Source organism: Nuphar pumila, chromosome 12, assembly GCF_984573655.1.
Source record: "Nuphar pumila chromosome 12, dmNupPumi1.hap1.1, whole genome shotgun sequence".
Taxonomy (NCBI): domain Eukaryota; kingdom Viridiplantae; phylum Streptophyta; class Magnoliopsida; order Nymphaeales; family Nymphaeaceae; genus Nuphar; species Nuphar pumila.
The window spans coordinates 27,541,138-27,613,226 of NC_143260.1; the positions used below are offsets into that span (position 1 = coordinate 27,541,138).

General features: G+C 37.5%; 1 protein-coding gene across 1 annotated transcript; it reads left to right on the forward strand.

The window, feature by feature from the left end:
- Positions 1 to 836: 836 nt before the first annotated feature.
- Positions 837 to 51,485, forward strand: ICU2 (DNA-directed DNA polymerase). Its single transcript, XM_089981795.1, has 32 exons — positions 837 to 1,437; positions 1,551 to 2,131; positions 4,215 to 4,385; positions 4,518 to 4,601; positions 27,530 to 27,604; positions 28,148 to 28,212; positions 31,335 to 31,425; positions 33,848 to 34,033; positions 34,182 to 34,345; positions 34,472 to 34,586; positions 35,211 to 35,381; positions 35,534 to 35,647; positions 35,782 to 35,901; positions 36,004 to 36,312; positions 36,436 to 36,528; positions 37,625 to 37,746; positions 37,833 to 37,905; positions 38,071 to 38,127; positions 46,098 to 46,190; positions 46,316 to 46,441; positions 46,521 to 46,618; positions 46,736 to 46,781; positions 46,991 to 47,104; positions 47,226 to 47,309; positions 47,646 to 47,759; positions 48,121 to 48,210; positions 48,281 to 48,357; positions 48,472 to 48,688; positions 48,773 to 48,826; positions 49,667 to 49,786; positions 49,962 to 50,036; positions 51,342 to 51,485. Exons 1-32 carry the CDS (start codon positions 843 to 845, stop codon positions 51,483 to 51,485), a joined length of 4,638 nt encoding a protein of 1,545 aa, XP_089837921.1. The 5' UTR covers positions 837 to 842.
- The last annotated feature ends 20,604 nt before the right edge of the window (positions 51,486 to 72,089 follow it).

A 72,089-nucleotide genomic window follows, 5' to 3' on the forward strand; every position in this document is an offset into this window, starting at 1 on the left:
CATTACCAAACCTGGGTCATGTGGAATCGGGTCATACCCGACTTATCGACACTCCTGCTCCATAGGGCTGTCAACTGGTTAGGTGTGACCTGCTCTTGACTTGTATCGGATTCGGTAGGAGTCATGTTTGTTGATAAAAAAAAAAGAGTCTGGCTAGCAAATGTTGCAGGGTATAGTTTATGAAATTTCATAATGGACCTGGGTCTTCAAAGATATATTTTGTCTAAAACCACATTTTTTTTAAGGCAAGCTGAGGTTAGGCTGACCTCTACCAGTTATACAACGATGTCATTAAGATTTGAACTTGCAAGGTCTCAACACAAGGCGACGTGTAGTGGCTGCTCCTACCAGACAAGCGGAGCCCGTTGGTGGCAAAAACCATGTTTTGGTAACACATGGAAATGGCGTTTCCACCGCAATGCAAAGCTCCCATGTCAAGATATGAACTGGTAGAATGTAATCTGACATCCAATCCGCATTTGAATATGATTAAGTGGGGCTCCGTATTGAGTTTTGCATCCAAGTCCTGAATCCGACAAAATCCGAATTCGATTATGTGTAAATATCAGATTCTAAGCTAGTCGGATCCGGTTCGAGTTTTATCTGATCCCATCTCACACTGACTCCGAATCCGAGCGTTCAACGTCCCAGCAACGTATCTTCGAGACGAGACGATGACGCGCGGGAGCGAATGAATCAGTTTCAGCCGATTCGCAGATTTCCCGCCAGTTCTCCCCCGGACTATAAAGAGCAAACAACGAGGGTAGGAAGAAGGGTTCTGACTTCTGCCCTCCATTTATAGGGCAGAGAGAGAGAGAGAGAGAGAGAGAGAGAGAGAGAGGATGGATCCGGAGAGCAGGAGGCGGAGAAGCAGGGGAGCCACCGGCGGCGATACCGCCCGAAGCAGCGCCCTGGAGCGCCTCAGGGCCATCCGCCAGTCGGGGCGCTCCGCCGCCGGCGTCGACTTCCAGGTCAAGATGGAGGAGCCCATCTACGACACCGTCCCGGAGGAGGCGTACGCCGCCCTCGTTGCAAAACGGCGGGAGGCCGCCAAGGACTTCATCGTCGACGACAACGGCCTCGGCTATGGAGATCTCGGCGAGGAGGAGGATTGGGAGAATAACCCCTCGTACAGGGGCTCCTCCTCCGAGGATGATTACGGCGATGATGGCCGTCGGAAGAAGGGCGGCGTGAGTGAGATGAAGAAGATCAAGAAAAACAAGAGGGATGAGCAGCAGGATCCTCCGAAGAGGCCGTCCTCTCTCTCTGCCGCCGCGGCTCTCATGGGGAAGCAGAGGCTCTCCTCTATGTTTACTTCCTCCGCTTTCCAGAGGAACGCGGGGAAGGGCGTCCCCGACGATGCTAGTATAATCGACCAAGTGATTGCGGAGATCACTCCTGATGAGTCCGATAGAGAGAGGCGCCGAAGGAGGCCTGGTTTGTGCTCTTTGATTTTCTTTACAAGCAATTGGAATGATTTTTTCTCTTATAATCTTTATCTCTCCATCCCCTTCTTTATCCAATGATACATGTTTCTTTCTGCATTTTAGGTGCTAATATGAATGTTGCACCGCAACCAGTAACTAGATTCACGAATTCGATACCTACAACTACAAACACGGGAAATTCTTTCGTTAAACCTGAACCGGTTGTTATCTCTGTAAAAAACAACGCTGTTGATAGGGACACTAAAATTATGAGCATGGATTCATTGGATCAGTCTAATGATGTAAAACACGAAGTACAGCCTCCTGAGGATGTTACAGATAGAATCCAAGAACAGAAGGCTTCAGGTGTTACTGAAGGTGAGGTAGTTTGTGGCAATCAAGAGGTAGTTGTGTCCAATTTGGATGTGAAGGTTAAGGTGGAAGATAAAAAGAGCGAGAAGAGTCTTCGCCTTAATGCAAAGATTACAGTTAAAAACGATCCTGAATCTGCCGCAACCACTGGGTGGCAGTCGGTGGCGCTGGGAGAGAATGGGAATGCAAGCAATCCTACCGAATCAAGGTCTGAGTGTGTTATAAGTTCAGAGTTGTTGCTGGATTCAGATGGTTCGCTCCCCTTTTATATGTTCGATGCTCATGAGGAGCTCCATGGTGAAAACCGTGGCAAATTATACCTTTTTGGAAAGGTGGCTCGTTCTTTTCCATCTTCCTGTTTTTATCTTTTGTGGATTGCTGCTGCATCTCAAGGCATGCGTTAAAGTGTCATGTACAACTTAAATGAAAATCTTTGTGATGTGTGTTTAACATTGAGAGGTATTTGTATGCCTTTAAATTTTCTTTCTAGGTGTCTCAACTTTAATGTGATGTGTTAGGAATCATCTACCCATTCATATGATTAGTATAGTCTGGTTCTCTACCCCTCTAAACAAAATTAACTTGGCATACGTCCCTGTTATTAGGAACATAGGAGGAAGACTGGAAGGGATGCAATCTTTTATTTAGTTCTTCAGGTAGAACCATTTATACCTCTAGGTGATCTCAGTGCCATGTCTTAAAAGCTGCAAAATAACAGCACACGAAATGATTTTGTTTAGTTATCGGAGCTCACATTTCTTATTAACATTCATCGTGGGTTTGAAGCAAACTTTGGTAACCCAGCTATGTTACTAGGTCACTGTTATGAGGATGCATTATGACATGTACTTTCATAGCACATACACATGCACGACATACACATGCATAAGTACACACATGTGCTTAAACATGCACAGACACACACACATGAGGTGCATCTGTTGTGGTATTGACCACCATAACCTATGGTGTCATGCTCTTGATTTTCACAGATCCGATCTTAAAAACTATCATTTGGATCATGTTTATCATGATCTGTTTATCGCTTTCATATGTTAAACTTGACTCCAAGTTCATGTTTTAAGCCATTTTTAAGCGCTCCTATCTTCATGAATTGCAAGCCTTTGCTTTCTCACAATCTTGAATATCAAAATTTGTGGTATGTTAGATGTGATTAAAACCTACTAACATAGTAATAAACGATGTTATTGAACACATCTGTGTGGTCAGATTTAACATTTGATTGCTAGATCTATGCAAACAAAAGTCCTAACATATGGCATTGTGATTAGGAATCCCAAAAGATGATCTCACACACATACACGTTAGTTTATTTATTCATCTGCTAAAATTGCAAAAGGACAAATGGATTTACCAGTCACACATCACTCTAATGTTATTATGAGCATATAATATACATGATATCCAGTGAAAAAATAGTACAGATCATATGGTTGAACATATTTAACTTTAGCTTTATTTATTCGATATTAGTCAAAGACAATGGCAATTTCAAATTAGATTTTAACCACATATGGTTGGTTGTGTTTAGTCCCACCTTTGATCATATTCTAGCTGTCTTTTGCTGTGTCTGCATCATGTTGGATATTGTGTCATCTTGACACTAGCGTGTAGGTCAAAATGAAGTGTCCAGGTAAATGCTCTTAACTCATGTGGTTTAAATTTTTACTCAATCACATGCATTTAACACGGTTTATAGTGTGAAGAGAAGTCAACTCCATGTAATTTTTTTTTATCTATTAGGAATACATTACATATTATAATCTCTTTCTATTTAATTGAAAATTTCTTAGCAATTGTATTAGTAGTTAGGCCAAAACCAAAATGAAAGACAAAAGCACAATACTTTAGAGATGTGGACTGATAGGGTACCAATGTAATTGTAGCATACAATATAGATCTAAGATTATAACAATGGATGAATTTGGATTCAAAATACTATTGATTTTAGGAGTGTGCCTTAGTGGGTTTAATGGGACTAGTAACAGAGCCAGGAACTTTCATTGAGGGGATGGCAATTGTCACTTAGTCTCACAGGTTGGGACTTGAAACCATTACGTTGGATGGGCGCAAGTTCAATGTCGATCTGTTTCTGGATAGTCCTGATGCATCACAATTGTTTTGAGGATCCTAAATCTTGAAAACATTGATTTGGTTATCTGTCTGAGTTGTCTCAATGACTTACTATCTGTTGCCATTCATATGCAGATAGAAAATACATGAGAAATTTCACTTTTTTCCCACGACTGCATACTGTGGCCTGTGTTTTAGCTTTATATGTTACTTTCAACTTTATTTATGTTTTCTTCTCACAGTTGGATGGCTACTGTATATCTCTTTTGTGATTTGTGAAGAGAAACATTCTAACATCTTTTGTTTCTATTGTGTGTTAAGGTCAAAGTAGGAAATGGCTATGCTAGCTGCTGTGTTATTGTAAAGAATATGCAAAAATGCATTTATGCCATCCCAGATAGATCTATTTTTCCAGATGACGTGATTGTTGAGCTTGAAAGGAACATCAAGGACTCTCATAACTCACCAAGAGTGTTACGGACAAAGTTACAAGTGAATCACCTTGGCCTGAGCATAATGTGCATCCATGCTATCATGGATTGTTTTGTTATCACAATTGATTTAGAGAACTAGTGTTGAGAAGGTCATTTTCCATAAAATAACTTCTTTTATTGGGTGGTTCAGGAGATGGCTTTACCATTAAAGACTGAATTATCAAAAGTATTTATGGACGCCAACATCTCTACTTTTAGCATGACTCCTGTAAAGGTTTGTACTTGCCACATGTTTTTTCTGATATTCTTTTGTTAATATTAATTGATTTTATCTTAAATGCTTGCATTTGGTTCTTTAGAAGCATGCAAATGCTTATAATTACTAGCAAAGCTTTAGCTGGATTTTGTAACAGTTCTTTTCAAGTCTCTTCAACATAAGTGCTCTTTCTGGAAAATAAGAAAGAAAAACTCTTCCACAAGAGTGGCTCATGTATTTGCACTTGGAACAATTGAAAATTGTTTACAAGCTCATGACAATATTACGTGTTAGGAACTTAGGGCATGTTTGTTTTAATCATAGGTTACTGTAGCTGTAAAAGTTTTATCCCTCTGAAGGTGATTTATGTGATTCACATTTCCAAGCATTAATTTTCTCATGTTTGCTTTTAGGTTGTGAGTTTGACTTGTGAAAATCTATCATGTAAGAATGTGTCATGTCATGTCATGTCATGGCATTACTTTAACACATTCACAGCTAAGCATTGATGCTTGTGAAAGTTTTATACACTGTCAGACTTGTGTAAAACTTTCACAAGATTTTGAGTCTTCAACATTCACAGATGGGAATCACATCCACTGGTTGCATTTTTGCATGTTTGCATGTTTGCATGTTTGCAATGCCCCTGTGAATGTTCTAAAATGTGATTCAGAATCACAAGAAACCTGGGAAAGTTACAAAATTGCAGGTGTTGCAAACATGCCCCTAATGTACATGGAAAATTGTTGGCTAAATTATTGAACATAATACTGAACAATCACTGAATATGAAAAGACCTCATTCAAATATCATTGAGAATTCATGTTTCCTTTTAGACATGCCTGGTTGTCCACCTGGTTGATGCCTAAGCAAAGAGAGAAAATAGAAGCATCAAATAAATGCAACAAATGACCTCTATGTACACACAGATGTGCATATGCATGTGACATAAATTTATATTAATATAAATGTAGGTCTAACCAAATTCACTCTAATTGAATTTAGAATGGTTAGTTTCAGAATTAGATGTGCATTTTGTTGGGAGATCTTTTGTGTGATCTACATTCAGTTAGCTCCTTAGCCTTGTCGAACCTAAGTTTTTACGAGGAGACTTAACTACATTCAAATCTTTTATCAAATTTGAATAACTTCAGATTTTTATATGATTCAACTTAGAAAGCCTGTTTAAGGAGCTAACTAAATAATTTCAGTTTTTATATGATTCAACTTAGAAAGTTACAAAATTGCAAGTTTTTATATGTATTGATTCATATATATATATTCATATATGAGTGTATATATTATAATTTTAAATTGGTTTCTTTCCTTTGTAATAGGTAATACCTTTTAGGGATATTGTGGTAATTTTTTACATGTAATAGGCTCTGCCCATTAAGGGCAGAATGGTAATTCTGTACATGTAATAGGTTTTTCCCTTTAGGGGCAGAACTGACCTCAACTGACCTCTTTTTGTATTTTATTTTTATTCTATCCTTTACACTTTTGTAAAGGGAAGTTTTGTCTTTTAGTCAATATAGTTGTTGGGAATCTCCAACAGTTATATTCAGTTTCTTAGGGATGGCAAGGGACCGGGTCGGGTGCGGGGGACAAGGTCTCCATCCCCGTTCCGTCTCAAAATAGTGACCTCCATCCCCGTGGTGGTGGTGGTGGTGGGGCTTTAGACATCCACCCTTGCCTCGTCTCAAATTTACTGTCTCCATCCCCGCCCCTGCCCCATCTCTCTCTTCGTCCTCTGTTCATGTTTTGGTTTAGTATTAAGAATATATATATATATATATATAAGAGTTATATGTAATTTTATTAAATAACTAAGCGTATTTTAATTATTTTACTAACGGGAATCAGGGACAGGGTGGGGTGGGGCAAAGCGGGGCAGGGGAAAGCATAAGTCTATCCCTGCCTACATCCCAGAGTTACCAGAAGCTTCTTAGGTAGGTGAGAAGCTCGCTTCGGAAGCACGATGCTCCTCGCTTCTGAAACTTCATGGGAATCTCGATTCCCCCCACACTTCTATGCTTCTCACACACATGGTCTATGCTTCCGATATGCTTTTCTCGCATTTTTTTTCAATTTTTTCATGTGTTTTTTCTCACGCTTTCACTGACTTTCCATGTACTTTCTTTAAATTAGTAACTATCATTTTAGATTTTAGCAAAAAATTAACTCTTTTACTGAAAAATCATGAAATATAAGAATGATCAATTTTATTTTAGTTTTTATTTGTTTCTTGTTCGATTCCTATCTATGTCACATGGGTGCGGGTGCGGGGATGCGGCACTTTCAAAAAACCTGGGTGCAGGGGTGTGGCAAAAATATAAAAAATTATATATATATATATATATATATATATATATATATATATATAAAGTCCAAAAGTTGGACATAAATGACCCTGAGTGCGTTGATTGCACCCAGGGTCAGGTTGACCGCATCGGGTGTGGGTGCGACACCTAGTTGGAGAATCCTTGTGACATATATGGCAATTTTTTTTCTTGGCACATTTTTTTAAGTTCGAGAATTGGACCAAAATGACCCTGGGTGCGTTGACCACACCCAGGGTCGGGTTGACCGCACTCGCACCCGCACCCACGTCGAGTCGTGTCGACATGGGTGCGTCACCCTGCTAGCCGAATCCCTGTGACATAGATTCCTATTCAATTACCATATTGCTTCATTTTTTTAATATTTCGTTTTTAAATTGACACTTCGCTTCCTGCTTCTTATAAATTTTAAAATGCCTCGCTTCTCGCTTTCGCTTCCCGTATCGTTTCTTGCTTCCACTTCCTAGTTTGGCAACCTTGCTCATCCCCTCATGTGTTTTTATTTTCACCTTCATCCCTGGTTTTCTCGTTTCATGTTCTCCATCCCTGCCCCAAATTGGGTGGGTTTGGATGGATCCCCGCTTTCCCTCAGTTCACTGCCATTCCCCACTTTCCCCCGGTCCGCTGCCATCCCTATTTGTCTTTTAGTGAAAATAGTTGTTGGAAATCTCCAACAACTATATTTCTAGTTGTTGGAGCCTTTCCCAACAGCTTGTTAAAATGTAAACTGTAATATATATATTAATATTATTAATATTATTATATTTTCTTTTATTATTTTCTTTTTTAGCATCTAGTTCAATAGAAACTAGATATTTGATCCAGTTAAGTTCCTGTTGGAACTTGACTGTGCAAATAGCTGTTGGACTGTAGTCCAACGACTATAATAAATGTTGTTGGACTATAGTCCAACAACTATAATAATAAATGATGTTGGACTGTAGTCCAACAACTATATTAAGAGACGTTGGAATCCAACGTCTCTTTTGGAGAGCTCAAAATGAGCTCTCCTCTCTCTTCCACTTTTTTGTATATATAGGGGTGAACCCCTTCAATGTAAACAACCATGCTTCTTAAGCATTTTGTTCATGAATAAAGTATTATTTATTTTTCAAGTGTTCTTCCTTTTATACCCTTTCAAGGGTCATGCTTGTAGTGTCTCCAATGGACACTTGTTTGTGAGTTATTTGTGCATTTGTTGAAGACCACCATTTCATTACATGGTATCAGAGCTACGAAATCCTTAGATCTTGAAGTGCTTCCGCCTCGATTTCCGTGCCACATTTACACAAGGTGTTTCATCACCTTGTTCTTGGCTCAAGAAGATTTGTTTGAAGAAAGGCGAACTTGTGCTACAAAAAATTTTGGTTTTGTATCCTCTCTTATTCCTTTGTCTACTCTTTTTCTTTTCTTTTTATTTTTCTCTCTCTCTCCTCCTATTTATTCCTCTCTTACCCTTGTAAAAGATGGATGACAATGATAAGATCACCATCATTCCTATGAAGCTAAATGATACTAACTATGTATTGTGGGCTTCGATTATGAAGCACCACATTTGGGGAAAAGGTTTATGGGGTATAGTGGATGGTTCTGATTTGGAATCTAAACTATCTCTTACCAAGAAAGAGGGTGATAAGGAGGTTCCTCTAACGGAAGAAGAGAAGAGTAAGACGTTAGCCACTTATGAAAAGAAATGGAAAGAATGGAGGATAGGGCATGCAAAAATTATGTCATGGCTCATCAATAGCATAGACATTAAAAAATGCTCTAGTCTAGCTAAGTTTGAGCATGCGGATAAGGCTTGGGAATACCTTAAAAACATGTATTCCCTTAAAGATATTGCACATGTATGCAATTTATAAGATAAAGTTCTTACAGTGACTCAAAAAGATAAAACTATTCGAGAATATTATAATGAGTTGTCCGAACTTTGGGAAGAGTTGGCTCTTCTTGAGCCCAAATGGCATTGTGCCGAAGACATCGAGCTTCCCCAAAAGCAACTCGATATGAAACATTTCTATCAATTTGTGAATGGTCTAAGGCCGGAGTTTGAATCCACCAAATCGGCCCTTTTACATCGTGGAAAAATTCCTTCTATTGTTGATACTATAGAAGAGCTCACTATGGAGGAAAATAGACTTAGAAAAAGTACTCCAAAAGTTGATGATGACTCTGTTTTAGCTGTATCTAGACCGGGGAATCATACTCGTACTTACAAGCCGCCTCATTTTGGAAGGCAAAACAACGACTTTGATAAAAGAAAAGTTATTTGTCATCATTGTCATGAACCGGGGCACTATAGGCCTCAATGTCCAAAGTTAAAAAGAAGAGAAGAAAAAATAGTTTCATCTTTTGAATCTGAGTCAAAAGATCAAGATGCACCTGAGTCTATGGCTCAACTGATGGAAATCCTTTAACCTCTTCTCAAAGGGGTATCCTCCTCAACCGAAGCCTCAACTGGAGCGGTAGTTGCATCTTTCTCCGGTCTAGGTAACTTTCCTTGGCTTTTAGATTCTGGTGCTTCTTTTCATATGACCCCAAATGTTAATAGTCTATCCGAATGTCTTAAAAATAACTCAAGTGTGTCAAAGGTTTTTACAGCCGATGGCACATCTCTTGAAGTAAAAGGAATAGGATGTTTTGAAAATCTTCAAAAATTCAAAAGATTTTTTATCCCAGAAGTTAGATATATCCCTAAACTTAATTTGAATCTCTTATCTGTCTCGCAAATATCTGATTATGGATGTAATATCTCCTTCTCTTCTCATGGTTGTTGGGTACAGGATCGCCAGTAAGAGAAGCTGATTGGGGAAGGCTATAGAGAAGAAGGACTTTATTACATGGACTTTTTGGAATTACCCAAAAATGCATTTTGTTACAATATTCAGAAATTAGAATTGGATTTATGACACAAAAGGCTTGTCCATCCTCATATGTCTAAAATTCAATATTTTCCAAGTTTGGAAAAATTTTGTAATTCTGAAAATTTTTCTTGTAAAGACTGCATTCTTGGCAAAATGAAAAGGTTACCATTTCTTAGTAGAACTTTTGTTTCCTCACGACCACTTGAGTTAATACATTCGGATGTTTGGGGCCCCGCACCAGTTATTTCCAAAGGTGGTTATACATATTATGTCATTTTTGTTGATGACTTTTCTAGACATACTTGGATTTATTTTCTTAAACATAAATCTGATGTCTTTGCTAACTTCCAAATATTTCATAAAATGGTTAAAAATAAGTTTCAAAATGATATTTCTGTTTTTCGCATGGATTCAGGGGGAGAATTTATGTCCAACGAATTCAAAGACTATCTCAATTTACATGGTATTACACATCAAAGATCATGTCCACACACTCCACAACAGAATGGCCTAGCCGAACGCAAACATCGACACATTATGGAAACTACTAGGACATTGCTAATTGCAAATCAAGTTCCAAAAAGTTTTTGGGCTGAAGCGGTCCTAACTGCCACCTACCTCATTAATAGGATGCCATCTTCCTCATTAAAGAATACAACTCCAATAGAAAATCTTGTTAATTTAACTCCAGATTATTCTAGATTAAGAGTCTTTGGATGCAAATGTTTTGTTTTCACCAACAGAAATGACAAACTCTCTCCTCGTGCAATCCCATGTGCGTTTTTAGGATATGTTGATAATAAAAAAGGCTACATGTGTTTCGATTTTCAAAATGACAAATTATATGTGTCAAGAAATGTATCTTTTTTGGAAAAAGAAAGCTTCTTTACAACAACAACAACTACGCCTTCATCCCAAAACAATTGGGGTCGGCGATACGAACCAACAAATAAAATCATTCTGGGTCTTCTACATGAATCCTTCTCCTCCATTCATTTCTATCCAATGCCATGTCCTCGGTGAGGTTCAAAGCATTCATATCCTTTCCTATCACCTCCATCCATGTCTTCCTAGGCCTACCCCGACCTCTTTTAACTAATATATTTTCCCATTTCTCCATTCTTCTAACTGGAGCATCATTAGGCCTTCGCCGAATATGTCCAAACCACCGTAAACGATTCTCTCTCATCTTATTTTCAATGGGTGCAACGCCTACCTTCTTACGTATCTCCTCGTTCCGAATCTTATCTTTTATTGTATTTCCACACATCCATCTCAGCATACGCATCTCAGCTACACTCATTTTTTGAATATGATGTCTCTTGGCAGCCCAACATTTCGTACCATATAGTAAAGCGGGCCTAATAGTCGTCCTATAAAACTTTCCCTTCAACCGCAATGGCATTCTACGATCGCACAACACTCTAGTTGCACTCTTCCATTTCATCCACCCAACCTTTATCCTATGATTTACATCTCCATCAATTTCTCCATACTTTTGAATGATAGATCCCAAATATTTGAAAGAATCATCCACCGGTATTTCTTGCTCACCAAGCTTCACTACACTCCCATCTCTATTTCGTTGCTTACTAAATCGACATTCCATGTATTCTGTCTTACTCTTACTCAACTTAAAACCTCTTGCTTCCAATGTTTGTCTCCATAATTCTAACTTAGCATTAACTCCAGCTCTAGACTCATCAATCAAAACAATATCATCAGCAAACAACATACACCACGACACATTTTCTTGAATTGATCTCGTAAGCTCATCCATCACTATAGCAAATAGGAAAGGGCTTAAAGCAGATCCTTGATGTAACCCAACCGTTATAGGAAAATTGGTTGTCTGTTAAAATGTACCTATTATATATATATACATATATATATATATATATATATATATATATATATATATATATATATATATATATATATATATATATATTCTGTTTATTACATCAATACCCGATAGGGGTATTTTTGTAATTTCACAGTTGTTTTAGAAAACAACTATTTTTTCCTTTTTTGATCAAATGTAATTTTTATTATTTATTTTATTATTTTTCTTTTTATTATTTTTGAGGATCAAAAGGGGCTCCAACATAGAAGTCGTTAGAGCCCCCAACGGTCACAAATGTGACCGTTGGGGGCTCCCAACGACTCTATGGGAGCCCCCTTTTGGCTCTCCTTTTGAGGCCCTTTGGCCCTCCTTTTTCCTCCTCCTTCTCTTGTATAAATAGGGGTGATCCCCTTGTGTATTTTCATTTTGGAGAGCTCCTCTCTCTTTTCAATAAGAGGCTTTGTATATTGTTGCCTTCTTAAAGGCTTGTGCTTGTATTGTCCCTTCGTGGACTTGTGATATTTTCTCTTTTATTCATTGTTGTATGTGCTTGTATGCACTCTTTATATTTCCGCAATATCTCATTACATGGTATCAGAGCCACTCGATTCTTGAAGGAAAGGTGTGGTTCGTGTATCTCTTATTTTGGTGGACATCTTCTCACTTCTTGGCAACATCATGGAGACAAAGATTGATCTTTCTTTCAAACTCAATGGAAAGAACTATATGATGTGGGCATCGACAATGGAGAATAATCTCAAAGGGAAGAAGCTTTGGGGTTATGTCATGGGGACCGTTCCGGAACCGAAGCTTATGCTCACAAAAATGGAAGAAGATCAAGAAAAAGCTCTTGAGGGAGATGCTCGTCTCAAGGCCATTGAAAATCATCAAAAGGAAGTAGAAGATTGGGAAAGCAATCACGCAAAAATCCTTGCGTGGTTTATGAACAATGTGGAGCTTAAGGTATGTGCTAATATAGCTAAATTTCGTCGAGCCAATGAGGCTTGGTCCTTTATGAGGGGTATGTATACCCAAAAGGATCTTGCAAGAGCATACTTCTTGCAAGAAAAAGTTAGAACCACCAAGCAAGGTGATTCTAGCATTCAAGACTACTATAGTGCCCTTAACCCACTATGGGATGAATTGGCTCTTTTAAAGCCAAAGTGGGTTTCTATGGAAGATGTTGATTTAAGACAAAAACAAATGGAACAAGAGCGATTGTTTCAATTTCTTTTTGGGCTACGCCCCGAATTTGAGCAAGTGAGATCCTCACTTCTCCATAGATCTATTTTTCCTCCTATTGAGGATGCTATTGCCGAAATCACTCAAGAGGAGACAAGGCTTGGCATGAGTAAGCATGTTGATGAAGTCCTTGCCGTATCCAAACTGGGTAACAATGTTAGAACCTATAAGCCTCCTCATTTTGGGAAACAAGGGAACTACAATGGAGGAAGAAAAATGATTGTTTGTCATTATTGCAATGAGCCGGGTCACATTAGACCCGTTTGTCCAAAGCTTATGGGAGCCTTCAAGCCTAAAGTAGCCTCTCTTGAAGAAACCACCTCCAAAGAAGATGAAGGCAAAAACAATGACAATAAAGAAACTCTTGGACAAATATCTATGGCTCTCCAACAAATGCTTAAAGTTTCTTCCTCCACATCGGGTGCGGCCATTGCTTCGACATCATCACCCGGTACGTATTCTTGGATCCTTGATTCCGGAGCTTCTTTTCATATGACCCCTCATGAGAATGCACTTAGTGATGTTTGCATCAATTCAAAGGACTCTTGTGTCTCAACGGCCGATGGAACTTTTTTGAAAATTTCAAGTATTGGCTCTTTTAAAGATTCTCAAAATTTTTGTGTTCCAAAAGTAAGAGTTGTTCCCAAATTAAATTTAAACCTTTTTTCGGTTTCTCTAATTGCCGACCATGGATGTGAAATATCTTTCTCATCTAATGGTTGCTTTGTGCAGGATCTCCGGTCCGGGAAGCGGATTGGGCAAGGCCATAGAAAGGGAGACCTCTATTATATGGACCATCTTGATCTCCCTACAAACTTTTTTTGTTCTTATGTCCAAGAAAAAAATATGGAAACTTGGCATAAAAGACTTGGTCATCCAAGTTATTCCAAAATGTATCTCTTTCCTTTTGGAAACAAATTTTGTAAGGAAAAAGAAATTAATTGCAAAGATTGCATTTTTGGAAAAATGAAGTCTATTCCTTTTCCAACTAGATCTTTTTTCTCATTAAGGCCTTTTGAATTGGTGCATTCAGATGTTTGGGGTCCTTCTCCGGTTATGTCTAAAGGGGGTTATTCATATTATGTTACGTTTGTTGATGACTTTACTCGGTATGTTTGGATTTATTTCCTTAGTCATAAGTCGGAAGTATTTACTTTCTTTAAAGATTTTCATAAAAAGGTTCAAAATCAATTTCAAAGTAACATATCTATTTTAAGATCCGATTCCGGTGGTGAATACTTATCTCACGAATTCCAAAACTATTTAAGTCAAAATGGCATTTGTCATCAAAAGTCATGTCCTAGGACTCCTCAACAAAATGGCCTAGCGGAAAGGAAACATAGGCACATTATAGAAACCGCTAGAACATTGCTTGTGTCTAGAAATATTCCAAAAAATTTTTGGGCGGAAGCCGTTCTTACCTCAACCTATCTAATCAATAGAATGCCCTCTTCTAAGTTAAAAAATGCTTCTCCCTATGAGAAACTCTTTAAGTTTTCACCCGATTTTAATCGACTTCGTATTTTTGGTTGCAAATGTTTTGTCCTACTACATAAAAGGGATAAGTTATCTCCCAAAGCAATTGAATGTGTATTTTTTGGATATGGTGAAAATCAAAAAGGGTATAGATGTTATGATTTTAAGAATGATAAACTATATGTTTCAAAAGATGTAACATTTCTCGAAGACGAAAACGGTTTTGATAAAATAGAAGAGACAAATGAAATTGATTATGTATTCTTATATGATCTTATTGATGACATACAAGAAGATTCTCTTGAAAACATAGATGACACTCACGAGGTATCCCCTCTTGACATAACACTCTCAAATGATAATAATGCCAATACAAATGTTCATGATAGCAATGCCAATATAAATGTTTACTCAAGAAGAAATCAAGAAAAACCTATTAGTGCCCTCGAAAAATACTCTCAAATTTCCGAATCCATTGAGGAACCACAAGTTAGGCATTCTTCTAGAATATCAATACCCCCAAATAGGTTTGTCTCCTATGACTCTTTAACTCCCAACTATCGGGCATGTTTGATAACTCTACACTCTTATTTTGAACCAACCCACTATAATCAAGCTAAATCTATACCTCATTGGGTTGAAGCAATGCAAGTTGAACTAAATGCTTTAAAAAAGGCCAATACTTGGTAAGTAGTTGATCTACCCTCACACAAAAAACCTATTGGTTGTCGCTGGGTCTTCAAAGTTAAAACTAAAAGCGATGGCTCGTTGGAACGATATAAAGCAAGATTGGTTGCTAAGGGATACTCCCAAGAATATGGTATTGATTACGAAGAAACATTCGCCCCCGTAGCTCGTATGACAAGTGTCAGAACCTTAATAGCTGTCGCATCAACAAAAAAATGGCCTATTTATCAACTTGACGTAAAAAATGCTTTTTTAAATGGAAGTTTAAGTGAAGAAGTTTATATGGATCCACCACCCGGAATAAATATTAAGCAAGGTCAAACACTTCGGCTTTTAAAGGCATTATATGGTCTTAAACAAGCTCCTAAGGCTTGGTATGATCGTTTTAGTGATATCATGATAAAATTAGGATTTCATTCTTGTTATACTGACACTGCTCTTTTTGTTAAAAATGCAGGTTCTAGTATCGTAATTTTGTTGCTTTATGCTGATGATATGATTATCACTGGAAATGATCAAAGTAGTATTATTAATGTTAAAAATATGTTAAAAGATAATTTTGATATGTCTGATTTAGGTTTTCTCAGATATTTTCTTGGAATTGAGGTTGCATATTCTCCTAGAGGATATATTTTGTCACAGATGAAGTTTGCTGCAGATATATGTTCTAAGTCTGGGATTTCTGATGATAATAAGGTAGAGACTCCCGAGGTTATTAATGCCAAGTTACGGTTAGAAGATGGGGTTCTTCTGGAAGATCCTACACCGTACCGACAACTCATTGGGTCTCTTACATATTTAACCATCACCAGACCAGATATCACTCATGCGGTTCACTCAGTCAGTCAATTTCAGCATGCTCCTACAACCGTGCATATGAGTGCGGTTCTCCGAATCATTCGCTACATTCGGAATACCATCAATAAAGGGCTATTTCTATCCTCCTCTTCCCCTTTGAATCTTCTTGCTTATACTGATGCAGATTGGGGAGGTAATCCCAATGATCGAGTCTCAACTACTGGTTTTTGTGTCTTTTTAGGGGACTCATTGATTGCCTGGCGATGCAAGAAGCAGCAGAAAGTTTCACTCTCATCCACTAAAGCTGAGTACCGGGCAATGGCAACCACAACAATGGAACTTGTATGGCTTCGCAGTTTGCTTAAAGATATGGGAGTTGATATTACTGAAGCCTCCAAGCTGTGTTGCGACAATAAGAGTGCCATCTATATCGCAAGCAATCATACTTTTCATGAACGTACGAAGCATATCGAAATGGATTGCCACTATGTTCGTGACGAATTTTTACGAGGAACTATTGCTCTGCCATATGTCACTTCAGAATATCAGTTGGCAGACTTCTTCACCAAAGCTCTTCCAGCTCCTCGGTTCATGTTTCTTCTCGGCAAACTTTCCGTCCTTCCCCCGTAAAGTTTGAGGGGGGGTGTTAAAATGTACCTATTATATATATATACATATATACATATATATATATATATTCTGTTTATTACATCAATACCCGACAGGGTATTTTTGTAATTTCACAGTTGTTTTAGAAAACAACTATTTTTTCCTTTTTTGATCAAATGTAATTTTTATTATTTATTTTTTTATTTTTCTTTTTATTATTTTTGAGGACCAAAAGGGGCTCCAACATAGAAGTCGTTGGAGCCCCCAACGGTCACAAATGTGACCGTTGGGGGCTCCCAACGACTCTATGGGAGCCCCCTTTTGGCTCTCCTTTTGAGGCCCTTTGGCCCTCCTTTTTCCTCCTCCTTCTCTTGTATAAATAGGGGTGATCCCCTTGTGTATTTTCATTTTGGAGAGCTCCTCTCTCTTTTCAATAAGAGGCTTTGTATATTGTTGCCTTCTTAAAGGCTTGTGCTTGTATTGTCCCTTCGTGGACTTGTGATATTTTCTCTTTTATTCATTGTTGTATGTGCTTGTATGCACTCTTTATATTTCCGCAATATCTCATTACATTGTCACCCCTCCACAAGTGCGGACATTGGTTACTACTCCTTCATACATATCTTTAATTATACTAATGTACTTGAGAGAAACACATTTCTTCATCATTGTCCACCAGAGAACGTCCCTAGGTACTCTATCATAAGCCTTCTCCAAATCAATAAAAACCATATGCAAATCTTTGTTCCTCTCTTTATTTCTCTCAATAAGTTGTCTAAGAAGATGTATAGCTTCCATAGTAGATCTTACAGGCATAAAACCAATTTGATTCTCCGATATCATGACAACCTTCCTCAACCTAGACTCAATCACCCTCTCCTAAAGTGTCATAGTATGACTCATGAGTTTTATACCACGATAGTTTGTGCAATCTTGTATATCACCCTTATTCTTATATAGAGGCACCAAAGTATTCTTCCTCCACTCATTAGGCATCTTATTTGTCCGCCATATCTTGTTAAAAAGATTTGTCAACCATTCTAAACCTTTCTCTCCCAAGATTTCCAAGCCTCGATAGGTATACCATCTGGGCCAACTGCCCTTCTTGATTTCATTTTCTTCAAAGCCTCTGCAATTTCTTTCTTTTGAATCTTGCGCATGAAGTCATGATTCATCTCATGAAAAGGAATGGAAAAGTCTCCAAGATCCTGAGCATGACTTTCATTAAATAGCTTATCAAAATAATCTTTCCATCTCTCCTTAATCTCCTCATCTTTGACTAAAACCCTTTGTGTTTCATCTTTGATATATCTAACCATACCTAGATCCCTCGATTTCCTATCTCTCATTTTTGCAATCCTATAAATATCCTTCTCACCCTCGTTGGTATCCAACTTGTCATAAACCTCCTTATATATCTTATCCCTCACGTTCCGAACTACTTTTTTTAGCTTCCTTCTTTGCTGTCATATACTTCTCCAAATTCTCATTATCACGACTTTTACTTAGATTTCTATAACACTCTCTTTTAACCTTAATAGCTAATTTGATATCCTCGTTCCACCACGATGTATCCTTACCTAGCGGTGCACCGCCTTTAGACTCACCCAATACCTCCTTAGCCACCTTTCTCATGCCACCCGCTATCTTATTCCACATAGATTCTGAATCCTCCTCGAGACACCAATCAACTTCCTTAACTACTTGCTCTACAAACATTCCTTGTTTAGCTCCTTTCAGTGCTCACCACTTAATTCTAGGATCTATCTTATGTCTATCCCTTTTGCGGCATTGTCTAATTCTAAGATCTAAAATTAAGACTCTATGTTGTGTAGCTACACTTTCTCCCGGTATAACCTTACAATCGATGCAACAACCCCTATCTCTTTTTCTAAGTAGGAAATAATCTATCTGACTCGTATTAACCCCACTTTTAAATGTTACTATGTGAGACTCCTTCTTCCTAAACCAAGTGTTTGCTAAGATCATATTATAGGACAAACCAAAATCTAAAATCCTTTCTCCACTATCGTTTCTTTCTCCTATACCATAGCCTCCATGGATACTCTCAAATCCATCCATACTAATGCCTACATGCCCATTAAGGTCACCGCCGATGAAAAGCCTTTCTCCATAAGATATCCCTTGTACTACTCCATCTAAATCTTTCCAAAATTGATGCTTAGTGGAATCATCTAAACCTACTTGAGGTGCATAAACACTAATAATATTAATAATATCCGTACTTAATACTAATTTAATAAGTAAAATCCTATCGCCCTTCCTACGGACCTCAACTACATTATCTATAAACTCACGACTCATAACAATCCCTACTCCATTCCTATTCCTATTTATTCCTGTATACCAAATCTTATATCCCAATGTTCTATCACTTTTGCTTTCTCACGTACCCATTTGGTCTCTTGTAGACATAAAATATCAATCTTTCTCCTACACATAACATTTAATGACTCTACCAACTTACCAGTTAAAGACCCTATGTTCCAAATGGCTAACCTAATTTTATGGTCTTGGACTAACTTCTTTACCCCCACCCGTCCAACAAAGTGAGAGAACCCTTGCCTATTTGACACCACACCCGGGCGTCGGTGTGACGCGTCGCTTCCGGGCGACGACCTAGCAACCCTTGCCCATTTATCACTGCCTCCGGGCCTATAGAGTACAACACATCGCTCAGTAGGGAACGCCCCAACGAAATTCCCATATTGGTTCATATTCATAGGGTATGACTAAGTTTTTATGCTTGCTGTCACAGGCCTACCGCAACCCTCCTCCTTTATCCGGGCTTGGGACCGGCAGTGTATAATTAAACAATTATACACAGGCGGAGTTAAAATCCAAGGATGTCACTGAATACTTGTTTTTAATTGATCCAACTTCAAAATCCAATGAATGTGATGTTGGATGTGACCTTGACAATGATCAAAGTCCTATTGTTGTTGAAAATGATGATAATGAAGAGCAAATCCATAGGGATGTTAGTCTACAATATTCAAGACGTAGAGAGCAAAATCTTCCATGTGCATTACAAAAATACTCTGAAGTCTCACCTAGAAGAACGTCTAGAATCTCTAAACCTCCAGAAAAATTTGTGTCTTATGAATCTTTTTCACCCACGTATGGGCCACCATTACATTAATACAATCATATGTTGAACCATCATCCTATTCTTAAGCAAAAAATCATATAGAATCGATAGAAACCATGAAAATAGAATTGGATGCACTAGAAAAGGCCAATACTTGGACGATACAAGATATCCCTCCGGGTAAGAAACCTATAGGTTGTAGGTGGGTATACAAAGTCAAAACCAAAAGTGATGGGACCCTGGAAAGATATAAGGCCCATTTAGTAGCAAAAGGATATGCCCAAGAGTATGACATCGATTATGAAGAAACATTTGCTCCTGTGGCCCGTATGACCATTGTGAGAACTTTAATAGCCTTGGCCTTCATTAGAACATGACCTATCTTTCAATTAGATGTCAAAAATGCTTTCCTGAATGAGAATCTCGTTGAAGAAGTATACATGGAAGCCCCACATGGTATTAGTATCCCTAAGGGTAAAGCTCTTCGTCTAGAAAAAGCTCTTTATGGTCTTAAACAGGCTCCAAAAGCTTGGTATGACCGATTTAGTCATGTTATGCTTGATATTAGTTTTCAACCTTGTTTAACTGACACTGCTTTGTTTGTTAAGAAATCTGATGCATGCATCATTATTCTTCTTCTCTATGTGGACGATATGATCATCACCGGAGGCGACAAACAGGGAGTTGCAAATATCAAATCTCTTCTTAAAACTCACTTTGAAATGACTGACTTAGGTTTATTAAGATATTTTTTAGGCATTGAAGTTGCTTATTCCTCTCGGGGGCATTTGATATCTCAATCTAAATTTGCTCTTGATATCGTTTCCAGGTCTGGAATTACAGATGATAAGAAAGTAGACACTCCAGAAGTTGTCAATGTTAAAATGAAAATTGATGATGGAGAACTTCTTGATGATCCTACTCCTTATAGACAACTTGTTGGAGCTCTTTCTTATCTTTCCATTACTAGGCCAGATATAACTCATGCGGTTCATACAGTCAGTCAGTTTCAGCATGCTCCCACCTCCATGCACATGTGAGCGATTTTGCGTATTATTAGATACTTAAAATCCTCTCTTTCACGAGGACTCTTCTTGTCTGCTTCAACTTCATTAAATTTAATTGCATATATTGATGCTGACTGGGGAGGTGATGTAATGCCCCGAAATTTTAACCCAAAATTTGAAGATTTTTTTTATAACGGCGGAAACAAGAAATAAAATAAGGTTAAGCATTTCGAGACATTACGGTGGAGAGAAACCCAAGACATTTATTTCATTTCAATATTAATAAAAAAAATCATTAGAGTTTTAAATGATATGGACAGTTAAAATTTACAATTAACTCAAGCGATCCCTGGAACAATAAATCCAAAAATCTCGATCCGATGCCTCATCCCGTAGCCACTCATAAACCTTATTCTTTACCTGAAAAATAGTAAATTGATTGGAATTAGACTACCACGTCTAAGTAGGAATTACTGTAAATTTGGCAAATATACTAAGTAACAAGTATGCAAGGGATTTGTTTAATTACAGACAATAAAACATAGCATGAGAATATGAACATTACTAAACTACTGCACATTGTTAATTTAAGTTTCTAGCTAGAATATATGAATACTACCAAGATCAAATCAACCATTACAGGAGTACATAATTCATTTTATGCTATAGTAACCTCATTTGCAGCATTTAAATATATCATGGCCACCGATTCCATTGAATGCTTAAAAGTAAGTGAAGCAGACTATGCAACAACTGTAACAGACATATACATAAGCAAGTAAAGTGAATTGTGCAACAACAGCAACATGCATCTCAGTCATGTGACAACCACAATATAAATTCAATTACCTCATATCTACACCTTTCAGTATTTTATTTCATCACAAGCTCAGAACATGCTGGAAGAATATAAGCATGTCTCCCTAGTAATTTCAATCATTGTGATACTTAAAATATTCTAATTGATGTTTATCTTTTTTTATCCCGCGGGTACACACGGGCCAAGGCAACCATCACAGAAGAGAACGTTCGGGGGTATATTATTCAAAGTTGTTTTATTAACCCGAACATTTTAACTGTGACTGAAATCCCAAGGGAGCGGCCAGTGACCGAGAGAAACTCCCAAAGGCCAAAACCAAAACAGGATGCATCCCTAACTTCTGTAGAAAAACATGGAACTACCACCTAGGACACATTTGGTAGTCCGGGTCCTCCAACTCTGAGGACTGGGACCAACGAGTCGCTTTACGCTCAAAACTAAACACATGTCCCCAAAGTTTTGTACCACCTACCCTCTCCAAGGTAAGCTCGAATCTGAGTGGGTTAATCTTTTCATTTAATTATTTTCCCGAAGTATGGGGCATTTCCCCAACTTCTTTCTACTATCATAGTAGTAGAATTCTCAACCTTAGTCATTTTACCAAGGTGCAAAGAACAATTCTCATCCTTTGTCATATTGATTGCATAACCCACTCAAAGTGCTCTGGTGCCTTTAAACCAGTCGAGCAACAAGAATTAAATTTAAGTTCTTATCAGTATTATGATCATTATTCTAAATGCTTTGGTACTTTTAAACCAATCGGACACAAATGCCCGGTATCTTTCAACCAGTCAGGCTCACAGAAATTAACCTTTAATTTTCTCACCAATGTTATTGACATTGAGTACACGTTCATTAACAAAAGTACCTGCATCAGGTACCCAATTCATATTGCCCAATTAGGCATGATTCCCAAACTCCCTATCATTCATTTTGAATTCTCAGTGGACAAGGGAAAGCAATTCACATAACTTGACTGCATGCAACAAACAATTTCAATAAATGACATTTCATTAATATGTCTCATAGCTCTTCTACAGAAAGCAGTCAAAACTCGGACATTTCCAGATTTGAATGTCAGCAGTTTATATGAAAAAATTTCAGATAAAACCAAATTGCACATACACCCATTTCTATATCAAGTTACAATTCGATTTATTACTAAAGTGTAAAACATAGTGTTTCACAAATAGGTCGCATCACATATATCCAACTACAAGTAGAAAGCCCACCTACAATCTCATAACGAATTACAATTCTTAATGGCAATTTAAAAACACTGTTGGTTTGTTTGTTTGTTTTTTTTTTCTAGGTATCTAATATCACCCAGGTGCCAGCAATAACCGACCCAAAGGTTTGGTCAGGAGTTCATTATTTAGAGGGTTTCTGTTAGGTTTCCTTTTCAAGTATCTCACAAAGGATCGAGTATACGACTTCATATAAGTATTCATTTCATCAAGCACCATTGTGTTATTATCCAAACCTAATCCTACTATTTCATGTAGACAGTGTAAGTGTGCAGGAATCATAATCATCAATATTAGAATTTCTGGTATTACTCCTTTTTAAGCATCTGTAATCAGTAAATATCATGTATTAGTTCTGACATGGCAGTTCAAAAATTAAAAATCCATATTATCATGGTATGAGGATCGACACCCACAACATTCATTGCGTGTAACAAACTGCTAGCATTATTCATACACTTACATACTCTATCTGTGTTATGTAGTTAGCAAGGCAATCATTATAGTCTTGATTTTCTTCTGAGTTTAGTGAGAGCTCTGATTTAAAGTTTGAAAAGTAGTTCACCCAAGTACTGGTGAACAAACTCTGTGTACGTATAACAGTGTAAATGGGCATCACATAATTTATCAAAATCAGAAGTTACTCAATGTTCATATGGGCTGAACACTGATGCCCTACTCATAACCGAGTAACGTATAACAACAAATCAATGAGCACCAGGGACCCCTAATTAATTGATATAGGAATAAAACACAGTACAAGCTACAACAGTTGAACCTTACAGTGGAAATACAACTTATGCAACAAAAGAAAACCATGAGACTTATCCCATATTACAGTTTATTGTGTTATATAAGTATACTTCTAAAACCATCTACCATAAAAAAAGTTTACTAGGTTCAGTTATATAATCAAATCTATATGAGTATTAACATCCACAGAGTCGATTATATCCAAGAAAAACTCAGGGAAGAGCTACCACCGTAGGGCTTAACAAAACCTTCCAGACTACATCAATTCAGACCCCTTTTAGTGTTGTTTCACACGCAGGAGCATGGATATGCAGTTAAACCAAGTTCCTGGTTTCACTATTGATCTTCCCCAAAATCGGTAGGTGTTTAAATCAGGAAGCAACGACTCAAAATATGTCACACTTGTTGAACCCAGGTTTTTACCCACACGATGACTGCATAGTTCTTATAAACATTCTACTGAACCATAGAAAAAAGAAAACAGAGAAGTAAAAAATCTCAGAAGGAAAAGTTTAGCAGTGCATACCCGACATCAATACTCACGCAAAAACAAAGAAATACTCATGCAAAAACAAAGAAACCCCTTCCCCATTATCAGGAATCTGAAATTCCCAAATCTTCTATTTGGGGTTTTCGGCAAAACCAATATACACTTGGAGATTAATACGTATGCGCAAAGCATCATAAATCCTACACCTAAATCCCAAAATTTTGATTTGGGGATTCACGGCAAACCCAAAACCCCAATTTTTCTAGTTGGGAGTCACGGCAAATCCAAAGCATGCTTGAAAACTTAGTAAATAATCGAAATCACAGTAAAACCTACCTCGGCAATGCGAAATCCCCAACTTTGTTCGATTGTTTCTCCCTAGCCGCTGTGAAGCCAAGCCCTCCTCACGCCGACTCCACGAACACGAACGAGAGAGATGGAAAAACCGAAGTAACCTCGCTGCTGTGCTCGTGTGAGTCGTGCGTCTTCCACCGGCTGGTGTAAGAAAGAAAGGAAAATGGGAGGGAGAGGAAGAGAGAAACGGAAGAGAGTTGAGGGAGACCGAGAGAGAGAGAGGGTTCGGCTAAATGGGAGAGGAAGGAGGCGAGATATGGAAGGGTGCCACGAAAATCGGAAGGGGATCTGCTACCCTCCCCTTCACACGGCGGCTGCGCATTGCCCCCTCCTCCTCCTCTTGTGATTTGGCTTGTGTTAGGGTTCTGAACCCTAACACTCATTTTATCGGGCCTGCATAGTGCCCCTATACTTAACTTCATTTTTTTTTTCATTTTACTTAACGCACGGTGTGGTGCAGGGCATGGATCAACTGGATCCATGACCCGCGATCTCGCCACGGTTTGGGTCCGATATTTGGACCCCTACGGATCCAACCACAGATCCAAGTATATATATTTATACTTGGTATTATTATTACTATCTTATTTTTATTTATATATATATATATATATATATATATATATATATATATATATATATATATATTACACCCCAATCTGGTACGGTTTCGGTTTGGCCACCATTGAGACACGCAACCCAAATCTTTAATGAAACCACTCAGTTGGGCAATTTGGATCTGTCTAAGGATTCAAAATATTACAAGTTTTAAAATATTATTTTCTTAATACATTTGGTTTATTCTTCGATACGATCTTGTGGGTCTTTCATAGGTTAATATAAATCCATTTACGTTAACCAAAAATTGACATAACTTAATATGGATCCAGGATCCATTGTGCTTCGTAAATCCTTTTAATAAATTTGGATCCAAAAATCTGAAGTTTTAATTATATGATTTGGAACTATGGATCCAAATGAATTATTATGGATCCGACTAAATATACATTGATCTTTATGGTTTCAATACAAGGATCCAGATATATATATTGAAATTCTGATATCGAAGATCCAAATGCAATATTGTGGATCCGAACATCGCCTTAAGCTATACCAATTCTCACTAAAGTGTTGTAGAAATTTTCTCATTAAAATCCGATTTACTTCAAGGATCCAAATAGGTTATCCAAGATCCAAATTCGAATAAATAATTAAAACAATAAAATATTCGTGTATCACCTTAATGACTTAAAAATCTAAATCTATTTATCTGATAAAAATCGTGGGTATTACAGGTGATCCCAATAATAGACACTCAACTACTGGTTTTTGTGTGTTCCTAGGTGAAACCTTAATTTCGTGGAGGTGCAAGAAGCAACAAAAAGTCTCTCTTTCCTCCATCGAAGCTGAATACAGAGCCATGACAACCACCACTATGGAGGTTGTTTGGTTCAGACGATTGCTAGCGGATATGGGAGCTAAAGCAACGCAAGCTTCAAAGATGTGCTGTGACAACAAAAGTGCGATTTACATTGCAAGCAACCGGATATTTCATGAGCGCACTAAACACATTGAGATGGACTGTCACTATGTCAGAGAGGAATACTTACATGAAACCATTGATCTGCCATATGTTACATCAGAATATCAATTAGCAGACTTCTTCACCAAGCCTCTCGCTGTTCCCAGATTTCACTTCCTCTTAGACAAACTTTCGCTCATTGTACCGTAAGTTTGAGGGGGAGTGTTAAAATGTAAACTGTGATATATATATATTATTTAATATTATTATATTTTCTTTTATTATTTTTCTTTATTTTCTTTTTTAGCATCTAGTTCAATAGAAACTAAATATTTGATCCAGTCAAGTTCCTGTTGGAACTTGACTGTGCAAATAGCTGTTGGACTGTAGTCCAACAGCTATAATAAATGCTGTCGGACTATAGTCCAACAGCTATAATAATAAATGATGTTGGACTGTAGTCCAACAACTATATTAAGAGACGTTGGAATCCAACGTCTCTTTTGGAGAGCTCAAAATGAGCTCTCCTCTCTCTTCCACTTTTTTGTGTATATAGGGGTGAACCCCTTCAATGTAAACAACCATGCTTCTTAAGCATTTTGTTCATGAATAAAGTATTATTTATTTATTTTTCAAGTGTTCTTCCTTTTATACCCTTTCAAGGGTCATGCTTGTAGTGTCTCCAATAGACACTTGTTTGTGAGTTATTTGTGCATTTGTTGAAGACCACCATTTCATTACACAGCTATATTGGTCCTCTTGGCCCTCTTGTTTGTATATAAATAGGGACCTCTTGTCTCAATAGATGTAATGCTTTCCTAATCATTTTATCTCAATAAAGATTATTTAATTTTTTATGTTTTTTGTGTTCTTTTGTGTATGTTTTTTGGTACCTCTTATGATCTCATGTATTTTCCATTGATTGACTTGTGTATTGTCCCTTTGTGGACTTGTGCATATGCACATTTAGGCTTGTTATAGCCACTGTATGCACTTAGGTGCTTTTGTATTACCTTTGACATTTGTATTGTCCCTTGTAGGATTTGTTCTTGTGCTTATGCACATTATGGTTTGCTTTCCGCATGATTTTATTACTGCAGGTTGGATTCCACACTGCACCAGGTCAGGTTGGGTCTAATGCATACTCAAACCTCAGGAAAAAGAGCAAAATCACCCCCAATCCTTGACTCTTTCTCTCCCGAACTCTCTCTCTCCCCTTGGTCTCACTCTCATAACTCTTGACTCTCTCTCTCTCTCTCTCCCTCCCTCTCTGGTAACATGTTATTATTTTTTTCTTTCATTTAAAAATGTTATTATATATATATATATGTATAGCCATGTCCCTGTACTCACATTTCTTGAACTTGCTGTGTTGTACCCTCGTACCCGTACCCGCACTCGCACCCATACCCAGGTGACATAGATTGTAGGTTACACTTATTTACCACAAGTGGAATTGTTACTCATGAATTCATGAATTTGAATAGCAATTTTTATGCTCTATTTTTTTTGAAATTTGAACACATGATATACTTGATTACATGCACGTGTTTTAATGTCTTGTGTGTGTGTGCCCCACTGCCCAATGACTGCCTCTTTATCTTTAAAATACCCTGTTATTGTACCAAGCATATGTACCTAATGAAGATTCTAAATGATGGCCAAAATTTGGTTCTTAATTTATGCATTTCTTCGCTTTTCATGTTTGAGTATTTATTAATTCAGGCAACTGGTTTTATTGTTTTGTTCTTCATCCAAGCTATATAAAATTTTGCAGCGTAGTTATGCCTTTGAGAGAAGTGATGTACCCACTGGTGAACATTATGCTGTTAAGATTAACTACCCATTCAAGGTAATTGTCCTTTCTGCCTTCTTTATTACAGCTTACAGTTGCCAGTTTTTCTACAACTATGCCATTGGGCTGCAATTCGTTTAGTTTATTATTCTGTCTGTGTACGTCCATTCTATTAAATTTTCTGGTTGAGGCTGTGTATCCTACTGTTTACAGGTATTACATGGCCCACTTAAATAATAAAAACCTATTGGTTTATCATCTTGTTTTTCTCTTGTCAAATTTATAGTTCGGTACATTGTGCAGTTGCTACCTTTATAGGTTTATTTTTACCGTATCATGTACAATTTTGGCTTATAAAAAACTTTTATTAAGAAGAAGAAATTTCAAATTAAATAATTAGGGGGACTGACAGAGAATGTTGTTGTGAGAGTGTGTTTAGGCATCTGGCTGACAAGAACCCGAGGAAAGCTTGCTCACTATATCTATATTCTTTTAAATTGTCTCTTGTTCTTTCTAATGATGCTCAGATTATGCAGGTATATAGGTAATTTTGAAGCAATTTTTCTTTTTTTTGTGTAACAATTTGTTTGTCTTGTGCAGGATGCAACTCTCCCCTCAGATATAAAAGGAGAACATTTTTCCATGCTTTTTGGAACCAATTCGAGGTTTGTGTGATTTCTTTCTTTTTGGTGCTTTTAAGCTCGGATAGATCTGGCTGAGCAAATCTTGTTTTTGTTGGCTTTTTAGTTTCATTGATTGTTGTTAGATACTGCAATGTTTTTTTCTCCAGGGTTTTGTTTCTTTCACTTGATAACATGTTTCTTCAAGTGTTTACAATTTGCATGTGACCTGTTTGATTTTTATCTTGTCGGTGAAAACAACTACGCCTTATGGTGGGCAAGTGGCTTTCATAGTAGTATCAATTCAAAACTGCCATTTATATCTGCAACAGTGTGTTCATGAGATGAGATGTTGCATGGTTGATATTTGAAAAAAAATACTTTGAACAAGCCAGATGCTACTGGTGATATGCCAATCTACATGTCTTAGTATGCTTGTCACCTGCGAAGAAAGAAATGAACAATCTCTCTGCATTTTATAGTGGTGCTATAATCTAAGTACAAACTTTAAAGTTCGGGCTTGCTAGTGCCTTAAAGTAGATGGAAGAGATGAGACAATCCATATGAGGCTTAAGCCTTCCAGTATTTGTCTTAATTCCTCACTAACAACCATATCATGTTTAAAATTGCTTGCTTATAAAACCAAACAAAACAAAAGGTTAACTTTAATTTTGTATTCTTCCATCCACTTGGCTACTGTATTTATGAATTTTCTTAGCATAATATATTTATGAAATTTCTGACGTATTATCTCTAAAGTCATGATGCACCTTAAGTTCTTAACAATTAAAGATTATGTTTATTATGTTTATTGAGTGATATTGCAATATTGCTTTCCTCTGTCTCAGGTTTAATATATGTTTAACCTTTTTCATGTTATAATATATTAGAGAAAAATTTACAAATACCCGCTCAGCTTTTGATGTATTTACAAATACCCGCTCAACCTCTGAAATTATGATTGGGTGCTTGGATTTAAATATTAATTCTCAAACACACTTGGTCTAATTGTAGGGCTCTTACCTTGGTCAAACACTGGTTAACCAATGTCAAAAGACACTTATACCCTTAAAGAAGACATGGCCTCTCATTATATATTCCTGCCCAAACTTCACTGGAACATCAAATCTAAAACATGTCATCGTATGCTGAAAGCCATAACATCGATCCCATTCCATCTGGACAGAGAACACACTAAAAGATTGGCAACATGGTTTAAATGATGGTTTTTTTTAGCATTTTAGGTTTCAGAGAGAAGATGCGAGGAAATGATTCATTCATGGTCACAATTTTAGGGCTCAGAAAGAATTTGAAAAGATAAAAAGAACAAAAAAATGGATTACGAAGTTAGGGATTTGCTTAATTGAGAACTATTGCTTGCATGTTGAGAGAGAGAGAGAGAGAGAGAGAGAGAGAGAGAGAGAGAGAGAGAGAGAGAGAGAGAGAGAGAGAGAGAGAGAGAGAGAGAGAGATTTTGGCATCAGAATGGCAGAATTCCAGCAAAGAAGACATTTGACTAGGTACAATACTTTTATTTTATAATAGAAGGTAAAAGAAGTAAAAAAGGGTAGATAGTTTATAAAAACTAAAGGTATAAATGTCTTTTTACATTGGCTAACCAACATTTGACCATGGTGAGGACCTTTAGGTTAGTTCAGGCGGGTGTGTGGGAATATATTTCTAAACTTGAGTGGCCATTCATATTTTTTCAAAGGTTAAGCGGGTGTTTGTAAATTTCTCTATATTAAAATGTGTCACATTGATATCTATGCCACAGGGGCACACCATTTTGGTTATGTGTCCCTATGACCAGTGGCGGATCCAGGATTTTGCTTAAAGGGGGGCACACAATTTTTATAATAAAATAAAATATAAAATTAAAATATAAAAGGGGGCAATACAAATTTTTATAATAAAATAATAATAGGTTTTCAAAACTTTAGGAGGGGCTCGAGCCCCTCCTCGTCCTCTGGATCCGCCCTTGCCTATAACACGAGTGCACATGCTTGGACATTCCGACTCTAACACCATCCCATATGACATTATTTTTATATTTTTAAAAATATTTTATTACATTTTAATATAAACTATTTTTAATGTTAAAATAGTCAAAAAAGTTTTTTATTGATTAAAAAAATAAAAAAATTCTGTATCCTCATGTCCCAAATTTGAAAAAAAAATTGAACTTTCGAGTCTAGTCCAAATCTCATGTCCTCGAGTCCGTGAATCATTGTGACAGATTGATATGGCTATAAATACAGAGATACAACCATTTTGTGTTGTTTTCTTGTGTGAATAGTATATAAGTGAATACATATGGGGGTAAAAATGGAGTATTTGTAGGACACATTAAATTGGTAATTCTTTCTTGGACGGAAATGCTTACACGAAACCCAAATATTTGGATTATAGTGCTACAATAAATTCTTGCTCATGCAGTAAGAAGGATCCTCTGATGAGAATTCTTCATTTGAAGATTGCTTTCCCTCTTATTAGTACCTGATGAGCAACTACCAAGTTGCTTACGTTTTTCTTGACCCCTCAAGTTTTCTTATCAATATATTCAAATTGTTAACTATATGATGGCTGCACTCAAACTTGTCCATTTAGCTCTCTCTGCATTTGGTGTATCCTTGTAGATTTTTTTTGAGATACATGGTCATATTTATGCTAACAAGCAGTAATTTTATTTACTGAATGAATGATCTTTTATAATTCACAACATGCTATGTCACCTGGGTGCGGGTGCGGGTGTGCAGGGTATGACACAACAATTCCAAAAAATGTGGGTACGGGGACACAACTATATATATATTTTATATACTGAAAATATGAAGTTATAAACTGAAAATATAATTATAAATTGAATACAAACTTGTATGTACGGCATGTCCAGCTGTGGATGTGTCGACACTGGGATACACGTGTTGACATGGGTACAGAGGGCAAAATGCAGTGTTCGGGTACTATAGACAACATGGAATGATCTTTACATAGTTTCTATCAACTTGCACTTTAAATTCTAAAATCAGATTCTTTGGTAACTAATTCCATGAGTCTGTCACAGTAAAATGTGTTTGATGTCATAAATATTTAAGCATTCTAACATTCATATGCTTGTCAATACAGTCAAACAAAAATATCTTATTTACCATTATTTTATGCAGTGCTTTGGAGCTATTCTTAATCAAAAGACAAATAAAAGGGCCTTCTTGGATCTCTATTTCAAAATTTGTTAGTTGTCCACCTCCTCAGCGGGTAAGAATTTTCTTGCTAGCTTTTTTACCAGATTTGTTTCCCTCTATGTCACCCTAGATACAGTTACAATTGTGGGTACATTGCGATTTACTAACACAGATTCAAAGATTTTATAGGAATTAGGACATGACACACACATGTTCAAAATTAGGACACAAGCATTATCCTTGATATAAATTATAAAAAAGTTAACTCATTAAAACTCAAAAATGGCTCCAATGTAATTTTTATAAAATTCAAGGTGAATGAAAAATCGTAAAGGTTGTGATGGGGGAAGAGGGAGTATAAGAAAGTGTCATAGAAGTTGTGAAATTAGAGCATACAATGTGTATGTGTGTATGTGCGCATGTACATTCTGAGTTGCTAATATAAAGCAATAAAGCACAAATATCATGTTTAGTGCAAATCCTTGAACAATAGTTCTTAATAATTATCATTAAAAACATTAATAAATTTAAGATGAAATTTGAAATGTAATGTAATCAGTGGCGAATTCAAAGGAAAAAGCACAGAAGAAAATACAAAATAAATATTCAATCCTGTAAAAAAGGATTGTACAAAGTTGAAGACATTGTGTTGACTGTGTCCAATGCAAGGTTGACTGTGTCATGAAGTGTTGTTGCTAAGTGTCTAGCATTGTGCTGTGTCAACATGAGACTAGGGGTGGCAATCGTGTCGAGTTGGCGGGTCGACCTGACTGGTTGGCGGGTCAGCATACCTCAACCCGAACCCGACCCGTTTATTAAATGGATCGGTTGTGGCAAACACGAACCCGGCCTGTTTAATAAACGGGTAACCCAACACGACCCGCCAACCCATTTAATAAATGGGTTGGGTCGGGTAAACGGGTTCTCAGGTTCGCGGGTCAGGTTGTCGGGTTGACCCGCCCGCCTAACTCGTTTATTAAACGGGTCAGCCGGGTTGGCGGGTTGGCATACCTCCAACCCGAACCTTACCCATTTAATAAACGGGTTAGGCGGGTCGACCCGTTTATTAAACGGGTTGGCTTAAGCCCAACCCGAACCCGCCTAAGAGGCGGTTTGGCGGGTCGTGTCAGGTTTTGCCACCCCTACATGAGACACACCTGTTGAGTGAAGTGTTTGCATCATATATATATATATATATATATATATATATATATATATATATATGTTGGACATAAATGACCTAGGTGTGTTGACCGCACCCAGGGACGGGTTGACCGCACCTGCACCCACGTTGCATCGACGCGGGTGTGGCACCCTGCTAGCCGAATCCCTGTGACATAGTCTGGAACATGTTTTCTACTAAGTAACCTATAGTGAACACATCTGTGAGTTCTGATTGAGCAATCACCTGAAACCTATGTCACGCGGGTGCGGCGCAATTTCAAAAATTTTGGACACGGGGACTCGACTATATATATATATATAAGACTAGGTCAAAGTTGTGCCCCTGGCGGGGGGTTATAGGGGGGCAGCCCCCCCACCCCACCCCACAAAAAAAGTTTTTTTTTTTAAATTCTGTAGTCCAGAATTTAAAAAAAAATTCCAAAAAATGGACCACAATGACCCTGGGTGCGTTGACCGCACCCAGGGTCGGGTTGACTGAGTCCGTGTGACATAGCCCTAAATTTTGTCCATTTGAAGCTGTTTAGAACAGTTTAGGAGATATTCTCTCTCTCTCTCTATATATATATATATATAGATAGAGAGAGAGAGAGAGAGAGAGAGAGAGAGAGGTCATGGTAATCAAAGACATGAGTGGAAGCAAGTGAGAGAAAAGGGGGGCTTGATTGTGTCCATCATGGTTTATATCCTATGTCACATGGGTGCGGGTGCGGGGATTCGACACTTCCAAAAAACCCGGGTGCGGTAGGGGCATATATATATATATATATATATATATATATATATATATATATATATATATATATATATATATATATATATATATATATATATATATATATATATATATAAGGGGGGTCCGGGGGTTCCCCCCGGCGCGGGTCCCGCTGTGCGGTCAGCGGACGGGGGGCTGCCCCTGGTGGGGGGTTATAGGGGGGCACCCCCCCCCCCCCCCCCAGATTTTTTTTTTAAATTCCACAGCCCATTTCATAGGGCAATTTTTTTTTAAAAAAACAAAAAAAAATGGACCATCCGCAGCCCATTTCATAGGGCAATTTAAAAAAAACAAAAAATGGACCAAAATGACCCTAGGTGCGGTCAACGCACCCAGGGTCGGGTTGACCGCACCCGCGTCGACGCGGGTGCGGCACCCTGCTAGCCGAGTCCCTGTGACATAGTTTATATCTTTTGACTGAATCGGACATGGCCTTGACTGTGTCACATGTAACGGATGTACAAACATAAGATTTTCAATTGATAATGTTATACGCAAATTGTCTTTGTGTTTCTTATGGATTTCAAGTTATATGCAGGTGAGTTGGTGCAAGTATGAAGTTATCATAGACTCCCCAAAGGATGTAACTGTTTCAACCTCAAAGGCTATACTAGAGATTCCTCCAGTAATTGTGGCTTCAATAAGCCTTAAAACAATTGTGAATGAGAAGAAGAATGCCAATGAAATAGTCTCTGCATCTGTTGTTTGCTGTCATAAGGCAAAAGTATGTCCAAAACTAATCTTTTACCAAGTTCTGTATCAATTTCATAGCTTACCTTTCCTCTCTTTGCTTGCAGTTTTTCCTGTACCTTGAAGCTTTATTTTGGTCCACTATTTAAACATATTCTGATGATAGTTTTTTAACATTTCAGATAGATGTTCCCATGCTAACATCGGATTGGAATAAAGCTGGGGTCCTTACTCATTTTACTATTGTGCGCAAACTTGATGGAGGCATTTTTCCATTAGGTTTCGCGAAGGAAGTTGCCGATAGAAATTCAAAAGCTCCATGTGGTGTTTTGGTGATTGAGAGTAGGCATGTTTATAAATTTCCTTTTATCAATAGTTTCATATCTTGCTTTCTTCTGTGGGTTTGTTGGAATGCTCGCTGTATGTCGGCTTGCTTTTAGATGGTCCTTATTCATTCCTACTTCTTATGCAGTGAAAGAGCCCTTCTAAGTCGCTTGATGATTGAAATACACAAATCTGATTGTGATGTGCTTGTTGGGCATAATATCTCTGGATTTGACATTGATGTTCTCCTGCATAGAGCACAGGTTTGCATTTCTAAATTGCTTTCATCATTTGGGGTGTCATATAATTGCAATCAAACTGGAGCATGCTGACCTGATATCTTGGATTTGGGATTTTTGTGATTTAACAAACGTTTATTAACCTGCTCTAACCAGTTGATGAAGTTGTTGTCATTGCATCCTTCCTAAAGCAGAACAAAGTTCCAAATATGTAAATCATTATTGATATTACCTTGGTTTAAAATTTAATCTAATGATTGGTTCTAGATTAGTCCTATCACAGAGGTGAGTTAGTTGCACCTACAACTTCCTTTATCTGGTATGTGGGTCTATTTAAGACAGATTGATCATGAACTTGCCTTGAATCTTCTGCTTGACTGTTATAGCTTCTTGATGAACTAGAAACAGTGTTCAGTTCAAGGCATGGGAAGATTGCAGGTTTCTAAACTGTAATGTTATGACATTCATGAAATGTAGTTGACTGGCTATTTATGTACATTGAACCGTTGTTATATTTGTTAGTGTCTGGTGCTTAAGTTTATAACTTTATAATCACTTTTGTGTTTCCTGTTAATATATGCCAGATAATGGTGAATGCCCCTGAATAATTGCTAACTGGCCTAATACTGAATATTTTATATCATGCAGGCACTAAATGTGCTGTGGTCCAAGATTGGTCGTCTGAAGCGATCTGTGATGCCCAAGCTTACAAGAGGAGGCAGTCTTTTTGGATCTGGAGCTAGTCCTGGTGTGTTGTCTTGCATTGCAGGCAGGCTCTTATGTGATACTTACTTGTCATCACGTGAGCTTTTGAAGGAGGTAAATTCATAGCTACCCATTATTTTACAAAGATAAGCCCTATGAATTTCTGATTGTCAAAATGGACAAGGTTGGGCATGTTACATGGTGATCATGCATTAAATTTGGAGCTTTAAATTGAGAAAGAAAGATGGGTTTGCTACTGTTTGTAGGCAAGTTATTCTTTAACACATCTTGCGAAGGCTCAGCTTGGAAAGGATAGAAAAGAGATCTCTCCGCTGGATATTCCTTTAATGTTCCAATCATCAAGCACACTACTGGAACTCGTAGGTTTTCCTTAAGCCTCTGTTTATTTCTTGCCACCTTTAAATTTTCAGTCACAACTGCTGAGATAAAGCTATATATTAGTACTTGTCTACTTTATTATGTACATAACACCCATTCAAGTCCATGCAATCAGGTTGAACATGGTGAGACAGATGCTTGGCTTTCACTAGGGTTGATGTTTCATTTGAGCCTGCTTCCATTGACACGGCAGCTTACCAACATTGCTGGTAACCTCTGGGGAAAGACACTCCAAGTGAGTTTTCTGTATTTATTCTTTCAAACTTACTTCGTGGTCAAGTGATGATAGCTTGGACTTGGTTAAGTTAGTGGTGGCTTGTCAAAATGATTGTTTCAGGGTGCTAGAGCACAGAGAGTGGAATATCTCTTGTTGCATGCATTTCATAAATTGAAATATATCTTTCCTGATAAGATGCCTTATACGGGGAAGGAAGCCTCGACAAAACGAGGATCAAAGCACTCTATGGAAGATGAACATTTTGATGATCAGAATATTCTCGACAGTGGTGGTATTTCTATGGATAACGGAAAGCACAAAAAGGGCCCTGCATACTCTGGTGGTTTGGTTCTGGAACCGAAAAAAGGACTCTATGACAAGTTCATATTGCTTCTGGACTTCAACAGTCTGTACCCTTCCATCATACAGGTTACCAATATATGCTTTCTCATTCTCAACTTTTTTAGCAACAAGATATCATGCTAATGGCTATTTTATTTTCCTTTATCGGTCATTAATTTGTTTAATTTTGCTGAACCATGGGCCAAATAGGAGTACAATATCTGCTTCACCACCGTTGAAAGAACCAAAGATGGTTCAATTCCTGCTTTACCAACTTGCCCAACTACTGGAGTGCTGCCGAAGGTACTTCCAGAAAAAGCTAATTCAACCTGTAGTTTTGACTTGTTTCCAATACCTATGCATAATAAATTTTCTTGTGTTATCGATATATATGCTATTTGAGAAATAGCAAGAGGTTATATCATGTGGACTAGTCAAGTAATGGCTATATTTTTTCACATTAGATTTTTATAAGAATGTTTTTTTATTGCATGGTTTTGTTAAATTTTCTGCAATAATAATACCAATCAATAAAACAGAGATGTAGAGAAGTATCTGACGGAATTAGAACTCAATATGCTTGATCTTATATGTGCCTCAGTTAATAATCTTCTTAGATCCAAATAACAATGAACTAGTAAAAAAGCATGTCAAAATGAATTAGTAAAAAGGCATAACAAAATTGCCAATTGCATGTGTCACTGAAGAACAATAGATAATTAATCTAATTGATTAACTTGCAGTGTTGCCCCTAATGTCAAATCCAACACTCCCCCTCTAGTTGAGTACACTATTAAATATGGTGATGTCCACACACACAGAAGTTAATCAATTTGGGATGGGATCCTGCTCCAATTTGCATGACAGTGACACCATGTCTGCGCTATAAACTCTTAAGGTCGAGAACTCTAAAATTCTTATAAGTGGATCTAGTAACCTAGATCATCCTGATCAATGGTGCTTCCAGCAAAGAAACAATGTTGAATTTAAGTCTGAAAAAATATGTGGCTATGGCAGTCATGAAGGCAGTAATTACATGGATTTGGTCTTTTTATGGATGTTCTTGGGTTAATGAATTGGATTTACATGGTTTTTTTGAAGCAAAATTAACAAATTGATCGTGTCTTTATATCTGGTTTTTGTCAAGTTTGCACAAATGCATTATTTATGATCATCATCACTCTGATTTCGATTGTCATTGTCTCAATTATAATGCACCATCATCTCCATCATTCCCCCTGCATGTGCTGATTTAGTTATGCTAAAACAGAATCATGTCACATTTGAAATAATATTGCTACTGATGCTATGAACATTATATAAAGCTGCTCTTTACATTCTGAAAGCCAAAACGAGCTAAGCTTATTTTATGAAGAGTTTTAACTTGAAAAATATCCAGCTATTACACTCTCTGGTTGATCGGAGAAGAAAGGTAAAGCAATGGATGAAGAACACAACTGATCGTCACAAGATTCAGCAGCTTGATATTCAACAACAAGCATTAAAACTTACTGCAAATAGGTGTGAACTTTTGGTTGATGTAGTTGCAAATGTACTTTTAAGATTTATTTCTAATTTTTATTGGATGCTGACTTTGTTTCATACAGTGTATATGGGTGTTTGGGATTTTCCAACTCAAGGTTTTATGCCAAACCACTTGCAGAGCTCATAACACTTCAAGTGAGAATACCCATTCTGTATTTTGATTATTTTATGCATTTTAGCTGTTTTGGTTAGCCTTGTATTGGCTTGCTTTATCTGTTTATGTTAACTGGTGCAGAAAAAATGGTTGTGGTGATTGATGTATGATTTATTTGCTTATTAACTAAGTGAATTATACTGTAGGGACGAGAGATTCTACAAAGTACTGTTGATCTTGTTCAAAACCAGCTGAACTTGGAGGTATTCCCTAAAACCATACATAATACCACCTTAATCATCTGGACATATTCTGATTATCCATATTTATAAACCATTGTGTTTTGGTTAAGCATTTTCTTTTACCATTATTCACTATACTTGAAATTTGTATCAAGTCTGCCTACAGCAAGTTATCAGCTTCAAGACTAAAAACCATCAAATACAGTCAAACTCTACAAAGGTTTAAAAAACAGAAAAATCTGTAAACTTTAGGGACTAACAATCTAAAGCAAATACACATTGCATATGACAGTTCACTCTGTGGACTTTGTAATGAAATGTAAAAGTGCACAAGAGATGCCACTTATGGGCTTACAAGCATACAAGAGTGTTCACAAACAAAGAGCCTCTTATGGGCCAATACAAAATAAGATCACAAAGCCACATAGGGGCAAGAACACATAAAAAAATAAAAATATATTGATTGAGCAAATGCTTGAGACAAGCATAACAAGATATGGGAAGAACCCATATTTATAGAGGAGATACAAGGGGCTAGTCTACTAGCCGTTGGGCTAGTCCCCAACGGCAAGAACAAAACAATAAAAAGCAAAATGAAAAACAAAAATACAAATGTGCTCCTAATGAGCACTACCTATTACATGTAGATGAAATGACCAAAATGCCCCTAATGGGCATGAACCTATTACATATAAAAAACAGCAATATATATATATATACACACACACACACACACACACACCTTCAAACTTACGTTGATAACAGTGAAAGTTTGTCAAGTAAGAAATGAAACTGGGAAGATGGGAGTGCTTTGGTGAAGAAGTTGGCCAACTGATATTTCGATGCTACACATGGCAGTATGATAGTATTCTTTAGGTATTTTTCACGAACATAATGGTAGTTCATTTCAATGTGCTTTGTTGTCTCATGGAATATATGATTGTTGCTATATATATGGTACTTTTATTATTACAACATATGTAAATACATCCCCATGTATTCTAATAGTCTTTTCAATCACACGATTTATGATGTGATATTCATAGTATAGTACTCAGCTTCTGTTGACGATAAAGATACTTTTTGCTCTTCTACGGTACCAGCGAATTACTTATAAAGACTCAAAAAGTATATTCATATTTCAAATGAGGTACCTTTTCAAATGAAGATTTTTTGAAATTTCCAATTCGTTTTATATCAAGAGAGGAACCATCAACAATGAAAATATTAAATCTACTTAAATTAGTCTTATAATCGGAAAACAAAGAGTTGCTATGAGTCACATAGAAAGATATACCAGAATTCAAGAGCCAAGAAATCTTATAGGAGGAGAAGAAATTATATGAAAAAAGATGAGTAATTAAGAAGTGGTTGTAGGACTTTCACCAATTAGGACAACACCATTGTTTCAATAGATTTAGAATCTCCATTGGTTCCATTCTTGTCTTCTTGAGATGAATCTACGATCACCACCATTTTCTCATATCTTCCTTTAAATTTGGGACAATAAATCTTGATGTGCCCCGGTTCTCTACATTTATGATACAATCTTCTTTCTCTCGTCATCATTTCGCTGTCTCCCATAGTTAGGTTTGGGAAAGTGTGGAGGCTTATATGCATTTGTGTTGTGTTGGATCTAGAGACGTCCAACACATTGTCCTTGGTTTCTTTGGATTCAAATATAGTTTTTAATCTAGTTTCTTCTATGCATACTTCGGTTAAGACCTTATGTAAAGGTGAGATCTTCTTGCGGTGGATGATTGTAACCCATACTTGTTCATACTCGGGTCTAAGACCCTTCATGAATTGAAAACATTGCTCTTCGAAGATTTGGTTTTTCCTTTGAAGAGCGTCATTGGGTGAGTGATTATTTAGTCCTATAGCCTTTTGAGAGTCCATGATACTCTCTATTGGTCTTCTCTTGTTTACTATGATGGATGCGGTCAGGCAAATTCCATTTGTGTGTGGCATCCTTTTTGTGTGTACGTTTGCTTGATGATGAGATATGCTTCATCGGCCCTTTTAAATTCGAAAATGTTGGCACATGATTCTTCATACATACTCTCCCAGAGAGAGAGAGAGAGAGAGAGAGAGAGAGAGAGAGAGAGAGAGAGAGAGAGAGTTCTCCCCCCTTCTTCCTTCCTGCCTTCTCTCATAATGGACTTGGTGAGAATAGGTTGAGGTTTCGGTGTGGAACCATCAACTTATTGCCACAAGTCTTTTCCAACTAATATCCTCTTCACCGCGGTGACCTACATGTTGTATTTGGTCCTATCAAATTTAATGGGAACAATAATTACAACCTTTTTGTTGGCCATAAGGGCATGTTTGATGCGCCGTTCTCAGCGGGATTTGGATGAAAATCCCGCTGAGAACATCAAAAGCAGACAAATGTTGGACGCGGAGGACACTGTTCCGCGCGTCCGCCGCGTTCATAATCGTATGTAATTTTTGCTCCACCTCCCCCTTGTTACAAAAAGAACAGGAACGAAGGGGATGCAAAAAAAAATGCATCGACGGGTGCGCTGCGCCCATCGATGCGTCTCTTTCTCTCACCCTGTTCCCTCTCCGGCGACCATCGCCCGACCCCGTTCCCCCTCTGGCTCACCTCACTGGGCGCCCGACCCCGACCAACCTCCCCTGCGTCCCCTACCTCTCTGCTCCCTCGATTCGCCAGAACGGATTCGCCGGAACCTCCTGTAAACCCCCCTTTTGCCTCAGGCTTCACCTTGCTCTCCCCCTGCGATCTCCCTTGCCCCCCCTTCTTCCTCGGTTCCCCAGACCACTTGCGCCGGCGGAGCCCCTGCGACCCCCCCTTGCAGCTTGGTTTCTGGTTTCATCACCTCTTTGCTCCCTCTACTCGTCGGAACATCCTGTAAACCCCCCTTTGCCTCAGGCTCCACCTTGCTCTCCCCGCGATCTCCCTCGCCCCCCTTCTTCCTCGGTTCGCCGGACCACCTGCACCGGCGTCTCCCCTGCGACCCCTCTTGCAGCCTGGATTTTGGTTTCATCTCCTTTCTCCGGTGCGGAAGGGAATGCCGCTGCTGCCATACTGAGCCCAATCGCCGCCGCCGTTTGCCTCCGGTGGTTTTTTGGTTTCGCCGGGCGTGGGTTTTCTCCCTCAGCTCTCCGTCTTCTTCCACAAGAAATCTGCGCTTCGATTGTGAAAATTGGGATTCAGATTGTGAATATGTGTTTCTTATGCAAACAAGCTGCCAAATCCAATCAGCATCTGTTTATAGATTGTTTCTTTGTTAAACAATGCTGGGGTTATATTTTTCATAAGTTTGGATGCTCAAGAACTATGCCTGGGGATGTGATCACCCTTTTGCAATGGTGGTTCAATAGTGGTGTTCGACCTTCATGGCTGAATCGGTGTTCAAGGCAGTTTTTTCACTTGGTGATTTGGAAAGTTTGGTGTATAAGAAATTCTATTCTTCACAGCTTTAGTGATTATTCTGTTTGAAGGTTTATTAGAGAGATTAGGCAGTGTTGTGAAGAGCATTTACTTGAAGTTGAGCTGGAACGAGGATGAAGAGTAGATGGTGAACTCCTGGGTGAAATTTGGAGTTTTTTCCACTGTTAAGGAGTCTCCTATTAGGCTATGCGTTGATATACATTGTTTCTGTTATGGTGCAGCAGAGTATCAGAACAGCTTATGCTATGCACGTGCATTCTGGGTTTATCATAGTTGCTGGAGTGTGACAAGTGCTGGAGGATTTGTGGCAGCAGGAGTTTTGTATTTTTTCTGAGATTCTGTGTACAACATTGCGGTGGTAAATGGTTGCAGGTATCGTCTAATAATGGAGTCTGGTTATCTAATTGAAATCGGTGTTAGACGAACAAAGGTCTTTACAGTTGAATTTATGGAGGCTACAATTTTTGCTGATCAGGTTCAGGATTATCAAACCAAATTTGTTGTCATTTGTTGAATTGTCTCCAGTGATGGAGAGCGTAAGCAATGGAAAGATAAACCCCCTGATTGATCTGCTTGTGCGACCATTCAGTAAGGGTGCTGAATGCAAGTGAAGGGGATTTAAGCCCAGCCTGTTAATCGAAAAAAGGAAAAGTAGAATCACAACAAAGTAATGGCATATAGTAAATATCAACAACATTGCAATTGATGAATATAAGTCTGGAAATCAATAAAATTGAACTCTTATTACAACTTGACTTTTTTGTGATTTTATCATGGTATAGTCGTGATAAATTCAACAAATTACTTCCAATATTTGTGACATACAATAGATTTGAGCAAAAAATCATCAATTACAATGTTGTACAATAGATTTGAAACTTCCATATTCGAGGCAAAAATCAAATTTCAAATCCATATTCAGGGCAAGAATTCATGATTTTAGATATAATTTCGCAATTGGATCCATATCCGGGCAAAAACCATAATAAACTTGTTAAAACATGTAAAATAGTGGACGGATTGGGTCATGTGATCCAAAACGAAGTAATTTGATCCATTATCCATGATTGTTCAAGTTGTCCGCACATCATCATCAAACAATGGACATTTAGAACATAGCATTTGAGTACGGTCCAAACAAACATTGGACTTGGAACAGTTGTTACGGAACGAACAGAGCCAATGTTCTGTTCCCTTCTTTTTGTTCATTTTGTCCAACCTTGGACAAGCCATCAAACATACCCTAAAGGAAGAAGATGAAGATGAATGATGTTGATGGCATGTTTCCTGAAGCAACGTTCCCTCGAAATCTCGAACCACCATGCAATCCTCAATCACATGAATTAACGAGGTGGTATCCCGTGTGGTAAGTAGGGTCCCTAGTCAAGCTGATGGCCCAGGATTGAATCCTTGAATCCCTCTGCCACATGGGGCGGCTGTTGTTCTGGTAGGGGTCTGATTAACTCCAACTTGCTTATAAAAAAAAGAATTACAACTTAAGAGCTCCAAGGCTTTGATACCATGTAATGAAATGTAAAAATGCTCAAAAGATGCCACTTATGGGATTCAAAGCATACAAGAGTGTGCACAAACAAAGAGCCTCTTATGGGCCACTACAAAATAATATCATAAATCCACTTAGGGCAAAAATAACGCATGAATAATAAAATATATTGATTAGGAGAATGCTTGAGAGAAGCATAACAAGATAGGGGAAGAACCAAGGTTGCCAGACTAGGAAGTGAAACTGGGAAACGATACGGGAAGCGGAAGCGAGAAGCGATGTATTTTAAAATGTATATGAAGCGGGAAGCGAGGAATATTAAAAAAGAAATATAAGAATTGAATGAGAATCAAAATGAAACACAAATAAAAACTAAAATAAAGTGACTAATATTAAATTTCATGATTTTTTAGTGTAAGAATTAAAATTTTAACAAAATCTAAAAATGATGACTACCAATTTAAAGAAAACACATGAAAGTGAGTGAGAAGAGTGAGAAAAAACACATACAGGTTTATATAACTTAGAAACAGTCAATCAGAAATATAAGTCATATAACTTAGAAATATAACTCAGAAACAGTCAACCAGATTATATATGAATCACACACAAAAAAATATAACTCAAAAACAGTCAAACAAATTATATATGAAACACAAACACAAAATATATAATATACATATTACAATAACTAAAATACAAAATATATACTATAACTGAAACACAAGGTTATCAGTTTTATATATATATATATATATATATATATATATAAAATTGAAAAACATAAAATATAGCGAAAACAAAAAGACCGAGAGAGAGAAACATGAATAAGAAAAAAACAGGAGAGCAAACCGAGAGAGAGGAATAAGAAAAAAAAAGGAAAAAAAATGAGAAGGAAAAAACAGGAAGGAGAAAAAAAGAAGAAAAAAAGTGAGCGAGAGAGAAGGGCAACACCTTTCCCCTTTTTATACTTTGGCTTGATTAAGTTAAAAAAAGGGCAAGTATAGGCTTAAAGCCTAGGTGGGCTAGACGATGCCTAAGCAGTAAAATACGGCCCCACCGCTCAAACCCAAAAGCCCAGGCGGTGGGGCTGCACCTAGGCTGCCTAGGCGCCGCCTTTGACAACAAAGAGCTTAACAGACCAGCTGGGGTGTGATTTTGCAAGATAATTTACTTAGTCAGCCAAACTCAAGCTTTGTTTTGGAGGATTAAGACCCGACTTTATCCAACTTGACTAGAGAAATTTGAACATTATGCCTAGTCTAGGTTCAACCAGGCCTCACACTTGGTCTGGTTTACTAAATGGTCTATGTTTAGAGAGGCCTCCGCTGTGCAAATCCAGTATGTTATCATGCTTAGAATCATCAATCATGACCAATCAATTTGTTTGTCTGGGGAATTTTTGTAACAGCATTGCAATTTTTTATGAATCAAGGGTGTGAATGGACTATTGCATTTTTTTATCTTCTTCTACATTTGCATGTTCTCAGTGAGAACCACTAAAATGACTTCATTCTTCTGTCTGGCCTTAAATTTCTTGACCATCCAAAATGCTTACTATAAGTTGGATATGTTTTCATTAATAATTCATGAGAACCATGTCAGAATAACTAAATATAGTGATGGACAATTAAATGTATATACATTGTTAGGATTCTCTTCTGAGAATTCTAATGGAAAAGGTGAACCCCCAATGCGTTACCTATTAGAAAATATGACCTGTAGACAATTTGTGAATCATAAATAATTCCTGCTTTATGATGTCAGCACATTTTTGTGTATGTGAAAAATATTTGTTGCTCATGAAGCACCTATTCCCTTTTCTTGTCCATGGATCAATTTAAATTCCGCATTTGGAGTGAAGAATGTGTTGTTTCCTATGCAGGAAACTAGTTTTAAATCTTCCTACAACTCTAGAAATAAGTAATTTACTCTTTATCTAGTGGTTAATCTTGGAAGTTATTCAATGTCAGTCAGTTGTAAGGTGATATTTAGTTTTACTTAATGCTTTAAATTTAGTAAAAGAAAAGTGAAAAAACAATAATAAAATTTCCATTCAGTCATTTTGAATCCATATCTCAAGCTATTGGATCTAAATTGATCCAATGGCTTAAAATGGGGAGCAGCCTATTTTACATGAGTACTTCACATGACATGGGTACTGGAACTAGTACTTCATGGGTACAAGTCAGACCAGTTTCAGCCAACTGATCTAAAGTTACCCACTACCTGTTTTGTGGGATCATTTGCATCCATTTTCAAGGTGCATAAGAGGATTGTTTTCATCAATTAGTTTATGGATTTGATGCACATTCAGTCATTCAGATATACATGTATACATACACTTCAATATATATATATATATAGATAGATAGATAGATAGATAGATAGATAGATAGATAGAGAGAGAGAGAGAGAGAGAGAGAGAGAGAGAGAGGCCGTAACAGTGGACGGCCTCTCAGTCGAACGAAGGTCGGACACACCTAGCGCATCCGATTTTGTGACATATGGGGCATTATCAGCATCACAAACGCCACTAATTCCCTAAACACAAAAAAAATGTGGCCGCTGATCCGTGCTAGATCAGCGGTGGAGAAGCGACGTGTCCACTGTTAGTGGCTTCTATATCTATATCTATATCTATATCTCTATATATATATATATAATCACATTCTGACACCCTTAATTTTAGAAATTCTTGTGTCATACTATATGTACCTGCACTTGTACTTACGTGATTGAGGGAGCATCCCATTATTATAGGTGAAGTGTTTAGTCCTGGTCTAAATATTGTAGTCCAGATAAATACTTTCAGCAAGTCTCTAACCCCAACTTAATTGGTAGTATATGTCTTGTTTTTTTTCAGTGTTCTCAATACTCAATATTACAAGATTAAACAAGTATTGAATATAATTATACTTCATTTTTTAATTATTGAACATTATCTTGGAATCATTTTGTTATTGTGTTTTTATGATGCTTCACATTGCTTGGATTTAGTGTTGGTTTGTTGATTTCTTTTTTGTTGGGCTTATGATATGGCTAATAGTTTGCTTGCCAATTGGACAGGTGATATATGGTGATACAGATTCAATCATGATACATACCGGATTGGATGATATTTCTGAAGCAAAAGCTATTGCAACAAAAGTTAAAGTAGAGGTTAGTTTTTTGCACGTTTTCCCTTGAGGAATTGAAAATGTGTGCACGACATGGTAGTTTGTATCACTTGTACATCAATTTATTTCTTCTGACGTTTCTAGATGAACTATATTATTTTCTTTTAGGTAAACAAAAAATATCACTGTTTAGAAATAGATCTTGATGGCCTGTACAAGCGAATGCTACTTCTGAAGAAAAAAAAATATGCAGCTGTTAAAGTCCAGTTTAGCAATGATGGCAGTCCCTATGAGGTCAGTTCATTGCTTCAGATTTTGAATTGGTCTGTACAGTTTTTCATTTGCGTTGTCTTAGACACGACAGTTTTTTCAGGTCATTGAGCGCAAGGGACTTGACATGGTCAGGCGTGACTGGAGTTTGCTTTCAAAGGAATTGGGTGATTTTTGCCTTGGCCAAATTTTATCTGGCGGGTATGTTAGATTTGTCTCATTCGAAATTGAGAACAACTTTTATGTTATTTTAAGACAATAAGAAGGTGAAATATTCTACTCTGATCCTGCTGCCATGACTTTGTTTTCTTTTAAAAGGTCTTGTGAGGATGTAGTGGAATCAATACACAGGCGTCTAATGCAAGTGAGTTGGTGCCTAAAATATGTCATTTCTATCAATAACCTCAATATTCTGTGCTAGATCTGACTTAGAAATAGAATAGTAATTTGTTCCTGGTTGTCTTGTATCATGCCATTGAATTTCTGTGTTTCATCATCTCTGGACTCTTGAGTTATTTGTATGACTTCAAAAGACATTTATTTTTTAAAGTGGCCATTTTTCGAGTGAATCAGGTGCAGGAGGAGACGAGGAATGGTGAAATTGAACTTGATAAGTATGTTATCATGAAAACTTTAACCAAGTCTCCTGAAGAATATCCAGATGCCAAAAACCAACCTCATGTGCAGGTATGCTGATTAGTGAGTCCAAATATTCAGTTTATATACCCATAAGCTGTAGCTTTTCTAAAGTTTTAAATATTTGCATGTTGCAAAAACTCTTATTTGTTTCAGTTGCGCATTTATGTAGGTAGCTTTGAGATTGAAACAAAATGGCCTCTCATCTGGGTGCTCTGCTGGTGATACAATTCCATATGTAATTTGTTGCCAACAGGTTTGTACTCTTGTTCCTTGATATCTAGGTTATAAGTCTTGTACGATAGGCACTCTTGTCCCTGAATATCTAGGTTATAAGTCTTGTACAATAGTTCAGTAGGTTATAAGTCTTGGTTTGGTAGTGCAGCTTTTCACGAAATTGAAGTTCATGATTGGAAGTGACTTACCATTCTAAAGGCATATTTGTGTCTAAGAAGCTTGCAAGTATTATTCATAGCATCAAAAGCTTATTATTGTAACATTCTAATTGCTTAATCCAAGGCTGTCTTAATAATGTTTCGCGATTGCCAATTTCTGAAAAAAAAACTCAAGCACTATATTTGCTATTGAGCAGGGATCTGATTCTGGTTCTTCCACTGGGATAGCTCAGAGGGCTAGACATCCTGATGAGCTGAAACACGATGATGGGGGATGGATGGTTGATATTGACTATTATTTGTCACAGCAGGTGAAATATATTTAACACATCCAGTATATCCTTTTTAGGGGGTGTTTGTGTGTCATGGTAGCATTCTTCCTGCACAAGATGGCGCAGAGAGTGTTACAGCCGAGACAAAGTCCGACACCCCTCCCCCTGGTTGGACTTTGTTTCCTCTATAAGTGGGGTTAAGAGTATGGAAACCTTCAGGTGGGCAGGGTGATTTCCTTGCAGTTGCTTCTTGTGTGTGTTTACGACTTGCCTTTCTCGTGTGGGCCCACAGAAAATGCCCCCTTTACCACAGAAATGGGAGTCTTTTCTGTGACATGCAAACACCTGCTTAATCTTACACATTGAGCCCACTCTTTAAAAGTTTTCATCTAATATGCAGATTCATCCTGTTGTATCACGTTTATGTGCATGCATGGAAGGAACCAGCCCAGCTCGGCTTGCTGATTGTTTGGGGCTTGAATCATCTAAGGTCAGAATGCTGATGCATGTGGATTCTTCTTTTCGCTTTAAATCCATATTAATATTGTGATTTTGCACAGTTCCAGCATAAAACCAGGGATTCTGTAAGCAAATATCTGGATAGAACAGTTGTATGTGCTGAAGATGACAATGAGAGGTGAACATGCTTTTTTCCTTTTACTTTTTCTATTATTGGATTATTAAGCCTTCTTTGTGTTTAAGCTGAAAAAAGTATCAAGGGACAGTAATTTTGTCAAATAAAAAACTGCAGATTTCGTGGCTGTGAGCCTCTATGGATAGCATGCCCTAGTTGCTTGACAACATTTGAGTGTCCTGTTATATCTAGTTTAATATCATCCTCAAGATGCGAGAAGTTGGATTCTGAAGCAGAAAAAGAAAGTGAGAATTTCTGGACCAAACTGCACTGTCCTAAGTGTCCAGATGAAGGTGACAGAAGTAGAATATCCCCTGCGATGATAGCCAACCAGGTTCCATGTTTATATGCTATTGAATGTTTTTCATAATTGTTCAGCCTAACGATGAAGCAAACAAGTTAGTTTTTTGGATTTCAGGTCAGAAGACAGTCAGAGAAGTTTGTCTCAAACTACTACGGAGGCTTGATGACAGTAAGTACTTAACTGTTATAGTAGATTTTCATGTCTAGTTGATTTTGAAGCATGCAATGTGTGAGCACACTGGCTTGAAAGCAGATGACTTCCCTACATCCCAAATGTGTTGAAAGTGGTTCCTTCCTTTTGGCGACCTCCTCTATGATTGCAATTTATTAACAACTTCTGTAGCATACGTCCTATAGTTTCTGAGATTCCCAGAGATTGGGTTTTCTATTGGTGTCTTGCAGAACTTCGAAAAGCTTAGGCAATTTTAACAGTAGATATGTTGAGCTTCATTCTAGATGAATTTGGAATTTTTTTAGTACATAAATGATGACTCTATATATGTTGGTATAGAATGTAAAATGATCATGACCTGTTGGATTTGGGTTTTATAGTCTCAAAGTTTTGTCACCAAAATTACCAGTTAAATGCACAATGACTTTTTCTTTAACCTGTCAGAAAGTATGAAATGGTAATTTTGGTTGCCTATGGAATTTTTGAGTCAATGAGAGGAGCTTACCATGTGCTTTTAGTTTGGCCCATACATGTGGTCACAATTGTCAAAACTTTGTTGGGGTATTAACGGTCTTCTGTCTATTGTTTTTGTCAGTTCTAGTGACAGTTAGACAATTAATTATGCTGTAACTGTATTCATGTATCAACATCCCCATAGTATCGTTTTTTAGGCTTTACTCTTTTCCTTCTTTATATGCTATTTCCTCTAAGACATTCACATGTTAGCTACTTTGAGTACAAGATTCTACTAGCAATAAATATTGCATGTGGTGTGTAAAAGTCATTGCCATGGGACTAGCTTTGAGTTAATTGCCTAACTTGAGTAGTGTTTTCCAGTGTGATGATGAACTTTGCCAGTACACTACTAGATCTCTGAATCTGCGAGTGATGGGGGACTCGGAAAAAGGAACCATCTGCCCAAATTATCCTCGGTGTAATGGGCACCTTGTACGACAGGTAAAATAGCTTTTGCTCGTGTTTCAAATAATGCTCAATCTGTGAGCTAGTTTTAACCTCCCCCCCCCCCCCCCCCCCCCCCCCCCCCTTGTTTTAATCAAGAGTCAAGACATTGAATCTCTCTTAGGATTTTCTTTTATCATGTCGATTTAGGAGTTATTTTGTGATATGACAGTATACAGAGGTGGAGTTATACAAGCAGCTCTCATATTTCTGTCACGTGTTGGATTCGGTGCGCTGCTTGGAAAAGGTTATCTACAATCTTCCCTGCCTCTCTTTTCTTCCCGTTTTCTTTTCTGGATAAGATGAGGTTTCATTCATGAGCCATGATGTTCCTCCATTCTAATGGGTCTAATTCTCTAATGAGACTTATTATGTTAAAAGAATGCCATATTTCCTCTAAGATTATTTTGAGTCATCTACTTGGTTCTGAGTGCATCATTTTCCGAGGCATTGACAATATCAGTTTTGAAAATGCTCCACGAGTCTTTCTATTGCTTGTGCCTTGAACTAATACTACCTGCACATATGAGACACCTAACTGTTGTACTGTTCTCATTATAGGTTTGGATATCAGGTACAATGACATGACTATTTTCTAAGTTTAAATAAAAGCAACCTCTTCTGAACTTGGTGATTCTTTCAAAAAGGAAATGTCAGTTTTCACTGATCTACACTTTACTAGAATCTGGCAAAATTCATTTAGCCCTGTGACATCTAGAGTTACTGTCTGCTGAATTTGCCTAGACCAGATAAAAGTTGTTATCTTTTTCACGCATATGACATCACTAAAAGCCTTGGACCTACTTAAAATATCCATTCTAATCCAAGGCACTGTAGACTGCTTGTTTGCTGTTTCATTCTATAAATTGGATTTTGGATACAAGGGATTTCATTGCTACCTTTGTATTATTCATTCTTTTGGAGAAATGTCACAACCTAGTTTGCCACAAGCAGCACCCATCTCACTGATGGATGCCGCTCAACACTACAAGATGGGCTGGATGGCCGGTTTTGAAAGCCTCCCATCCTGTAGATGGACAACACTGCAGGACCCTGCATGAAACAGCTATTATTCTTTGCTCTTATGATGATGATCAAGCGTTCCTAATAGGGAAGCAGATCAGGTCATGCTGAACATGAGCGTTTTTTCTCATGCCGACATCATGGCCATCCGATTTGCATTTTAAAAAGCTCGAAAGTCAACAAAACCACGTGGCATTCATCCAAAATGCAAACAGACGGCCATGATGTTGGCATGAGCAAAAACGCTCATGTTCAGCATGACCTGATCTGCTTCCTCCTAATAGCGCCCACAAAGGCTCGGCCTTCCTATCTAGGGATGAGCATGGTTTTCACCTGACATTGGGAAGCATCTATTGGTTAAATGGTGAAGCCGGGTGTACTCCCTAGTTCCCAAGAGGCACTTCAAGGGTTTTACCAATTGGAGGCCTGCCAATCTGTGGTTGGTGATGGGAGGGGTTTTCTTTGGCCTACACTATAAAAAAATATCTAATTCCTAATAGCATCCCTTGATATTGTTTGGTGATTGCAGTTGGAGATTGGAGCAAAAGCGCAGTTCGAGAAGCAATTTGCTAATGTCCGACAGGTGGCTGATTTAGCAGCTTCTTCAATCAAGAAGATCCGTGACCAGTGTGCGTATGGATGGATTAAGCTTGAGGTGCTCTCACTCTTCTGAGCGTGTGATGTCAAGTGTTGCCTTCTTATTTTTCACTTGTACAGTAGAATATATGAATGTGGATATTGGGTCCCTTAATGCATCTTATTAGTTGGTTGCATCTTTTGATTCTTTACATGTTTGGCTAAACAAACCAAAGTTAGGTAGGTGTCCCTCAACAAGCATACGAGCTAAACAAATCTAAATCAAATTTAGACCACCTGAATCCACATAACTACTACAACCATGAAGCTGTACAAATCCTAAGGCTCTGTTTGGGAAAACGATATCGGAGGAGTCCTGAGGGTGTTGGAGTCTGTTACATGATGTGGCAGGGCTTAAATGGATTTGGAATGTTTGGATGAAGGAAGCGTAAATGTGGACTCCAAATACCAAAAATTTCAAATGTCAATTCTTCTAATAAAATGAAAATATTTACAAGGGTTTCTAAATTTTTGATGGTTTAAATTTTTTACCTCAGGAAATCCAATATTCACCTATTTTATCTCTATTAACTATAATAATGATTCCGTTAGTTAAGAGGCTGACAAGTAGGAGTGGTCCACGGTTTGTTAACCCAACTGGCTGAGCAAAGCCAGCCCAGCATGTAAATTGATAGGTTGGGCCAACAGTCCAGTTTGGGCTAACCCATTGAGAATTCCACAGCCTGCCTGTGGGCTTAATCGGGTCGAGCTGGGTTTATTTTATATTTATATATATATATACACACACACACACGGGTCAAGCCGGGCCATGTCCCAGTCAATTTTGGCTCGGTTTGAGTTGAACTTGGACCTAATTTATAAGCCCAAGATGGGCTGCTCTACTCATTGCCCACCTCTACTTGCAAATACACTCACCTACAGCCAAGGTCAGAGGAATTAAAAGCCTGTTCATTTCCCTTAATCCCTCCAACACTAGTTCCCAAGCAGGGCCTAACAGATTTAAATGAGCAAAAAAATTACACACTGATCCACGTGAAAATCTCCTTTGAGGAAGAAAAAACTATGAGATTGCCAATTGAATTCGATACAGAGATGAGGTTCTACTGATTTATGGCTTACGTGCGTAATAAGACACCTCCATTGGCATCGTCTCTCTCTAAAGGCTTTGCTATATATGACCTATTTAGAAAATTTTTGTGACTGAATTGCATGCTTTTCATCACTCTTCTGTGGCTTGCATGAGCCATCAAGTCCGTCACCAAGTTGCAAAGGTGTGTAGTTCATGTGTATCACCCACTTTCAAACAAGAGGCATGGCCCATAAGGGGGCGTTTGATTCATTGGACAAATGCCGCCTGGACACACCAGGTAGCGTTTGTCCAGGACCTGTGAGTCACTCCCCCTAAGGTGCAACTCACCGGTTCCTTCCTTCCCACCTTAAATACAAAGGGGCAGGAACCAACTGGTTCCCACGTGTCAAAGCGCGAGATGGCACCCCGGCAGGGAGTAGTCAGTCAGTCCCTTCCTGGGTGCGCCCCGTTGTTCAAACACACCCCAAAAGTGATTTTCTTTTTTTTTTAATTCTCATATACTTCTCAATCTACACTTTTGCAGATCGTGAGAAGCACAACTTCTCTGTGGGTTTGGGTTCAGATCTGACCTCCATTAGGTCTAATGGGATCCTTTCTAGTTGGGTCATATCCCAAATCTGTTAAAATCGTAAGTCTAATAAAACATGTTTTTAATTTTAGAATGGTTAGTTTATAACAAGTTGGACTGAGATCCAAACATTGTTTGGACCTGAACAACAAATGCCACGCTTGGGCTCCCATATGATCAGATAAGGTGAGATCTAGGCCGAATCAATGCTGGATCTTACTTTTTAATAGTAGGCCTAGTTTTGGATGTGGAACTAATCTGGATCATGTGGTAGAGTTCATGATTTGGTTGTAGTCTGAACCCCCTTTGATACTGGATCTGCAAAAAGCGGGTCAACTATAATTTTTTCGTCATAAAATATATACAAAAAATTGTGTCTGAATTAGGGGTGTCAACAGTTCGCACCCCCGCTAAAATAGGTAAGTCCAAACCCGGATCCAATTAAGTGATGCGGGTATTGGAGCCAGATTCAGGTCTGACCAGATTTTTCATACGAAAAATCATACCTGGATCCAATACGAATACATAAACCAAATCCAGTCTATACCTGATAAAATAATATTTTTTAAGTTCTTTATATTGAAAAATTGTGGATCTTAATCAAAACTCAAGTCAGGCCCAGGTTTGGTATAAAATTTCATAACCATACCTGACCCATTTAATAATCAGATCTCATGGGTGTCTGACCCGGATAGTTAATCGGACCCTATTCTTTGTAACCAAACGCGCTGGCCCTATAAGATCCAGTATGGGTTGGGATTGGGTCTTACCTGATCCATTGACCCTCCTAGTCTGAATAGGTTTGACATGCTTTAGCCTTCCCAATAAGGGTAAAATCCTAATTTCAGTTAAACTGTTCAAATACTTGCAAGGATGGAATTGTAATTTTTGAATATCAGTTTTTTTTGAAAGGCAAGCTGGGGTTATGCAGACCCCCACCAGTTATACAACTGATACCATGGGATTTGAACTTGCAATGTCCCAACACAAGGAGATGTGCACTAGCTGCTCCTTCCAAACAAGCGGAACCCCCCACCCCGTTAGTGAATATCAGTTATGGGCACTGGCAGAGCCAGGGGTGGGCAGTCGCCTACCCCAGAATTAGAAACCAGATTTTTTTTTTCTTCTGACGATGTTAAAGAAAGAATATGCGTCCATGTGTATTTTCCTATGACGATGGTAGTGCTAATCTTTTCCCTTAATTTTTTTCACCTTATTGAATTGTGTAAAAACTGCATAAGAGACAGGTTATTAGTTCGTGGGAGTTGAAGTTCTCTCTTGTGAATATTCAACGAAGATCTGTGTGCTTTTCCCCCAGTTTCTTCTTTTGTCATTTGTTTTTTGTGAAACCGTGTAACCTAAGATTACGGAGAACCCGGCTCCACTCATCCCTGTATCATCCTCTGTGGTCATAACTCCCTCTGGGATCCCATTGGTACTAAGTTGTTTTGATCAATCTGGCCCTATCGATGGGTTCAACACGATTGATTTAATAGAAATCAATCTTTTGATAGTGTTCTTTAACAAAAAAAAAACATGATTTTCAATTTATTTTGACAGTGTTCTTTAACAAAAAAAACCATGTTTTTATTAATGGTTATTGATTTTTGAATCAGCAAAAAGTCCTCCACATAAGTCGGATTTTGTTTATTCAAATGCACATCTTCATTAAATGGATGATGTAGATCACATACACAGGGTCCAATTTGATGAAAACAACTTGCATTGGTGAGGTCCTAATGACAGGAATGGCGATGTGGATGACTGGAACCTAAATGTGGTTATGGGTGCCGTGTAAAATACTATGCTTGCTTCACTAAACGGAGGAAAAGAGGGATTGAAAGTGTGTTGTTATAGCCTAGCCACGGGCCAATGCCATGAAGACCCTTAGAATGATGAAACTAGATGGTACCATCCATCGCCTTCTTCGGCCAGGGAGGCCGCTTCTAGAAGGGCATGTCAGATCTATCATGCACAAACAAAATTTCCTCTGATGATGGGTGGGCAAAAAGTTTCTGGCTCCACCACTGGTCCGAATAAATGGATCGTCCTTCAAGACCATAGCATTGTCCCCGAGACCCGAAGTCTGCCCACCCAAAGAAAACTTCGGGCTCCGCCGCTGGTTATGGGTAACCCAAGATAAATGCCCTAAAAGTTTGGTGTGCATATGAATTAGACTAATATGTTTGGTGGAAACCCTTCATCTTAAAAGTGAAGGACACCCATCAAAACAGTCCATCTTAAAAATGGGCACCATCAAAACAGTGAACAAGCTCCTTGTGAGCCGTTCATTTTAAATCATTCTGATGCCGTCCATCCCAATTATAAACAACATCCAAAAAAAGAGTGGAGCTCATCCTCTATGGGATTTGACATACATTCATCTTGAGATCAATGGCATCCAGTGGTGCTCTGACAGAATACACACTGACCGGATCCAATCTCTGAAGCATTTATTACTTTTTAGCCAGTTTGTTGTTATTATCTATTTTAAGTTGTTCTTTTTTTGGCCCGATAGGCGGGACATAGGGTATGCTTCAATTCCTTCCTTGGATCTCAAGATTTGAGAGATCTTCTCCTCCCTATTTTCAAGGATCTAAAAGTTCTTGATTTTATCATAACGTGCCGGTGGGGTCTATGTCACATCAGTGAACCTCACACCAACTCGGATCTTTGGATCCACAACCCACTAAGGCCTGAGAGGCCGACACAATCAACCCGACTATTATTGAGTCATGATCTTTCGGTTGCCAAAAGCCTAACCCGACTATTATTGGGTCAAGATCAGTTCGACATTATTTGGGCTCGGATACTATAACCTTGTCCAAAAACTTGCAGAATACTTACCGGGTTGGGTCAGGATAGAGTAAGTAAACCCATGACCCACAAAAGCCCACATGGGATTGCGAACGAAATGGACTTCCCATTTATACCATTTAGATAGGCATCGTATCGAGCGCTATGGGACTAATCTCAGAAAGGTAATCTCGAGCATCATCATCATACCATAGAAATTTCTCTTAAAAAGGCTCTCACGTTACTGCTAATTATTCTTTCCAGTGTTTCTCGTATTCTATTCACCATAATTTTTGTAGGGATAAGGACTATGTTGGTTAGGTTCACTTTTTTTTAGCAGCTTTCTGGTTATGAAGAAATTCATTACTGCCTTACACACATCATTGTATGTCTGAAAAAAAAGCACCTGAGAACCCATCAGGTTCAGGAGCACTCTAAGGATCCATCTCAAACACTGCATGTTTAACTTCTTCTCTAACCTCTGCTGCCATCTCGGAGTTTTCCCCTGCAGTCTCCTTCGGCTCTACCAGTCCTTCAAGAACTTATGAAGACAATTCTTCTCTTTTAAAAAGACCAGTGAAATATACTGCTGCTTCTTCCTTTATCTCCTCTTTTCCTTTAATCTTTCTATCCCCTTCTTTGAGCCATCGACATCTAGATTTTTGTTTTCACATTTCCTTTTCCATTTGATGCAATAATTGAAGTTCATCTCGAAGATGCAGTGCAGTTCCTTTCTAAGTTTATTTGGCATTGCTCTAAAGCTTCTACAATTGCCTTTATTCTTGATGGAATATGGCCAATATTGTCTTTAGTGCAATTCTTAAGACCTCCTTTTACCGCTTGTAACTTAGTTGTTGGTCTATGCATGGGACATCCCTTCACTCTCCTATCCCAACATGCCCTCACAACTTCCTAGCATCCCTCTCTCAGCGTCCAAAATTTAAAAAATCTGAAGGATGAGGAGGCCACATGCATGGCGATGCTGTTAAACTGCTTAATACATGTCAAATATCCCGTGGCAATAATCCCATTGTTGTGTTGGGGAATCTATTAATCCAACAATCATTAACAAGGGCTCTGTCCAAGAGGCTTGCTCCAAATTGATGTCCTTGTTTTTCATTTTGCCACGTAAAATATGATCCAAAATGTTGGATTTTAAATCTATCAAAAACTAAAAGGACCGATGTTCATGTTCACACTAAATCATTGAAAACAAAACAAAACTGAATCACAATGCAGAAGCTACCTGAATCTATTGATGCTTTGGCATATCTTTTATGGGTATGATCTTTCAGAACCTGTATATGTGGTCATTTTTCTTTTTTCTAAACCTAATGACAGAGGGATTGATTTCCCTTGTTAATAATGAAGAGTCTAAAGAGAGGGCCACTGTATAAGGTTTGAAGACCATAACCTAATTGTAACCACCTAGAAGTCTCTTTCCAATTCAACCCATCATAGAATCAGAAAATGATAGATAAGAGCATAAAAGGTCTCTTCACATGAGAATATCACACCATATGAGATACCACATGGCCCAACCAAATTAGATCACATAAAGAGGGTCTGAACCTGAGACAACCTATAATGTGCGATTTATCATATGTTGGCTCACACGATTTTTCCCAACAATCTCCTACTTGCGCCACATATGTAACCTTGTAATCACACTTTATAACCTTATGAGCTCAAAAACACTGCTTTATCAATTGATATCTCTACCAATCTGATTCATTGATCATGTCAACATAGAATCAAGCGGTCTTCATTAAAAATAACGTAATTGAACCCATCAATGATCACATATATTGACATAACCAAATAACATGGATCAAGTATGAATGTGAAGCATAAAAATTACATGTAATGTGATCCAAACATGTCAATTTTCAACTGGTCCCTCCTTAAACTTTAGTGAGATCACAACATATGAGTACAAAATAAAATCAAAACTTTAACTTTATTCTGAAGTGGCAAAATAAACTTTATTATATCATAGAATGTCCAAATACAAACTCCCACTAAATCTGCATATCATAAAATGATAAAACACTTATTCGAGTAGTATGCACATGAAAGACCTTGGGTGGCAAACCTTTAGTAAGTGGATCCACAATCATGGAGTTTGTGCCAATATGTTCTATCGATATTTAACCATTTTAGTCTCTTTCTTTAACAACAAGAAACTTAATATCAATATTCTTTGACTTCGATGAGCTTCTGTTGTTATTGAAATATAGTATTGTTGAATTATTGTCATAAAATAACTTAAGTGGTCTTTCAACATTATCCAAAATCTACAACTCTGTGACAAAATTACATAACCATATTCTATGATTGGATGTCTCATAACAGGCCATGAGTTATGCTGCCATGGTGAAAAAAGCAATGAGTGACTGCTTGGTACTCCTATACGAGATAGTTTTTCCAGCCAATAGAAAAATATAACCTGACGTAGATTTGCGACTGACTTGGCATCTAGCAAAGTCAGAATTAGAATACCCAACGACCTCCAACTAATCTGACTTCCTTTATGTGAGCATGTAACCTTTTGTTCACTGCAAATACCACATAACATGTTTGGCTGCTTTCCAATGATCTATACCTAGGTTACTAAGATATCAACCTAACATCCCAATACTATACGTTATAGCCGGACGTGTACACACCTGAGCATACATAAGACTCCCCACAGCAAATGCATATATAATCAGTTTCATATCCTTAATTTCAGACTGGTGTTTTGGGCACTGAGCGAGACTAAACATGTCTCCCTTAGCAACATTAGTGTCATCTGGTTTGCAATCCTTCATGCTAAATCTATCTAGAATCCTTTCGATATAATTCTTTTACGATAATTCAAGAATACCCCGAGAACGATCTCGATATATCTTGATCCCTAATACAAAAGAGGTGTCACCAAGATCTTTCATTTTAAATTTTTTTGTCAGAAATCTCTCAGTTTTGTGTAGTATGCATATATCATTGCTAGCAAGCAATATGTCATGAACATATAAAACCAGAAAAATATATTTACTCTCACTGAACTTATGGTATATGCATTCATCAACCTCATTCATTTCAAAACCAAATGAGAGGACAACTTGATGAAATTTATGATACTACTGACACGAAGCCTGCTTAAGTCCATAAATGGATTTCTTTAATTTGTAAATCATTTTTTTGATATCACCTAAGACAAAATATTCTGGTTGAACCATATATATCGTCTCATTAATGTCACCATTAAAGAATACAGTCTTTATATCCATCTGATGCAGCTCCAAATCATAATGAGCCACAAGTGCCATAATAATCTTAAGAGTCTTTCGTAAAAATCGAAGATAAAGTCTCGGTGTAGTCAATGCCTTTCCTTTGAGTAAACCCTTTTGCAACAAGACGGGTCTTATATCTTTTCACATTACCCTTTGAATCCCTTTTGGTTTAAAATATCCATTTGCAACCAATGGATTTCACACCTTCAGGTAATGAGACGAGATCTCACACGTTATTGTTTAACATGGATTTAATCTCCTCATGCATTGCATCAATCAACTTTTGAGAGTTAGAACTATGTATGACTTGATGAAAGTTGATTGTAAAATCTCTTTGGCAAGTATCATTCTCATGTTCTTGTAGAAAGATAATGTAATCATTTAAAAATGCCCTTCTTCACTCTCTAGTGGATTTCCTTAAGGTACTTGTTCTTAAGATGTTTCTTGAGGTTGTTGAGTTTGTATTTCATGGGTAAAAACTTGATTTTGAATAGGGAGATCTAAATCATTGCCTTGATCTGGATTTGTGAGAGCAATGTTAGAAATAGAAATTTGATCATTGTCAACCACAACTATAGGAAGAGAATAAGACTCTTCTTAAAAAATAATGTCTTTTACCTTATCACTCCCTCTAAACTCAATACCCTTAAAGAAACATGTGTTTCTCATTTCAAAAAAGGACTTGTTCACTGAGTTATAAAACTTATATCCCCTTGACCTTTTAGAATATCCAAAAAATAGCAGCTAATCATTTTAGAATCTAGTTTCTTTTCATGTGGCCTATAGGGCCTAGCCTCAGCTGGACATCCCCAAATATGAAAATGCTTCATACTAAGCTTTTTGCATGTCCACAATTCATATGGGGTCTTGGTTACTATTTTAGATGGTACCCTGTTCAATACATAAGTTGCAGTTTTTAATGCCTTTCCCTAGAGGAACTCTAGTAAAGTAGAATGAGAAATCATACTCTTTACCATATTTTTAAGGGTCCTGCTTCGTCTCTCAGCAACACCATTAATGATAGAAGTGCCTGACATGGTATATTGAGGGACGATCCCATATTTCTCTAGGAATTTAGCAAAGGGCCCTGGACGTTGTTTACCTGATCCATCATATATGTTATAGTACTCACCATCATAGTCAGATCTGATGACCTTAATTATGTTGCCAAGTTAGTTTTCAACTTCAGCCTTAAAAGATTTGAACACATACAAGACTAAGACCTTTTATAAATTAAATATAGGTACCCATAACGAGAATAGTCGTATATGAATGTAAAAAAATATTATTGTTCATTCCAAGAAGTTGTAGAGAATGACCCACAAATATCTGTATGAATTAGTTCTAAGACGTATGTTATCTTTTTGGCACCTAATTTCTTTATGTTTGTTCGTTTCTCTTTTATGCACTCAACACAAACCTAAAAGTCAGTGAAATCAAGAGAATCAAGAATCTTACTCGACACAAGCCTTTCAATTCTTTGTTTAAAAATATGACCTAAGCATTTGTGCCATAATAAAGTGAAATTCTCATTTGTTAATTTTTGTTTTGTACTATGAGAACTTAAATGCAATGTTTCATTATATTAGGCAACAATATTAAGCAAATAAGTGTTATTAACCATAGGTAAAGAACTGGTCCCAATAAGATTTGAATCAAGAAACAATTTAAATTCATTATTTACAAATAAACAAGAATAGTCATATTTATCTAAAGTGGAAATAAATTTTTTTTTTGCCTAAAAGACGGTACAATAAATATTTTTTTCAAATCTAAATAATTCTTAGTCTTTAAAAGTAACCTAAATGTCCCTATCGTATCAACTTGAATTGGTTTGTCATCACCCACATAGATGAATCTTTCAGCATCAATTGGCGGTCGACAACTTAAGCAACCCTGCATAAACACACTTATGTGAGTGGTAGCACTAGAATCTATCCACAAAGTGTGTTCTGACACAAAATTTAAATTAACCTCAGAACAAACCAAAGTAAGGAGCGTACCTTTCTTCTTATGCTAAGCATGATACTTGGTACAGTCCTTTTTTATGTGACCCTCTCCTTTGCAAAAGAAGCAACTAGACTTTGGGTCCTGATGCCTTTTTTTGTTTCTTCTGTGATTGAGGGTCCACTGCAACTTTCTTGGTCCTTTCTTTTTTCTTAAACTTGTTCTTAGATACTATTGTCAAACACGCACTTTCTGTCTTCTCTTATTTCATCTTATTCTCTTCTTACACCGTATGAAATGAGCTCATTAAGAGTCTATTTTTCTTTTTGACAGTTATAACTGACCTTAAACTGACTGTATTTTGTAAGAAGGGATATCAAAACTAAGTGCACGAGCAAGTCCTCAGACAACTCTAACTTTAGTGCCTTTAGTTTCGAAGCAAGATGGGACATTTTCATAATGTGCTCCATAATGTTCAATTTTCTTTTATACCTTATCAAAATAAGACTCGAAAGAAAAGTGCTTGTTTTAGCCTTTTCATTTTTAGAACTTTTTGACCTCTTCGGACATAGTGCCCCTAAAAGATTCAGGAATTGCACATTTCATGATCATGAGACTCATGCGATTAGATCTATCCCACCACTCAGAGTTCCTTTTATCCTCAGTGAAACTCGTGTCCATAAAAGCACATGCTTGATTCTCTTGAAATGCAACCAAATCCATACTTTTGAAAATAATTATAATATTCCCTTTCTAGTTTTTTAAATCAGAACTGCTAAAAATAATGATGAAATTAATGTTTGCAGATATCATAGAAGCTGAATCAAGAACAAACAAGCTCACAATTAACATACATAATTTTATATGTATTAACATAAAATAACATATTTAAATTATGGTAAATCCCATCACAAGATACCTAGTACAATATTGACATTTAGTCTTTAGACAAAAATATCAACTTGTAAGTGATACTCTACAAACAGTAATCAAACATGCATAATTAATCCTGTCAAACAACGAGCCTTTCTTTGTACCGACTCATTATTCATATGAAAAACTGTATAATCATCCCATATTTATTACTAAAAAATATATATTTGGGTTTGGCCAAATAGTAATCTTTCTTTAGATTGATCACCATTCGCATGAACCACAAACATATAAACATCATAATATTTTAAAATGAGCTAATCTACACAATAGAGGTTACTTTGACAACATATTGATTCAATTAATTCAATTTAGAATATCAGATCCTAAATTCTGAAAAGAATACCATGGTTCAAATATATTGATCTATGCATATGAACATAAGGAGAACACAATTATAATATGCATTGGGGCCCAAAAATAACTGAAAGTAGCCCACCAAAATGACCCATGAAGCACACCAAATAGCCTTTAAAAATAATAAAATCCTCATAATTTTTTTTATTATAACTTTAAGGCTTGTGCACGAGTTTGACCAATCGGATCTGGTCGGACCCACCTGTGGGTCAAAGCTGGTTTGACCCGGATCGGGTCAGTCTCAGTAATACGCAGTCGGGTGCGGGCCTGTGCAGTGGGTCGAGTCTAACCAAGTCTGACTCACAAAGAGCCCCACCTAACTTGGTTTAGCCCCTCAACTGAATGGGACTGAATCGAGTTAGCATGCTCCCCTCACACAAAATGCAAGCTTAGCCGTCCTGGCCCCTGACTGGCACCAAACCGGCTCGGGTTACAGGTGAAGCCAGCACCCAACACAACATAAGGTCAAACTGGTCATATGCAGGTAACCGAATTGGCCCAACACATACGACCGAACTAGCTTAGGCAACTGCCCAACAAAAGGCTGTCGAATTGGCGCTAGTCTGGTCAACCGAATGTTGAACTAGGACCAGACCGAATGCTGGAATCAACTTAAACAAATTGTCGAATTGCCTGTTCTGACTGAGTCAGCTAAAGACATGCCTAATCAGCTTGAAAGCCGTATCACCTAGCCCAACTTGTCCTGGGTAAGAAGGATTGATTCAAGGCCAAATCAGTTTGGCTTGACCCGAGTCAGCTAATGGACACCAAATTGTCCCATATCAAATGGCCAAACAAGCCTGGGACGATGAACCAACTGACTCTTGAATCATCTCTGGGTCATCGGGTCGACACAGATGCCTAAAGGTCGAACTGGACATTGAATACCATTGGTGGATGGCTGAACAGAATGTTGATCCCCACCGAAGAAGGGCTGAACTAGACCTTAACACTCAGCGATCCTCGAAGGACACTGACGATGGCTCAAAAATGGCACTGAACCCCAATGAGCTGAGTCTTTCCAGTGATGGTTAAGATTAACCCCTCATACCAGCAAACTCGAGATTGAACGAGCATCTATTCTCCCGCCGTGCGGTGTGTGCGCATAACTTGTATTTACAATTCAATGAAGTATTTAGCACAACAACATCATGCTTATGCAATTAATGCCTAACATGCTCTCTACAAGTTCAGTTAAGGAAACTTACTTTAATAATGTGAAGAAAAACAAATCAAAACCCAAAAGATTGAGAGGTTTTGAAATCCACAAAGATCACTGAAGTAACGATGCACCAAACACTTGGTGCGTGATAAAAAATACCAAAAGCTCTAAAAATATAAAATCCCCCAAAATCCAGAAAGACAGGGTAAACCACCAATAAATATTAACTGCTAAGCAGAAAATGTTGCATACACCAACATCTCCATCTCACCAAATTTGGTTACTGCAAAATATAGATTAAATATTTTAAATAGTACTTTTGATTAAAATAACTAAAATGCCCCTTAGTTAAAAAATAAGATTTTTAACTTGCTAAATTCATCTAGTAAATTCCAAAATTCAATAATATCACACCAATATTTTATAAAACTCTTAAAAACATGTTTTTAATCAGAAGTAATATAATTGATTGCTAAATACCTAAAATAGTTTTAAAAATATCATTTTTACCCTTATTAGCAAGAAATGAGTAATTGAGCATTTAAACACCAATAAATAAGATTTAAATGATAGAAACATATTTCTAACTTGAAGATAAAGATAAATTATTTATTTATTACTAATATCCAAAATTTACAGGTTTTACACGTATAAAGTGGAAATCAATTTTTATATGCTTGGCACGCTTATGAATGATCAAATTTGCAACATGGTAGAGAGTTCCAAGATTATCACACCAGAGAATAGGTGGATAAGGAGATAAGAACTCGAGCACTTGACAAAGAGATTTTAACCATAATAAATTTGAAGGTGCACATGCTAATGACTTGTATTTTGCCTCCATACTCGAGCGAGTGACAATTTTCGGCTTGTGTGATGACCATGAAACAAGGTTGGGCCCCAAGAAAATGGTGAATCCTCTAGTGGAATTTTAATCATCGGGACAGCCATCCCAATTGACGTCAGAGTAGGCACTGAGCTAAATAGATGGTGAGCGTTTGAAAAGAAGCTCATGATGCAAGGTGTTCTTAACATAGTGCAAGATACGTTTTATGGTTGTCTAATGGGTTGTAGAGGGTTGATGCATAAATTGACAGACTTTGTTGATGATAAAGAAAATATTCATGTGTGTAATAGTGAGGTATTGGAGCCCACCAACAATACTGCGATACAACATGGGATCATGGAAAGAGGGAGAATCATTGCAAAACAACTTGATGTTGTAGCTTAAAGAAGTGTTGGCGGGTTTTGCTTCAGTCATGGAGACCCTGTGAAGAAGATTAAGAGCATAGATGCACTGACAAAGATGAAGGCCCATGTGAAGGTAGCTTTCTTCAATGCCAAGGAAGCAATTGAGATGACGAGATCCTTGATGGAAAATGTCAAACTTAAGCAATGAATTAGTTGCTTAATTGACAATGATGAGGTACTCGTGAGAATAAGATCATCAACATAAACCAATAAATATATCATAAGACCATTTTTTTGATAAATAAATAACGAGGCATCAGATTGAGATATGGAGAACCCGACAGAAAGTAAATAAGAGCTAAGATGCTCGTACCAAGCTTGTGGTGCCTGCTTTAACCCATAGATGACATGATCGAGCTTACACACATAATGAAGATGAAGAGGATCCTCAAAACCTTGTGGTTGGTGCATGTACACATCTTCAGATAAAATACCATTGAGAAAGGCATTATTGAAGTCCAATTGATGAATCTATCACGTGTGAGAGATAGCTAGAGCAAGAACAACACAAATTGATATAGGTTTAATAACTAGACTAACTGTTTCAAAAAAATTGATACCTTCTTCTTGATGAAACCTTTTGGCAACGAGACCAGCCTTGTAGTAAGCAAGAGAACCATCAACATGATGTTTAATGCGATAAACACACTTAGAGCCAACAATGTTATAGTGATCTTGGGGAGGGACTAGGTACCAGGTGCGACTGACTTGAAGAGCATTAAATTCATCCTTTATGGTTGCTTGCCATTTGAGATGTGAACTAGCTTGCTTATAGGTGGAGGGTTTTGGTTCCAATAAGGTAGCACTAAAGCCGATAAGAAGAAGTGGGTAATGCGTGGATACAAAGGTACGTGGTTTAAGAGAGTCTGCCATAGTGTGAGTGAGCACAATATGCACATGAATAGTGGATCGAGTAGAAGCCGAGAGAGGGAGGACAACATGTGGTAATTAAACATGCATAGGTTGTTCAGGTTCTATTATATCTAAGAGATGAGGCTCGACGGATGAGGAGGCAACAAGAGTGGGTGTCACAGTATGAGACGAGGCTGGTGGTACCTGCATGTGACCAGCAAGAGGGGTTGGTGCGGGTGAGGCAGATGGACAACATATAGTAGGGTTCGAAGGTATAGAGGGTGGTGAGTCGGGTGGTACCAATTGTGAAATATGTGGGTTGGCTGAGTTGGGTGAGTGACATGGACTAGATGAAGGGCTCAAGTGAAGTGAGTCGATGGGTGAGGTGTTGAGTAGGATAGTCGGGGACAATCCCCATTGAGCTAGGTTAGAGGTAGACGGTTTGTCATATTTTTTAGAAAATGAGAACTCGTTAAAAACTATATGGCAAGAGATAAAGACTCAACTGATGGTAAGGTCAAAGCAGAGATATCTCTTATGGCGAGAGGGATAACCAATGAATACACACAGTTTTGTTTTTTGTTGAAACTTAGTGGTGTTGTATGACATCATAAGTGGATAACATAAAGTGCCAAAAATGTGAAGATGTTGATGATCTGGAACGGATTTAAATAGCTTTTTATATGGTGATTGGCAATCCAACACTAAGGTTGGTAATCTATTAATGACATAAGTATAAAAGTGCTATAGGATCGAGGCAACGAGCACTAGAGGGGGGGGGGGTGAATAGTGCTTTTAAATAGCGTCTTTAGAATTTTGACGGATTTTGAAATTCACAAAGCAATCACACAAAGAACACAAAAATTTATCCTGGTTCGGTCTTTCTCGACCTTCATCTCAAGCAAAATGAAAAAAATTCTCTACTAGTCAAGACAATGATGAAATTTTGTAGCGAATGGAAGCTTTAGAGCTGCATCAATACACTTTTCGTGAAGACGTGACTCAACAACTTTTTTCAATTCAGAAAGATATTGCTGAACTCAAGGAGATGATCAAGCAACACTTCTCTTGAACTTTGTTTATTGTCCTTACTGAACTTTGATACTTTCGGGGTTATAATATTTTGAACTTGTATTTACATTTTGCTTATGCTATGTCTGCCCTTACTCTTTTTGCTTATGACAAAAGGGGGAGAAAAAGATAGAACTTGCATGAGACAAAGACACATGCATGGAAATACAAACATAGAAATTGCATCATGCGAAAGCATTAAAAATTGCATTCATGACAAACATGGAAATTGCATTATGTGAAAGCATTGAAAATTGCATTCATGAAAAAGTTTTAGAAATGCATGAAGTAATGATGGAAATGCAAAACAATCAATATGTGATATATGTGCTTTAATTGTACTAACTTCTTATGATTTGCAGCATATTGATAGGGGGAGTAAAATCTCCATCTATGCATCTAAATGCTCCATTTTTGACTAGTTTGTCATCATAAAAAAGGGGGAGATTGTTACGACAATGAAGCCATACATGATACTTCAAGTACAAGGTTTTGATGATGAACAAGTGAATCAACTGCATTTCAGCTAAGGCAATGAAGAAAGATGATAAGAATTGAAGAATTCGACGAAGAATTTTTGAAGACTAGTGTGCAAATGTAAAATTCATTAAAAGTCTTAGATTCTTATAAGAGCCTTACTTAGAGTGCATATTTCAGTTGCATTTCACCTAAAAAGTCTTTAGAAAAACTTTTCTAAAAGAACCCTTCATAAAAGTCTTTTTAGAAAACTCTTTATTTAATTTTTCATGTTTATTAGTCGACTAATAGACTCACGAGTCGACTAATCCTTTCGCGCCAAATTTTCTAAACAAAATGTCATTTTTGTCAAATTAGTTGACTGAAGGTTTTATCAGTCGACTGGACAAAATGTCTGTTTTCTGAAAATTTAGCAGCAGTCGACTAATGACTTTATCAGTCGATCGGACAGAACATGTATTTTCAGAAAAATTTAGCAGCAGTCGACTGAAAGGTTTTTTAGTCTACTGATGATATTATTAGTTGACTAACTTTTTCTCTAGTCGACTAAGTTTCAGAACTTCAGATTTTCAAACGGCTTGATAAACACATTAGTCGACTGACGATAACTGTCAGTCTACTAATAGTTAACTATCAGTCGACTAACTACTGTTCCAGTCGACTAATTTTGCCATTTTTCTGTAACTTTTAAAAGATGTGTCTTTTCATTTTTCAAACGTTTTGATCATTCAAAATGGACTGTTTTGACACCCTTTCATACCCTCAACGTATGAAATCTTTCAACTATAAATATGAGTGCATTCCACACTCAAAAGCAAGGCAATCCAATTGAATTACATTGAATTACTCTTTGCTTTTCACTCATATTCATTTTCTCACTCACTTAATATTTTACACTTTAGTTTTTCACTCAAATTCCTTTGAGAGACAGTGAATTCATGAGTTGAGTATTTCAACAACCTCAAAAGCCAATTGCATCTCATTTGCATTTATAAGAAGGGCTCGTAGGTTGTTTGTAAGTTGTTACTTATTTCATTTTTCTGTAAAAGGAAAGGACTCCTTGGTTTAAAGGAGTTGTTTGCTTTCAGTAGGTATGTTACTGAAAGTGGGACCGGATTTGGTCTGTATGATCTTATAGTTACACAAGGTTGATAGTTGAAATTCCAAGCGGGTTTTGCTTGAGGACTGGATGTAGGTCGGGAAAGAGCGAACCAGGATAAATTCTTGTGTTCTTTCTTCATTGCCTTAGCTGAAATGCAGTTGATTCACTTGTTCATCATCAAAACCTTGTACTTGAAGTATCATGTACGACTTCATTGTCATAACAAAATAGTGCACTGAAAAGCATCAACCCAAAACATATGTGTGAGAGAAGCAAAGCTCAACATACTCTATCCGGATTCAACTACATACCTATGTTTGCGCTCAACTAGGCCATTTTGCTCCAAAGTGTGAGGGCATAAAATCTGTGAACTATGCCAGGGTTTTGTAAAAAATCTTCAAAGGCATGACTAATGAATTCTCCACCATTATATGACTGAAAAGCTTTAATAGAAAAGTGAAATGTATTTTCAATAATTTGTTTAAAAGCCTTAAAACATTCAAACACTTGAGACTTAATCACCATAGGAAAAAACCAAGAGAATCAGCTAAAATCATCAACAATAAGAAGGTAATATGGAAAACCTTTTTGAGAAGGGACTTGAGTCGGTCCCCAGACATTTGCATGAAGAAGTTCCAATAGAGATGTTGTTTGAATCACTGAACGTCCAAATGGTAGCTTGTGGGCCTTTCCAAGAAGACAACTCTCGCATATCCTACTGTGTTTATTCCTACTAATAGAGATTGCATTTTGTGAATTCAAAAAGAAAATAATTTTCTTGTTGGAGTGCCGAAGACGTTGATGCCACAAATTGAATAATGTTTTTTTTCATGCAAGGCTGCCATCTTCTGGTTTCCATCAACTTTAATTGGATAGAGGCTCGTGCTGAATTTTGGGCCTCAGAGGTGAATCTTGCCTGTTTGCTGGTCCTTAACAAGGAATTCAGATTGAGTGAATTCAAAAATACAATTGTTATCGTTAGTAAATTAACCCACGAATAAAAGATTTTGAGTGATATGAGGAACATACATCACATTTATCAAGGCAAATTAAGATTCATTTGTTGATAAATGATCACCAGTGTGAGATATGGGAAGCATATTACCATTACCAACCATGATTGATTCACCACCTTGATATAAAGCTTTGTTGACGAATTGTTGATCATTCATGGTGAGGTGATTAGTTGCTTCTGTGTTAGGGTACCAATAATCCACATTGGATTGTTTAAGAGACATAGCTGAGAGTGCTTTGGGAATATCCCAACAGTTTTTGGCAATATAATTGTGCTTTCCACAATACAGATAAGTAATGGAGCCACGTTGATTTGAAGGGACTTTATTGTTTGAATGACTGGAACTGAGGATCGAGTTTCGTCCTTGACCCTTGCCTCAACCATGATAGAAATTGCAGCCACGTCCACGATCATGAGAGGCAAAGAGGACAACATTAGATGACTCTTGTGTCTCTGGAGCCTTGGGATAAAAGATCAAAATCCGTTTTTCCTGATTGAGGAGCAGATCATATAAATCTGCAAAGGAATATGAAAAGGCACCAGTGATGATAGAAGTAATGAGGCTTTCATACTTGGTCGAACGGTCAGGGCTATTTGGTCAAGATCTTTGTCTATAACTTGATGATTAGTTGCAACAAAGGTGTCAGCTAGGAACTTGATGCAATCCAAGTACGATATCATATCCATATTCTTCTTTTTTTTATGAAGGTAAGGTCATTTTTCAACATCATAAGTCTCAAAGGCAATTGAGACCCATAAGACTTTTCCAGCACAAGCCAGGCATCTCGAGCACTTTTAACTCTCATGATCTTACCTAGGACTTGCTCTGATATGATAGCTATAATCCAATTGAGTGTCATTTGGTTAGACCTCAATGATGTTAGGTAGCTCGGATTTTTAGCTTTGCTTCCATCATTATTGCTGATAACTCTATCGGATTGGCAACACGAACCATCAACAAAATTGAGAAGGTCTTGGCTGATCATGATCGACTCAAGTTGTGATCGCCAAAGAAGATAGTTGTCTTGGCTTAGCTTCACTGAGATCAGAGTAGCTATAGCATTCCATTGAGGATTTGAAAGTGAGGAGGAGGACACCATTGACTCATTTGAGATGGAAAGCTATGACACCATGAAAGATTCATGCTCTTGGTGGTAAACTCTAAATTTTACACTTGTCAACCATGTGTTCAGAGACTTCTACTAATAAACTAAAAAACTGCTATAGATTTGTTTACACGAATCTTATCAGGTTAACTTCCAGACTTGATAAAATACAAAAGATAATTGACAAAATACAAAAGATAATTTTTACATACAAATGGAAAGTTGCCAACCGTGGATTTAGGTAAGAATTGAAAAAATAATGAACACAATGATAAACTCGATAATCACTCTGTTGTACACAGAGAGGATCGAGTATTTTATTTCTAAGCATAACATTGTTACAATGATTAGAATACACGGTTCTGAGATATTAACATACATTGTTAGATAAGATGACAATAACTAACAAATGATAGCAATTATTATTTTGGATAACTTTATCAAAAACAATAATATTGGATACACGATTAGCTCATGATACTCCTGATCGGATTTGACCTTTTTGAACCTCATTTGATTTATCTCTCTAAACTTTATTTGAGTTATCCTAAACCCAGTTGGCACATTTGGTTTCTGAGAGAGCCTTATCGCTATGAGGTTTAACCATATTATCCTTATCCTTATCATGCCCCTACGAGCTCAACGTGGGGTTGACCACGTTGAGCTTGTCACAAATGAAAACAAACTGTGAAAATGGAAGAGGCTTGGTTAGACCATCAGCCAGTTGATTAGAGGAGGTGATAAACTAAACTTGAAGATGACCTTTTTGCACATGATCCCGAACAAAATGAAAATCAATTTCCACATGTTTGGTTTGAGCATGAAACATCAGGTTCACAACGAGATATACGGCCCCAATATTATCACACCAATGAGTAGGTGGTGAAGGAGGAATGAAGCCAAGCTCAGTTAGAAAGGACTTGAGCCAAAGAAGATCAGACACAACATAGGCGAGAGACTTGTATTCAGCTTCAATGTTGGATCGAGTTATAGTCCATTGTTTGCGAGAAGACCAAGAGACCAAATTAGAGCCTATAAAGACAATAAAACCACTGGTAGACTTTCGGTTATCAAGGTTGCCAACCTAGTTAGCATCAGAGAAGGCGTTGAGTTGAAAAGAAGATGACCGGGCAAAGAACAAACCACATTGAATGGTATTCTTGAGATAATGGAGTATGTGTTTGACAACATACCAATGAGTAACCTCTGTTGATGCATGAACTGACAAACCTTATTAACCGCAATGGCAATGTCAAGTCTTGTGATAGTAAGATATTGTAAACCGTTCACGATGCTCCGATATAAAGTAGAGTCATGAAAGAGCGGAGCATCTTCTTTGGATAACCGGGTAGTAGAGCTCAGAAGAGTAGAAATCAGCTTCACATCGGCTATAGAAGTTCGACGAAGTAGCGTAAGAGCATACGTGTATTGACATAAAAAAAAGACCTAATAAGACATAATGAACTTTAATACCCCAAAAATAATTTATGTGATCGAGAACTTTGATGGAAAAAGCAAGATTAAGGTGTTGAATTAACTGCTTAATGATAATGGTGGAACTGCCAATGATGATGATATCATCAAAATAAACCAGTAGATAGATAACCAGATCGCTATCTTGAAAAATAAATAACAACACATCAGAAAGAGAGATACAAAATCTGCGAGATTGAAGATA

Excerpts from the sequence above, each read along its gene's own strand:
- ICU2 (XM_089981795.1), top strand. The coding sequence starts at position 843 with ATGGATCCGGAGAGCAGGAGGCGGAGAAGCAGGGGAGCCACCGGCGGC. Across the intron at positions 46,191-46,315 it reads CAACAAAAGTTAAAGTAGAG|GTAAACAAAAAATATCACTG; the intron begins GTTAGTTTTTTG and ends ATTTTCTTTTAG. Across the intron at positions 47,105-47,225 it reads AAAACCAACCTCATGTGCAG|GTAGCTTTGAGATTGAAACA; the intron begins GTATGCTGATTA and ends GCATTTATGTAG.